Source organism: Manis pentadactyla, chromosome 11, assembly GCF_030020395.1.
Source record: "Manis pentadactyla isolate mManPen7 chromosome 11, mManPen7.hap1, whole genome shotgun sequence".
Classification (NCBI taxonomy): domain Eukaryota; kingdom Metazoa; phylum Chordata; class Mammalia; order Pholidota; family Manidae; genus Manis; species Manis pentadactyla.
In genome coordinates, this window is record NC_080029.1 from 121,891,723 (window position 1) to 121,957,556 (window position 65,834).

At 54.9% G+C, this 65,834-nt stretch overlaps 6 protein-coding genes across 24 annotated transcripts in view; 3 read left to right on the forward strand and 3 right to left on the reverse strand.

The window, feature by feature from the left end:
* The first annotated feature begins 333 nt into the window (after positions 1 to 333).
* Positions 334 to 11,840, forward strand: LMAN1L (lectin, mannose binding 1 like). 9 transcript variants are annotated; one of them, XM_036907680.2, is made up of 13 exons: positions 334 to 917; positions 3,202 to 3,356; positions 3,468 to 3,575; positions 3,667 to 3,725; positions 5,140 to 5,260; positions 5,642 to 5,762; positions 6,547 to 6,602; positions 7,080 to 7,212; positions 7,475 to 7,644; positions 8,717 to 8,784; positions 9,635 to 9,758; positions 10,406 to 10,533; positions 11,547 to 11,840. In XM_036907680.2, exons 1-13 carry the CDS (start codon positions 740 to 742, stop codon positions 11,677 to 11,679), a joined length of 1,554 nt encoding a protein of 517 aa, XP_036763575.2. In that variant the 5' UTR covers positions 334 to 739; the 3' UTR covers positions 11,680 to 11,840. The 9 variants fall into 9 exon arrangements, with proteins under 9 accessions (XP_036763575.2, XP_057344959.1, XP_036763578.2 ...); XM_057488976.1 differs by having other exon boundaries at positions 335 to 917; positions 11,550 to 11,840; XM_036907683.2 differs by having other exon boundaries at positions 336 to 917; positions 7,493 to 7,644.
* A 166-nt stretch (positions 11,841 to 12,006) lies between these two features.
* On the forward strand, positions 12,007 to 16,690 carry CPLX3 (complexin 3). The gene is made up of 3 exons (XM_036907716.2): positions 12,007 to 12,838; positions 13,966 to 14,053; positions 15,580 to 16,690. Exons 1-3 carry the CDS (start codon positions 12,675 to 12,677, stop codon positions 15,799 to 15,801), a joined length of 474 nt encoding a protein of 157 aa, XP_036763611.1. The 5' UTR covers positions 12,007 to 12,674; the 3' UTR covers positions 15,802 to 16,690.
* Positions 16,691 to 20,189: 3,499 nt separating this feature from the next.
* ULK3 (unc-51 like kinase 3) lies at positions 20,190 to 27,055 on the reverse strand. 5 transcript variants are annotated; one of them, XM_036907701.2, is made up of 16 exons: positions 26,831 to 27,054; positions 26,057 to 26,194; positions 25,852 to 25,972; positions 25,175 to 25,279; positions 24,301 to 24,444; positions 24,003 to 24,085; positions 23,393 to 23,548; positions 23,128 to 23,233; positions 22,882 to 22,922; positions 22,555 to 22,657; positions 22,361 to 22,425; positions 22,206 to 22,284; positions 22,091 to 22,131; positions 21,708 to 21,755; positions 21,429 to 21,495; positions 20,190 to 21,319 (listed from the first exon to the last, which is right to left on the reverse strand). In XM_036907701.2, exons 1-16 carry the CDS (start codon positions 26,930 to 26,932, stop codon positions 21,303 to 21,305), a joined length of 1,416 nt encoding a protein of 471 aa, XP_036763596.2. In that variant the 5' UTR covers positions 26,933 to 27,054; the 3' UTR covers positions 20,190 to 21,302. The 5 variants fall into 5 exon arrangements, 2 of the variants coding, with proteins under 2 accessions (XP_036763596.2, XP_036763595.2); XM_036907700.2 differs by having other exon boundaries at positions 26,057 to 26,197; positions 26,831 to 27,052; XR_005029270.2 differs by lacking the exon at positions 22,555 to 22,657 and having other exon boundaries at positions 23,385 to 23,548; positions 26,057 to 26,197; positions 26,831 to 27,055.
* Positions 27,056 to 27,570: 515 nt separating this feature from the next.
* On the reverse strand, positions 27,571 to 47,886 carry SCAMP2 (secretory carrier membrane protein 2). The gene is made up of 9 exons (XM_036907707.2): positions 47,704 to 47,886; positions 37,589 to 37,657; positions 37,048 to 37,146; positions 34,949 to 35,066; positions 34,284 to 34,412; positions 33,467 to 33,626; positions 32,271 to 32,372; positions 29,339 to 29,459; positions 27,571 to 29,080 (listed from the first exon to the last, which is right to left on the reverse strand). Exons 1-9 carry the CDS (start codon positions 47,758 to 47,760, stop codon positions 28,946 to 28,948), a joined length of 990 nt encoding a protein of 329 aa, XP_036763602.2. The 5' UTR covers positions 47,761 to 47,886; the 3' UTR covers positions 27,571 to 28,945.
* A 4,590-nt stretch (positions 47,887 to 52,476) lies between these two features.
* MPI (mannose phosphate isomerase) lies at positions 52,477 to 59,237 on the forward strand. 3 transcript variants are annotated; one of them, XM_036907706.2, is made up of 8 exons: positions 52,477 to 52,595; positions 53,078 to 53,205; positions 53,961 to 54,071; positions 54,897 to 55,038; positions 55,360 to 55,542; positions 57,273 to 57,446; positions 58,105 to 58,313; positions 58,609 to 59,237. In XM_036907706.2, the coding sequence occupies exons 1-8, from the start codon at positions 52,580 to 52,582 to the stop codon at positions 58,825 to 58,827; spliced, it is 1,182 nt and encodes a 393-aa protein (XP_036763601.1). In that variant the 5' UTR covers positions 52,477 to 52,579; the 3' UTR covers positions 58,828 to 59,237. The 3 variants fall into 3 exon arrangements, with proteins under 3 accessions (XP_036763601.1, XP_036763600.1, XP_057344965.1); XM_036907705.2 differs by having other exon boundaries at positions 52,478 to 52,595; positions 53,961 to 54,161; XM_057488982.1 differs by lacking the exon at positions 52,477 to 52,595 and adding an exon at positions 52,726 to 52,750 and having other exon boundaries at positions 53,961 to 54,161.
* A 1,120-nt stretch (positions 59,238 to 60,357) lies between these two features.
* FAM219B (family with sequence similarity 219 member B) overlaps positions 60,358 to 65,834 on the reverse strand; it is a 5,962-nt gene continuing 485 nt past the window's right edge. The window contains exons 2-5 of one of the 5 annotated variants that reach the window (XM_036907710.2): positions 65,755 to 65,834; positions 64,956 to 65,033; positions 64,473 to 64,521; positions 60,358 to 62,997 (exon numbers count right to left, since the gene is read on the reverse strand). The exon at positions 65,755 to 65,834 is cut by the window's right edge and continues 8 nt beyond it. In XM_036907710.2, the coding sequence (XP_036763605.2) occupies positions 62,833 to 62,997; positions 64,473 to 64,521; positions 64,956 to 65,033; positions 65,755 to 65,834 (372 nt within the window). In that variant the 3' untranslated portion in view covers positions 60,358 to 62,832. Of the gene's footprint in view, positions 63,001 to 64,313; positions 64,522 to 64,955; positions 65,034 to 65,754 lie in introns of all 5 variants that reach the window. The other 4 variants (XM_036907709.2, XM_036907712.2, XM_036907714.2 and 1 more) reach the window with 4 other exon arrangements.

Consider the following 65,834-nt stretch of genomic DNA (forward strand, 5'->3'; position numbering starts at 1 on the left):
TCTTCAAAAGACAAAGACTTTTAAAAAACATAATCACAATATCATTCACTCCTAAATGATTCCTTAATTTAATCAAATATCCATTGTTCAAATCCCCAGTTTCTCCTTTTTTTTCTCCACTTGGTTAGTTAAAACTAGGCTCCAAGCAAGGTCCACACACTGCATTTATTCACTCTGTCCCTGAAGTCGCCCTTCCTTTTCTTCATGTAATTTAGTTGTTGAGGGAACCAGGCTGCTTGGAAGCATGAGCATTTGGGAAAAGGCGAGAAAGCTGAGCGCCACAGCAGAGAAAGCAGGACAGAATGGAATGGGGTGGATAGTTCCAGAGAGTCGGGACATCAACCTTTGGGAAAGAGGCCAGGTGTGGAGGCCTGTCCCCAGCAGGGAGGAAAGGCCAGGTCTACCAAAGGCTGGGGTCTGTCCCTGTGATCCCTGATGCCACATCGCTGATGCAGCTACGGGAAGATGGCACGATGGCCTGAGCCCAGGAGCAGGGGCAAAGCTCAGGTTGGCAAAGGGTCAGGGGTCTGGGGTCAGGCTGGAGGTGAGGGAGGGGCCGGGCCTGAGGTCAGGTCTGGAAGGAACAGGATGTCTGTGCTGGGGAGGGAGGGTGAGAGCAGTGCCAGAAAGCAGCTCCTGGGCAGCCCTGGGCTCCTCCCCACCTGGCCCCGTCCCCGGAGCCCCTCCCTGTCCTCCCAGCTACAGATCCGCCCAGGGGCACCGACCAGCTCCCTTCACAATGCTGGTGGTCAGTGGCGTTTATCCCCAGCTACGCCTCCTCCTGCTCCTGCTCCTGGCCCCCCACAGCCATGAGGAGGGCCTCCCTCCTCAGCGAAGGTTTGAGTACAAACTCAGCTTCAAAGGACCAAGGCTGGCATTGCCTGGAGCTGGAATACCCTTCTGGAGCCAACACGGAGGTGAGGGGTTGGGGGGGGACCAGTCATACTCATGATTCCTCAGAGTGCCAGAGGGGCTAACCAGCCCTGGGTGGCTGTGACCTGGCGGGGTGTAGGTCTGCCAGTACCTGCCTCTGCCAGGATGGGGCCAAGCCTGGGACAGGCAGCGCCAGGGGCCCCAGGACCCCTCCCAGGCTCGTCTCCTGCTCCATCCACCACAACAGCCCAACCCCTATCCACAGCCTCAGTTTCTCCTCTCTGCCTCACCTCTTCTTGCCCTAGGACTCCTCTCTTCTCTGTTTGCCTCTTCTTGGACCCCTCCTCTGCCTCTGCCTCTGGGACCCATGAACACACACACACACACACACACACACACACTCACATGCTGTGTCCCAAACACATGGGTACATGACAACTTAGACCAGCACCAAACTCCACTCACTTTGCTCCATGCCGTCGGGTCTGTGGTTGCCCATGAGAACTGGGGGGCTGCCTGGAGGGAGGCATCCTCAAGGTCAGCTGTTGTGCCACAGAGGGCACCAGCCTTGCCCTATATGTGTCTTGGGTGGAAGCATGAGAACATCTCAGCTCACAGGCCTGAATTTAGGGCCTTCCAAACCAGGTCTACAAAGAGATTGTCTCCTATCTCTTCTTTCTATGCGATAGAAAAGGGCTTAAATTAGGAGTGACAAGAAGAATGAGACTTAGCTTAAGGCTGGGCCATGAAATGAGTCCAGGAATGTGGCCTGTTGCAAAAGTGTGCTGTAAGATCTGCCTACCCTTCCACAGTTGGGCCATGGTTCTGGTTTAGAGCCTCCTAGCAGGCAAAGCACACAGAGGAAGCAGATCTGTTGTGTTTATGAGATGTGAGTTCTGAGAAATGGCATGATTCCCAACTGAGACCAGAGCAAGTATCCCTTTAAGATGACAGGCCCTATTAGGAGGGTCTTTGGTCCAGTCCTCCTTCACAGAGACATAGGAAGTAAACAAAAAGGGGGGCTTTTCCTTACAGCACCAAGTGAGGCCCTGCCTCAAGGCCTCACTGCTCTGGACCTTGCCAAGTCTGGGGTGTCACAGACCATAGCGGTGAGCAGAGGCACATTATCTAAGATCACCCAGTGATACCATGTTTACTGTCTATTCGTTCGGTCATTCATTCTTTAACTGGACTCCCATCCCCATGCCCCTCTGTGCCCAGCCTAGAGACAGGCCTGAGTCAGGCTCAGGGGGCCCACAGTCTGGGATGAAGTCTCTTGACAGTAGACAGGGGGCAATCCTTGCCTCCTACAAGTCAGTTCAGAGGCAGTGGTGGCTTCCAAGGCCCCCAGGACTTCTGGCCTTGCAGCCTCTGGGCCTCCCTGCCCCCAGCCCCGGCCTTTGCTGAGCAAACAGGCTGGATTAGCAGTCTCCGGAAAGTCCTGGCAGGGACTAGGCCCTGGGACAGATTCCAGGCTGGCAGGCCAGAGGGGTGGGGCACCAGCTGGGGGGAGCCTCTGGTCTCCCTTCCCCTGGCTCCTGCTAAGCCTGCCTCAGTTTCTCCACCCTTTCTCCCTCCTACCAAATAGGGCTGCCTCCCCCCTCCCCCAGCGCACCCTCACTGATAACTCTCACAAACACACGCTCCGTCCTGCTCCCTTCCTCACAGTTCTGGGGCCCAGGTCCCACCTTTGCTTCGTTCTTTCTTTGCCACGGAATGTACCATGGGTCCCCCACCAGGGCTGTGACCCTCGGCGTGCCCCGCCAGAGTATCTCTCCATGCTCCCCCAGCCTGCAGCCCTGAACCCCCACTTCTCCCTTCTGCCTCTCTCAAAGTGTCTACTGCCCTCTGGGTCCCAGGCACGTCCATCCCCCTCCAAGGGCCACAGTTTCCTCACCTGAGAAACAGGGTCAGACACAAACCTCTCTCACAGTGGAAATCTCTCTCATGATGCCACACTTTGGAGTCAGATGGAGCTGAGCCCTAATCCACATGCTCCTTAACTTCTCTGAGACTCAGTTTCCTCATCTACTAAACAGGGTCTTAAAACACAGAGCACTTGTGGTGAGGCTGAAGGGAGCACTCAGGCACGGTGCCCACATGGGGCTGGATTCGCTGGCCTCCCCTGGCAGAGGCCCCTCCAGCTGTGCTGGGCTCCAGTTCCCACTTCGGTGAATCCCTGCATCTGACCAGAGGGCCTGTTATCTGACGGCAGGCCTTGATGTCACCTCCTTCCTCCTCCCAGGGCCTGGCCCAGGCCAGTAGGAGAGAATGATGGTGGGGGCAGGGAATGGGACTGCCCAGGCCCTGAGCTGCACGGGTCCACAGATGCCATCCTGGGCCCGGAGGAAGTGCGGCTGGTCCCATCCATGCAGAACCGGAGCGGTGCCGTGTGGGGCACGGCTCCTGTCCTCTTCTCTGCCTGGGAGGTGGAGGTGCAGATGAGAGTGACTGGGCCGGGGCGCCAGGGAGCCCAGGGCATGGTGAGTGAGCCCCAGCAAGGTCCAGCGGAGGGGTGAGTCAGGGTGGCAGGGGGCGAGCCTGGGGCCCAGTGTCCTGCAGAGGCCCATGAGCTGAACAGGTGGGACCCGCAGGCCGTGTGGTACACCCAGGGCAGGGGCCATGTAGGCTCTGTCCTGGGGGGGCTGGCCTCATGGGACGGCATCGGGATCCTCTTCGACTCTTCAGCCAAGGACAGCTGGGTAAGTGCTCGTCTCTGGCCCACCTTCCCACCCACACCCTCATCCTCCTCTCTGTGCCCACGGCTCAGACTGCTTATCACCTTCAATGCAGAGCAGGCCTGCCATCCGTGTGCTGGCCAGTGATGGGCCTACCCCTGACGAGCAACTAGGGTAAGGGCCCTCCGGAACGGACCCCTCCCCATGTCCTGAGGCTGTCCTGAGCTGTCACCCAGCCTTGGACAGGGAGCCCATGCCTCCCACAGTGTGCCCCGCTTGCTGGCCTCTCATCTGAGCCGATGGCTGACCCCCTGGGAATCCCTCCCTCTTGGTCCCAGCCATGCCTCCTGTGGAGCTGAGGCCAGAGCTGTCTTGCTGTTCTTAGGAACAGCCCCCCCGAATCCTCCATTCACTCAACCCAACAGCCCGGGCCCTCAGGGAGAGTGAAATGACGCAGGGTGGGGCCTGTGCTGAGCTTTTACTCACATCGTCTTATCTGATCCCTAACACTCTTGAGTCGTGGGGATTATTAGTCCCCAGTTACAGGTGAGGATAGGGAGGCAGAGGTCACACGGCTGTGTGCAGAGAGCTAAGCTTGGAGGCCAGAGCTGCCAGGGCGTGCACCCTTACCCTGGCACCAGCTGCCTGACTGGCAGCACCATCCTTTGTCCCTGATGATGTGGCTCCCCACGCCTCCACAGCCTGGCTGCCTCCTCAGTAGCTGGGCCAGTTCGTCAGTGTCTCTCAGCAAACATCTCTTAGCTCATAACAATGAGAATAATTGCTAACATTTACGGGGCAGAGCTTACTGTGTGCCGGGCACAGTGCCAAGCACTTTACATTCCTTGTCTTAGCCCTCATAACAATGTTATGAGATAGCTTCAGTCATTATTTCCCTCACGTTAAAGACGGGGAAACCTGGGTTTAGGAAGGCGAGGTCACACAGCTTGGAGAGCAAACAGGGATCGGTGAGGAGCTGGCCTCTCCCTGCTCCGTGCTGCCTCCCTCTTGGCTGAAGGTGGCAGCAGCGGGTGCCCGGGGTGACCACTGTGTCTGTGCACCCAGAGAGGCTCAGTACCTTTGGGCTCAGCATGCTTCTAACTCCTCAGAGCCCGTGGACCGGTGCTGTGAGGGAGGCGGGCTGGTCACACGGTCCTTGGCCTCTAGGACACATCTCCCGTCTGTCCTGAGGCTGTCTTGCTCAGTCCAAGTTTGGCAAAGGGGAGAGGAAAGAGAAGCCCCACCCAGAGATTCAGGGCCACTTGGAATTTAAGGGAGGGCTAGTGGGAGGAGGCAGCCGGCCCGGAGATTGAGGGCAGAAACCCCACTGTTGGCCCAGGCTCTGTCCCAGGGAAGCCCTTGGCCTCTTCTGTGAACTCCAAGTCCCAGCACTCGACAGGCAGAGCTGGCTTTCCTGTGCTCTCTTCTGCCAAGAAAGCCGGCTACAGCAAGGGAGACTCAAGCTAGACAACAGGGACATGTCCTGTCCCAGGTCACCCAGCGGGGGTGGGGGTGGCACTGCAGGTCTGGGCAGAACGGTCTCTCGGACCACCCCCACTGGCCAGGCCTTGGGTCCTATGTGGCCCAGCTGGAGTCCAAGCGCCCACAGGGATGGAGGCAGCCGGGAGCTGGGCTCCTGCCACCGGGACTTCCGGAACCGGCCACATCCCTTGAGAGTGCGGATCACCTACTGGGAGCAGAGGCTGCAGGTGAGCGATCCCTCCTATTTTCTCGGGTCCTCTGGTGAGGGAGCACAAATTATAGGGCTCAGAGATACAGAACTGTGTGAGCACCCATGACCCCAGCAGGCTCCACAGGGTCTCAGGCACATGCGTGCCCCACCCACTCGGGACCCTCCTTCCTACACAGAATCCTAATTCTCCCAGAGCACACACTTGGGAGGGCTAGCCTGAGACCAGGTGAGGGAGACCCTCCTGCCGCTCTGACTCCGAGCCCTGGGGCTACCTGCCAAGCTCTCGGGCCAGGGGAGCCAGTGAGTCAGAGGTGGGGGCGGTCCCACTGCTGGGGTCAGGGGAGGATGGAGGAGGAGGCTCCATTTACCAAGGGCTCACTCGCTCCCTGCCCCTCAGGTGTCTGTGAACAACGGCCTCATTCCCAATGGCCCAGAAGAGGTCTGCGTTGATGTGGGGCCCCTGTTTTTGGCCCCTGGAGGTTTCTTTGGGGTCTCAGCAGCCACCAGCACACTGGCAGGTGAGGCCTTCTGGGCAGGTAAGAGCAGGGGGTATACCTAATGAGCCACCCTGACACACCTGCTAATGAATCCAGGTGTGGGGCTAGCCTCTTCCTCACCATCTGATGTGCACAAGGCACTCACCCTCTCTGGGCCTCCATTACCATCAGGGGAAGGTCATGTCTGCCTTGCAGAGTTGTTGAAAGTCTCAAAGAGCATAAACCACAAAAAACTTTTACTCCAGTGATGGAGCCGTAAGTGCCCCTCGCTGGGAACTGCAGGGCAAGTGAAAGAGGGATGGCTGGGAGGGACATTTAGGGGATGGAACAAAGGGCTGTGACACACTGGAGAGTCCAAGTACCTGGAAGGACCCACAACTAGAAAGCAGGGTGCAACCAGGGAGTGGGAGACCTTGAACGCCAGAACTTTGGTCTTTAGACTCCGGGCACTGGGGAGCCAGGGAAGGTTTCTGAGGAGGAACGTAGCGTGGTCGGAGCCACACTGAGGATGTGGCCACTGCACGCAGCAGCCACGCTCTGCGGGTCTGAGGGTGTCACTCAGTCTGCTTCCAGGGCTGTGGCCCGGGGCTGTCCAGCTCCCCCACCTCTGGCCGTGCCTGGGAGTTAGCCCTCACAGCCCACCCACCACTGGTCTGACCCTCACACCTTTCCTAGCAAGTGAGCAGGACAAGGGTGAGAGCCTAAAGTCACCCAGATCTTTGCCTCCTTGGACTATAACTGAACCTAGTAAGTGGGCTGCTAGGTTGGGAAAGGCCTTACTTCCCCTTCTCTCCCCCCTTTCCAGATGACCACGATGTCCTGTCCTTTCTCACCTTCAGTCTGAGTGAGCTGGGTCCACAGGTGATGCCTGGGCCTGCCTCACAGGAAGGGCTGAGGGAGGGCAGCCCAGGGGCCACTCCGTTTCCCGGATGCTTCCGCTCGTGCCATGGTGCTGGCAGACCTGTCGTTCCGCGGTCATCACTACCTGCTCTCTGAGCTCCGCTCAGCGGGCCATCGTCTGGGCGGTGCTCAGGGGTCAGAGGTGACCTGGAGCCAGGCCCTGTCCTGAGGGGCCTCCCCGGCTGGCCGGGAGCTCTAGGAGCACAGGGGAGGGGTCCCCACCAGCCAGGGCAGCAGGGAAGGCGGCCGGAAGAGACGAGCTTGAAGGGGCGAAGGGGAGTAGCTGTGCAGTGGGAGAAGCGGCTGGGTGGCCCTTCCCTGGCTGGCTGAGTGAGTGGCCAGGGAGGAGACGGGGCTCGCGGGGGCCCCGTGGGAGGGCTCCCCTCACCCCCAGATCGCCGTGGGCTCCAGGTCTGACTTTCTGTCTTCTTCCCCCAGCCTCCCCACCAGCCCTTCCTGGAGGTGGAGCAGCTCCGCCTGGCAAGGCAGCTAGAAGGGCTGTGGGCAAGGCTGGCGCTACGCACCAAGGAGGACGTGATGCCAAAGCTGGGCTCCGAAAGCCAGGGCGAGGGTAGGGACCCAGGAAGCAGGCGGGTGGCGTAGGGGTCCATTGGAAGGTCACAGAATCGCCCTCCCTTTGACCCACTGAGGAGCTGGAGGCCTACGAGGCCACACGTAGGCAGGCCCTGGCAAGTGTTCCGTCTTGTCCCTACTCAGGCACATCTTTCCGAGAGAGTCCTGGTGGCAGAAGCCACACCTTTCTGGGTATCCTCTCCAGGAGGCCCCCAAAATATAAGGTCTCTTGTCGCAGCCCAGCTGACTGCCTGTCCCAGCTCTGTCCCAATCCCCAGGGGAAAGGACCTTTGATGTGGAGGCAACACTGGGCAGACACAGCCGGATCCTGCAGGCCCTTCAGGGTCTCTCGGAGCAGCTGGCCCAGACTGAGAGGAGCTGGAAAAAGCAGCTGGGATCCGTGGGCCAGGCTGGGCCTGAAGGAGCCTGGGTGAGTGGCCCCCAGGCGTCAGCCTGCAGGCCTGCAGAAGCGACTCCCTAGGCGTGGCTCCAGCGGCACCAGCGGGCTCCTCTGTCCAGAAAGGGGATCAAGCACTGCATTTAGGAACCTGTCTCCCCCAAGTACCAAGGGGAAAGGAGGGCAGGGTTGTAATGCTGCAGGCTGCAGGATGGGGTGGACCTGACCGGTGAGGGGCATGCAGGAAGGCAGCTCTGCACAGGCCAGTGCCCGCAGACCCACAGTCGGGGCTGGGGAAAGGAGATGCCAGGTGTTTGGATCTGGAGCTGTGGACAACTGACAGACTGAATGCTAATTTGCATGTAGCTCCCCATGTGGTTCGATTCACATATGGCTGGCTTGCTTAACGCTCCGAGGCCCAGAGTCCTTGTTGTCTCTGCTGCTCTCCCGGCCTCTCCCCCAGGGCGTCAGGCCTGGGCCTGACAGCTGGGCCCAGTCGATGCGAGGCTCCGAGCAGAAGGGGCCGGCAGCACCTGCGGGCTTGGGGTTCTCACTTTGTGTCCTCAGGCCAGAGCAGCTGAGGCCGGGCTGGTGAAGTGGAGAAACGCAGAGGAGCCACACTCCCATGCGGGGCGCCTCTGATCCCGCTTCCAGGCCCGGGACCCCTCCTGCCAGATTCTGTCCACCTGAGAGAGTGGTGGCCAGGCCACCTTTGCAGTTCATTAGGCGAGACAGGGGCCCAAGCACTGGGAGTGGACTGGCACGGGCCCCAGGCCTGGATCGTGCCGTCGGGGGAAGAGGCTGCACAGGACCGGACTGGGCCTCTGCCTCCTTCAGGAGCAGAACTCCTTCTGGAGAAGGCAGGGACTTCGGGAAAGCCCCGAGGTGGCCACTGTCAGTGGCTGGGGGGGAGATGGAAACACCTCAGAGAGGTGTTTGGGAGGAGGAGGAATCCCGAAGCCCAGACGGACAGGGTCAGATAAAGTCAGCGTGTCCTGAATGAGGGCCCAGGAAGGGAGAGGGCTGTGCGTGCCTGGGGAGGGTGGACTCTGAGAAGAGGGGGGCTGGGCCCTGGGCCCTAGAGAAGAGGCTGGCACTCCTGCAGGACTCTGCCCGGGCCAGCGCCTTGCTCCAGGGACAGCACACTCTGCTCCGGGCCCTGCAGGGGATGAGGTAAGGCTGCAAGGCAGTGGTCCTGCGGTGGGGGGAAAGGGAGTCTCGTTTCACCGACTTGCCCCTCTGCCTGCCCATCAAGCTTTTAGTCCCCTCCTCATTTCCTGACTGCCCAGCCCAAGACCTGGCACATGGGAAGGGGCTGGGAGCAGAGCTGGGTTTCTTGAGCTGACCTGAATTTAACTGAATCAAGTTTAAAGCTTTGAAAGCCCTAGTTTAAAAGCAACTCTCCCTGGAAGAGAGACATTCCCATCCTGGGGAGAATTAGTAAATCTCAGCCTTCCTTCAGTGACAGTTCCTGAAAGGAGGGGCCATTTTGATGGGTTTCTTGGAAAAAGCATAAATAAATTGGGCGTGTTCGCCCAATTGAGGAGTGGGGCAGTGCCTGACTTCCTCTTGCCTTCTTCTCTGCTCCTAGCATCCCCCTCCAGGCCAGGCCTCAGGAGCGAACCACAGAGCCCTGGGGGTAGGGGGGCACACTGATGCCATGGAGGACGGCTCCAGGCTGGAATCTGGATGCTGGGTCCCCTGCCCACCCCTACTCACATCCACATGCTTTGGGGTGGAAAAATGGGAAGAGAGAGGGGCTAAATCCCCTGGGAGCTGAGGATGGAGGGCAGAGCCCAGGGACCTGGGGTTGAGGCAGATATCTTTAGGGAAACATTTCTCTGAGCTAAAGCTGAGGGTCCAGGAAGAAGTTTTGGGGTAAGAAGTCCCAAGAAAGGGCTCTATGGATGGTGCCTGTTCCCCACCCAGGTGTGCCTCCAGGGATCATGAGAAATGGTTAGGAGGCTTGGGTGCAACCAGAAGGGGTGATGAGTACTCACCTTTGGTTTCCAACTCCTACCAGGGATGCAGCTGCCCACATGGCCTCCAGAGCCCAGGTCTTCTACTTGCCTGTGGGTACCAAGCATCATTTCTTAGAGCTGACCCAGATCCTGAGCCTCCTGCAGAAAGACCTTCGGGGCCCAGCGGTGAGGGGGAAGGCAGGTGTACCCCGGGGGCTCCATCCCTGAGGTCCGGGCTCAGTGCCCTGCCAGCACTCTCGCAGCCTCAGGCCCCTCCTGCCTTTGCTTCCCCTCCCAGGACCCCTGGCAGGCACGGCTGCATCTGTCTGTGTGCGCATGCACACGTGCACTCAGGGACACAGAGCTCATCTTTCTCCGCCCTCTCTGCTCTGGGGAGAGTGCCACTCTGAAGACCACTTGGTCCAGTGCCCTCAGCGATGAGGGGGGGCTGGGAGTGGGCTGTGCCCAAGAGCGTTCAGAGCTTGTTTTGAAGCCTGCTCTCCCCGCGCCCTCGCCCTACCTTGCTCTTTCCCTGGTCCTCACCACCACCACCCTGTTGTCTGTGTTCTGCCCTCTTTCTCATCTCTAGAGATTCTGGCCCCCTGATGATCCCAGGCCCCAGGCCCTCCCAGCTGTTCCCACAGATGGAGCCATGGGAGCTGGGCGGGGAGAACGCAGTTTGTAAGCTACTCCCTCCCCAAGTTTGCTGGACTGGAGCCAGAGTGCCCCAAGCCTGAGAGGGAAGCAGAGCACACGCATGGCCCAGACTCTAGGGCCCCTGCCTCCTCTTGGGTCAAGAAGCTGACCCAGAACCCTACACTGTCCTTTTCCAGAAATCGGCAGCCAAGGAGCCCCGCCCACCTGGCCGGTCCCCAGGGGCCTCCTCATGTCTGCGGCCTGGCATCTTCCTGTTCTTCCTCCTCATCCAGACTGTAGGCTTCTTCTGTTATGTGCACTTCAGGTGGGCTTCCCACACCTGGGCAGCATCTCTTGGTTCTGGACCATAGCTGTTCAGTTTGAGCGAGGGGACACTGCATCCCAGTAGGGACTTGCCTGGTCCACCAGCTGGCAAACAGCTGCATCCAGGCTAGGACCCATTTTCCCAATAGGCTCTGCCCACTACTTGCTCAGCCACTGGTCCACTGGGGTCCTGCCCTCACAAAATTCACTCTCTAGTGTGAGAAACTGGATCAGTAACTGATAGTCACACCGTATACGGTCAGTGCTACATCCGTATAGCTCAGGGGCTATAAGAATTTACAGGAAAAACATTTGACCAAGCTTTGGGAGATCAGAGAATCAACCTGGAAGGAACATTTGATGTGGGTGAAGGTGACTGGGAGCTTTCTTTCCAGACTGACAAGTGCAGGCATAGATGCAGAGGGAACAGCATGAGAAAGGCAGGGAAGCATGAAAAAAGCATAATATTTTGGAAAAAAAGTGGAAAATTCAGAGCCAAGGCTGGGACCAGTTTGTGAAACTGGGCAAAGAGAATTGAAAAGGTGTGTGTGAGGGGGTCACTATTTCTGCTTGGTAGGGGTTTGTTGACTGAATTAAACATTTACAGATGTAGGCTGTGGTAAGGGGCTCAGAAATGGGACTTACAGTCCTTGTTAGAAGATTCAGTGTGGTCTGGGGTGGTCCTGGAGGAGGACTGAAGTATGCTGAGCTTTAAAAGCAGAGTAGGAGAGGGGATGGCCCTCAGGTGAGGAGAGCAGAAAGGTACAAGGTGGAAAGGACGACAGGCTTATGCATTATGTAGGAGTGCAATGGTGGCCATAAGGCTGGAGCCACCTGGACAGGCATGGAATGCCTGGGAAAAGTGTGGTCCTGATGGGGCAAGCCAAGGGAGCTACAGAAGATCCCAGAGCGTGGGAGGTCGTGGTGCAGTGAGTGTAGGGAGGTGAGTGTGGAAGCCTGGTGTCAGGAGCCCAGAAAGAAGAGGTCCAAGTAATCTTCTTGTCTCCTTGGCAGCAGGCAGGAGGTGAACAGGAGCCTTCAGGACTATTTGTCCACAGGCAGCCTTCCTCTGAGTCCTGCGCCATGCATCCCTAGGGCCCTGGGGGCTCTGAGGAGGCAGCCCCTCTCCTCCAACATGCATGCGTGACCCACCGCTAAGCCCTGAAGAAATAACCACTTGTCATTGGAAGTAAATGGTCCCTGGGGGTGGCTGGCTTGGCCAGTAGCCTCTCCCTCTGGGTGCCCAGGTCTTACCTACACCTTAGCTTTTAGAGAATTTCCAACTTTACTAAAGGTGATTTCCCTCTCCCCGAGTGTTGATACGCTTATTTGCCTTCCAGCTTCACCTTAATCTCTCTGAAGGTTTCTGTCTCCTCTGGATGGCTAGCTGGGAGTGCGCTCCAGGCAGACAAGGAGGCCAAGGTCTGGCTTCTAAAGGAGAGGGAGTCACAGCTGTGTACAGTTCTGTCCCCAGATTCCCCCAGAGCAAGGAGTGGTGTCTCCAGGCGCCCTTCCTGGCCCAGCCCAGCCAGCATCACCATGAACAACTCTCCCCACTCCCTCCTGCAGCTCCAGGACCAAGAATTCTGCATAATTGGGGTTCCCACTCTCTGGTCTCCCTCCCTTTCCCAGCGTCAAACTTCTTGGGCAGCTGCGGGGGCAGCGGGTTGGGGAGAATGGGGTAGGGTCCAGGGCTGGGTATTTTCCCCATGCTGCCACTGGGATCTCCCGCTGAAATCCTGGCTGTCAGCTACCAGGGAGAGGAGAGAGTGGGGAGACGCTAGAAGCACGGTTCTGGGCACTCATCAGCACAACCCCTTCGCCTCGGGTGCGAGCGACCCCACCCTTGCAAGCCCTAGTCCTTTGTCAGCAGTGCCCAGGCGGAGCTTGGCGTTGAAGGAGGCACGTGGGGGGGGGGGAGTGAGGAGCTGCACGTGGTCCAGCCTCCTCAGCCCCGTGCACGTCCTCCGCCCCCTGTGAGGAGGGCTTTGGGGAGGTGGGGGCGGGCGGAGGGCGGCTCAGAGGGTGGGGTGCCGGCCCGCGGCGGGAGCTGTCCGAGAGACCTGGTGCTGAAGTAGGTGCGGACGTGCCTGGTGCCCGGCGCGTAGTACTCGGCGCCCAGCACCACGGCCAGCGAGGACCATGGCGTTCATGGTGAAGACCATGGTGGGCGGTCAGCTGAAGAACCTCACCGGGAGCCTGGGGGGCGGCGAGGACAAGGGGGCCGGGGACAAGTCGGCGGCCGAAGCCCAGGGGATGAGCCGAGAGGAGTATGAGGAGTATCAGAAGCAACTGGTGGAAGAGAAGTGAGTGGGACCCCTTCCCAGCCCCAACGACCTTCCCCCCAACCCCCACAGCTGCCCGCCCCCTCCCCCAGGGAAGTCTCGGGCCCCCAGACCCCCTCCCTTACTTATTCAAAAGTGGTAAGAGGCTGAAATGTGCCACCTAGGCTGCCCCCAGGGCCACCCATCTCACGCCTAGAACCCCACCCCAGCTTCGACCTCTATCCCAGAGGGAGTGGGGGCAGGGGAGACGGGGGCCTGGGATGGGGTTGGGGACACGTGCATTTCTGCCGAAACGAGTAATCCCTTAATCCGATCCCAGCCGCCTGTATCTTCCAACTGGAGCCCCTCTGAGCCTGAGGCTTTGAGAGGGGCAGTGCAGCTGAGGGGGCGCAGAGTCACGGAGAAGATCTTGAGATGGGGGCTTTTACAGATACTGAGGCTACTTGTTCTCGGGCAGTGCTGGGACAGAGAGGCAGCCGGTGTGCAGTTAGAGTTTGGACTCCAGAGCCAGACTGCTTGGGTTCAAATCCAGGTTTTGCTCCTTTTTACTTGGGTGACTTTAGGCAAGTTACTTAACTTTTCTGTGTCCCAGTTTCTTCTTCTGTAAAAAATGGGGGTGGTAATCATACAACATGCCTCATATATTTATGAAGATTAAATTACTTAACACACATAAACTGCTTAGCACAGTGCCTTGGCACATGGAAATCATCAAATATTAGCTTTTATAATTTCACTTATCCTGAAGACAGTTTTGTAAGTTGCAAAATCTTACCCCATTTTACAAAAGAGGAAGGTAAATAACTTACCCAAAGACATACCAAATGTGGTAGTGGGGCCAGGATGCAACTCCAAGTCCGCAACGCAACCTATCAGGGAAGGAAAAGACAGACCTAGTTGGAGGCTGCAAATGACATAAATTAGGGTCTGTGGAGAGACCAAAACAGATTGACATACCTGCCCAGACAGTGGGTGCAGACAGGACAGAGGGAGCTGTGATGGGGAAAGAGGCAGCAAAGACTAGTCAAGGCCCCCTGGCCACATCCAGGCCCCAGGCCTCCGGACACAGGACCCCTCCGGGCCTTTCCTCGAAGATCACGCCGATTCTCTAGACCCTCCCAGTGATTGTACCCCCGGTTGTCCCTCAGGATGGAGCGGGACGGGCAGTTTACGCAGAGGAAGGCAGAGCGGGCCACACTGCGGAGCCACTTCCGAGACAAATACCGGCTGCCCAAGGTGAGCTTGGGAGCCTGGGCGGAGAGGCACTCGCGGGGCTCTTTCGCCCTGCTCTCGGCACAGCAGCTGTCGTCTCCTAAGGCTCATGGAATGTTTGGTTAGATCCTTCCTTCTCTCGCTCATTAGTTCATTCACTCATTCATGGCCACCTGCCACCTGCCAAAGGCCACGGGCTTGGCGCTGAGTAGATGCCCCGTCCTCTGAAGACTGGTAGGTTTGTGTTTCTGGAGCCAGTCCAGACCCCCTCTCTCTACCCCAGCCCTGAGTCAGGCTTGAGCAGAAGAAGAGGGGGAAGGAAATAGATTTTACTGGAGAGGTGAGTACTCTTGAGGCTTCTGAACACCCAGGGACAGTGGAGTGGAGGAAAGAACGCAGCAGCCTCTGTCTCCCAGGCACTTGACCTCCATGTCCTTTCCTAACCCCTCAGGAGTGCTCCCGGTAGCAGTCACCTGTGTCTACAAATAAGGAACCTGAGGCTCAGAGAGATTAGGGATTTAGGACTAAGGTCACACAGCCAGAAGAGTTATGGGAATGGGCAGAGCTGAGACCTGTGAGTGATGAGCCTGTGCTTGCTCCAGGAACCCTGCCTGCCTGCCAGGGTATGGAGTCTGCCTGCAGAGGGCGAAGTACCCCTTTTTCTGGCCAAGCAGCCAGGAGGGTCACTCCCCTAGGCACTGCAGCATCAGATCAGCATGTAAGTATTGCCCAAGGAGGGAATTAAGGCATAAGCCACTCTCAGTGCCCAAAACTGTGCCAGACTCTGAGGGGAAACAGAAATAACACTCCTGACCTTGATCTTCCTCTTACATCAGAAGATCAGGTACGTGAACATCGCATGCGGTCATTCAACGTCAGTTTATCAAGCCCCTGGCTGCCTCTGATTTCTCCACAGGCCACCAGTCTTTTGGAAGTCTGTCAAAAAAAGAGCAGTCCAAAAAGCCTGCCTTTCTAGAAAGTTACTGAGTTAAACTCAGCTAGGAATGGAGTTTCAAATGCTTGCACTGTGGATATAACAGAACTCCTGCCTTCAGGAAACTCTTGGCTGGAACTGAGTAGGACATAAAGTGGGAAGGGACAGGAAGTGCGATGGCAATCAGTAGGTGCTGTGCAAGGAGGGCACAGATTCTGGAATCGGTGACATGGGTTTAAATCTAGCTCTGCCACTTCCGAGTTGTATAACCTTGGACAAGTTACTTGTTTAGATGATCTGAGCCTCAAGTTCCTTATTTATAAAATGGAGATAATACCTACTTCACAGAGTTAATGTGAGAATAACAGGTTGACGCCCACATGTTCCCTTTCTGTCTTTACTCACTACGTTAGTATCTTACCTTCAGTATCTCCAGGTGAGGTAAAGTAGTGTAAAAGTCCAAGGGCTTCATGTCCGAGTGTGGAAGGCTTGATCCTGGGATGTGGGAGTGGGGGCTGAACCCAAGGATCTAGGAGCCTGGAACCGAGCCCAGGCCTCCTCCAGCCCCCTCAGCTCCGGGTCCTCACCGACCTCCAACCCCCCGCCTTCCCTTCAGAATGAGACAGATGAGAGCCAGATCCAGATGGCAGGTGGAGACGTGGAGCTGCCCCGGGAGCTGGCCAAGATGATTGAGGAGGACACGGAGGAGGAGGAGAGGGCCTCTGTCCTCGGGCCGCTGGCCCGCCTCCCTGGCTTGGATCTCGGCTCACTCAAGGACAAGGCTCAGACCACACTGGGGGACCTCAAGCAATCAGCTGAAAAGTGCCACGTCATGTGACAATGACCCCCGGGGTTGTCCGTGGGGCTGGCCGGAGGCCCGGGCCACGTGCGAACCAAGGGCATGCCTCCCACAGACCCACACCGCATCCTGGCCTTGTTTCTCCTGCCCAGCACTGGCCTCAGGACCAGGCCCCACTCAGCACAAGCCTGCTTTCTGCGTTCCCCCCCTCCACTGAGAACAAAGTCCCCAGTCCTTACACTACCCACCCTCTATTCAACTGGGAAGCCTCCCAAGATGGTGAGAGCAGGCCATGGCCCCAAGTTCCTACACACAGAAGCATCCGTAGAGAGACGCACAGCGGGACATGGAAACCCTAGCATGTGCAGAGGCATACGCCGCAGACGCATCCTGGCACACACACAGACACACGTGCACAGCCAGCTCCCCTGTGTGCCTAGCCCCTCTAGAAACCAATGCTCAGATATGCTTAAAGCCGTCTTTGGGAGGGTCCCCTCAGCAGAAAGGAGGCCTGAGTTTGTCTCCATATTTATCTCCTTGAAAGCCACTGCTCTTTCTGGGCTTTAGCTCATCACCTATAAAATGGAGATAGACTGGGTAATTTCTAAGACTCTTTCTAGCTTGGCCTCCTTGGCCCTCAGCGCCAAGCTCACACCCCTTCTTGGGCAGGGCAGCAGCTGCAGCCATAGCCTCAGGCATCTGCCACTGCACTATGGCTCCGGCTCCTAGCTGCTGAGCGATACTGTGTGAGGGACCCAATGCCAAGCAAGAAGCTGGCACCAAACAATAGCCCAGGCAGCTCCAGGCCTCTGGGCCCAGGCCCAGGCGATTTCTGTTCTGTTCCCATAAATCTCCCTCCAGATTCTATAGCTGGATCTCCTCTCTCAGCTCAGTGAAAAATAAAAATTCCAAGTGACATACGTGTCTTCCTACTTCTTGCTGACCTCCAGGAGTTATGGGGCTCCAGCCCTGCCTTTGGGGAGGTGTTTACCTCCTCACCCACTCCTCTCTAGAAGCGTTAGCCTCTGTAACTTGTTCAAGCTCTACCCTCACAGGGCGCTGGGCAAGGGCGGAGACCCCACACGGACAGAACCGGTCCAGCCTGGAACCAGATAGAACAGACCTCTGAGAAGGATGAGAGAGCCAGCTTGTTGGGGATGCTCCTGGGGAAGGCGGAGCCTCAGGGCCATTACCCGAGACACAGGAGGGACCACAGCTCAACCACAGCAGTCCCTGGCACCAGTACCTATACCCCATCTCACCTGGAACACTGACGGTGTAACAAAAAGAAATACGAGCCCTGGCACTGCTGTGTGACTTGGAACAGGCCCCCTTCTTTGCTGAGCCTGTTTCCCCATGTGAAATGGGGAGCTCCCCCATCAGAGTCATAACAATTAGACATGTTTCAAAGGGTGACCATTTGTAAAGCCCTCAGCATGTGATAGACCCTCTTGATAAATAACTCATTCTTTAAAAAAAAGGAAAAGCCTGAATCTCATCCTGCTCACTTATTGGGGGTCCAGGACACCAACCAAGAGGCTCCAAGCAGGCCACCCCAGGAGCCTGAGCAGGAACAAGGTGCTACCTGCCAACCCTAAGGACCCCCACCCAGCATCACCCTGTGGGGAAGCCAGCAGAGCGGCCATCTGAGGGTTTGGTTTAAAGGGCAAAGTTTCCATTAGGCTTCCTTTTTACAATAAGAACAAGAAACATCACATCTGTGCAGTAGGTAGTGTGGAGAGGGACAGGTGGAAGAAAGAGAAGGAGAGGAGAAAGAATTAGGAGGGTGAGGCAGGGAGGGAGGCCGTCCCAGGCCCAGGGCAGGGCTGCTCAGGGTGTCACACTGGGCCCTCTGTCTTGACCTTCCCCAGGGAAGGGGCCTGGGCCCCTGAGCCGCTCCCAGGATGCCCCCTGGCCTGGGGGGTTGGACACAAACCTTTCCTGACCTTCCTGGAGCTGGAGGAGACCCAAGTCTGGTTGGGGGCGTGGGCCTCCTCAGCAGCATCAGCCGCAAAGCCCACGTCACCCCTCCGCCCTCCAGGGCCCTTCTGCCTAATGGAACCAGACAGACCCCTTTCCCTTCAGTGGTTTGCAGGACCCAGAGTGAAAGATGCCAGGAGGCAGGCTGTGGGAGACTGGGGGTTAGCGCTCACCGAGCCCTCACAAGAGGGGCTGGCTAGGGGCCTGCAGTCAGGGAGCAGGCCTCGTTCCCAGAGACAGAGGGGTGCAGAGAGAACAATGACTTTCCCAGGTCCAGTTGGTCCCCAGGGAGGAGTTGGGGTGGGTGACAGGGTTTGGAGTTCAAAGGATCTCCCCTTCCCCAGTGGCCAGATGGTCTCTCCTCAGACACTGCCAGGCAGTTGCTGGGGACATCTGGGGAATGATCATGTGCTGAGCTTGAGATGCTGGCAGTAACTAGTGACACAGCTGAGACCTGACGCTGTGTTGGGGGTAGGGAGCTGTGTGTGAGGGGAGGGAGGGAGCCACAGAACCTGCTGCCCTGCCTCTAACCCAGTGCCCGCCAGGCATAGCTGTCCCCAGAATCCCTGCGTGGCAGGCTCCAGAAGAGCATGGGAGCCAGAGTGGGCTGGGTCCCCAGGAAGAGCCACGTTGAGGCTGCCTCGGCCTTACTGAGCAGGAACCATGCCTGTCTGCGTGGGGTCTGCACGGGACTATGAGCTCGTAGGTGGTTTTGGTGGTTTTGTGCCTGCCACCCACAGCCTGTTCTGGTGGGTCTGTGCCTGTGTGTTTGGGTGTCTGTGGGATTCCAAGCACAGAGGTACGGGTGTGAGTTCCTCTGGGGACAGTGGTCATTGATGTGCCCCCTTCGCTCATGCTCCAGCCTCAGGGCTGAGCCGTGTCCCTCTCAGGAAGGGTTGTAATCACAGTCACCTCTGGGGACAAGAGCCCTGCAGGATGACCTCCTGCAGGAACCAAGTTTCTATGTCCTTCCCCATCTCCCCTGCGTGGAGGTGGGAGGACAGGGCAGGGTAAGGCACCCAGATGAGGCGGGTGTCTGTCCTGTTTGGGGCACTTTCAAAATGTTAAAGGTGAGAATTGGAAACAACTCTCACCCCTAAAGGAAAAATATATTTTTTAAAAAGCAGATTAGCACATTTCCCATAGGCTTCTGCCATCTGAAGAGAGCCCTGGAGACAGAGCCCTCTGTTCTCCCGCTGGGCTGTCTCCCTCCTTGGCCCATGGCTGAGCCCCAAGACCAGCCCGGAGGCCGTCTGAATGTTTTGCGCAGGGAGGGCTGTTTGCGGGGGCCTCCACCAGCCTCAGCCCCCAGGCCTTTCCTGCACCCAGTCCCCCCGCAGGGCCGCTCCTCTCCACACCTCCAGGTGTAACAACTTCAGGCCGCTCTCAGCAGCCGGGCAGATGCCACAGGCAGACAGCTGGGGTCTGCGCGCCCTCTATCCCGTCACCCTTCTTGGCTCCCACCCTCCCTTCCGCCCATTCTTCTGCATTCACCCGCCAGCTGGCTCCTCCTTTCTTCACTCTCCTCCTTCCTTCCCCTCATTTTACTTTTTTTGTCCAGCCCATTGCCGGGGATTCTGAAGTACATTCCTTTCCCTATGTCTGAAAATAACATTTTTTTGAATCCGTGCTATGTGTCAATCTCATGTACAGTTACTCATTTAATCCTTACAAATTCCGACGGGTGCTTATCTTCATCCTCATTTTATGGAGAAATGGGTTGGTTAATCAGTGAGTCCCAAGCTTCAGGGTCAAATGGCCCCGCCTGGGTTTTAGCCAGACCTCCTACCTGCTGCACCACTTCTCTACACTGCCCCCCAGTGGCCGAGCTCAGTGCTGCGGGGAAACTAGGTCCCTTCTGGGGTGTTTCCCTCTTGGTACAGAGGCCCTTTATGGAAGGCTGAGCATCTTGGGGGTATCCAAGTCTAGAGGACTGATGTCTTGGTGGCTGCCTGACTCAACTGGAGACCTCGGTGGTTGAGGGCAGGGGGTTTTTGGAAACTGCCCTGGTTTGGAGGTCCTGAGGGGCTGGGTATGAGCACAGGACACCCTAGAGGATGAGCCTTGTCCCCAGCCCAGTTCAGTGCCCACTTAGCAGGCAAGGGGGGTGGGAAGCCAGGGATCCTGCCTGGGGAGAAGCGTGCAGTGCAGAGCAGAGGTTTCACAGGACTGCCCTCCTGCCACTGAGCCCACCCTTCCCCAGCTTCCAGGCCCACACCCGTTCCCTCCCCACTAGGTGCTGGGGTCCTCTAGGTGGCAGGCAGGAATGGTGGCTGGTTAGCCTGACTCTCCCAGGCCCTCCAGGTGGGCTCCAAGTGCCCCCATCACCCTGTGGCCTCCCCAGACCTCCCTCAAGTCACCCAGCTTTTCCTGGGGCACCTCCAGCCCCAATCCATGAACAGGGGCTTCCTCCCCAGTTTTGCAGAGGACAAGAAGCAAAGCACAAGTTCAGAAAATAATTTAATAGAGAAACAAGGAGTTACATTCTTTACATCCAGCCTCCTGCAGGGAAGACAAACTCCTGTGCCAAGGAGGCATTGAGCAAAAGGGTTACAAATCACAAACACCCTCTAATTTTTTAAAAAGAAACCCCAAATAACTCTAGGTGTGTACATTCGTCTCCAGATTAAAGTCCTTTGTCCTCCTAAAGGCCCATGTTAGAGGCTGAGATCCTGGCAGTCCCGCTGAAAAGATGGGGAGACCTAGGACCAGAGAGGGGAAGGGCTTGCCTGGGGCCCCACACTGGAACAGTAGCAGTGTCAGACCTAGAACGTCCCCTTGATTGCTGGCTCCCCCAAAGCTTGATGGGTCAGGCAGCCCCCAGGTCTCCCCTTCCCAGGCCAGGACCAGTTCTAAGGCAAACAGAGCGTGCTCCCCAAAGAGAGATTGAGGGATGGCGGTAAGAGGGATGGAGACTTTGGACCCTTCCCCATGGGCCCCCTGAGCCAAGGCAGGAACAAGGCATGGGCTTCTCAAAATTGCCCCACCCTGCAAAGTATATTATTTCCGTGCTTGAAGGATTATCTTAAATACTGAGAGGGTAGGTTGGGGTCAACTCCCAGGAGGACTGGTGACTTTGTGGGGCTGAGTGCGTATGTGGGAGGGACCTTGGGGGTGACCTGTTCCGGTATAAGGAAGGTGGGTACACTGCAATACAGGCTTCCAGGAAGGGCAGGGCAGGCACAGCGTGCAGATGCCCACTGGCAGGGAGGGCGCAAGAGCAGAAATGCCCTGCAGAGGCCCCCTGCCCTCTTTATCAGAGCAAAAACAGAGAAGCCTGATGCCCCACATCGACAGGCTCAGGACCCAGCAACCACCAAGTAACAAAAGTCACATGAAAGAAACACCTTCCCGGAGTTCTGCTCTCCTCCGAGTGCTCCCGGCACACAACCTGGGCCGTCAGACCCTCTTCTGGGGACGACTCTCCTGAGTGGGGCTGGGCACCCTGGGATGTGGGGGCTCTCGGAGATGCCTGTCCAGGAAGCCTGCTCTGCAGGATTCTGGGCGTCGGCATGGGCGTGTCCCCCAGCTCCAGTCATCCGTCCAGTCATCTTCTGGGGTCACTGCAGGGAGCAGGCTGTGAAGGGGAAGGGGGAAGGGTCAGTCTCAGGTTCTGACAAAAGCAGCAGAAACCACAGCCCTCACCCCTCCTCGGAAGGAGGATCGGACCCCAGGGCGGGACTCACAGCCTCGAACAGACTCCAGAAGCCCCTCTTTGTCCAGGGTCTCAGCTTCCCAGTGAGACTCCCTCATCTGCGGGATACAAAGGCAGCATGGGGGTGGGGGGCTGAGAGACAGCCAGAGACAGGCAACCGGGAGCACGAGAGACAGAGACAGTCACGCAGCCAGAGGCTAGAGGGAGACGCACACGAGGGGAGCTGGGTGGGGTGGGGAGCAGACGGCCACAGGCAGAGCGCAGCAGAACCCACACAGCCGCACTCCGATGGGCCCCCCCACGTGCCCACCTTGACCTGCTCCTTCAGGTATTCAGCTCGAGCCATGAGGTTCTGAACCTGCCAAGGGGGGTGGGGAGGTGGGGCCTTCCAAGCGAGCGCCTGCTCACCCCTGATGCTCTCTGAACCTTCTGCCCTGTCCCGACACCCTCCCTCTCAGTCCCTTATCTGCCCCCTCCTCCGGGAAGCTCTCTGCACCGAAATGGCCCCCCAAAGTTCTGCTGCTGGGTTTCCAGGTCGTGTGTGCCCCACTGCCCTGACCTAACCAAGCCCAGGGGCCCATGCGGCCGCTGACTTGCCAAGCCTGAGGTCCGATTCCCAGGCCGAGGAGGTCCCCCCAGGCGGAGCAGGGTGAAAGGGGCTCCCAGCCCAGCCCCTCCCAGCCCAGTGGGTACCTCGGTGTGAAGCAGCTCCCGCCTCCGGCCCGGGGGCTCCGCTGCAAGGACAGGGAGGGCACACGGTGACGCCGGGGCCCCAGGGGCCCAGGCGCGTGCCGACGAGGGGCCTCACCTGCCAGCAGCAGCAGCAGCTCGGCCAGGCCCTGCCGGTACAGGTCCAGCGCATCCCGCTCCCCACCGGCCTCCTCCTCCTGCAGCCACACGGACTCCGGGTCAGTGAGGGTCGCCACAGGCTCCTCACCCGGACGCCCTGCGCTGGGTACACACCTTGGCTGTGGCGGCTGCAGCCACTTCCAGGGCAGCCAGGAGGCGCGGCTTGTCCCAGGCCATCCCTGGGATGAGGGGCGGAGGCTCGGGGTGAGAGGCAGCCCGTTTGTCTGGTCTCAGGAAGGCCACCCCAGCGTGCCCCCCGCCCAGGCTGCAGGGAAGCCGCTACGGCGCCAGGCCAGAAACGGGCCCACCTTTGAGCAGGTCTCGGGCAGAGGTCCCCTGCCTCAGCAGGGCCCGACTGGAGGAGGAGACGATGGCCTTGAGCTCCTCGGCCCGGGACACATACTGCCCCACCTGTGGGGGGCGAAGGGCTGAGGAGGGGCTGTCCTGCCCCCCGCCCCAGCACCCACCTCCAAGTTCTCCCTCCGCCCCTCAGTGCCTGCCCCCAGCTGTAATGTCAGGGGCAACTGAGGCTGGCCTGCCCCCTTCCCAGGAGAGGAAGTTCCGGTTCTGAGAGAGCCAGTCCCCGGAGTCCCCGAGCCCTCAGCCATTCCTTCAGGGGACTCTCACCCACCCACCTTTGCCTTAATCGCCTCCTTCCTCTGGGTATCCACCTCATCTGCAGAAAGTGGGGGTTTACAAGAGTCTGGGGTGGGGGAACCCTGTGCCACACCAAACCTTTCAGGATCCCCAAAAGCATGGAGTTCCGGATTTGCCCTCTGCCTTGTCTCCCACAGAATTCTGGATGGGAGGCTGCCTCTGGAATCCGGGCACTGCAGCTCTGCGGCCACCCCCTCCCGCGCCCAGGGGCCCCAGGCGCTCACAGCGGAGGGCGGGCACGAAGAAATCCAGGGCCTTGCAGTAGAGGGAGAAAGCAGCCGCAGCGTCCCCCGCCTGGTCCTTCTCCACAGCCTGCACTGCCAGGGCGGTCTGGGGGGCGGGCAGGCCAGGAGTCAAGCCCCCCCATGCTCCCCACAAAGGGGGAAGAGCAAGTTCCCTGTCCCTGCCAAGTCACCCCTCCCCACTGTAAGGGGCAGAGGAGACCCCCAAGCCGCCCTGACCCCGGCCCATCCCCGCTGGCCTGCTCACTGCTCGCGCCAGGCTCTCCCCGCTGGGCATGTGCTCCAGGTCCACCCAGGGGTGGGCGAAGAAGTCCTGGAAGGAGATGCGGCGGCTGGGGTCCCGCTCCAGGAGCCGCTGCAGCAAGTCCCGGCAGTCTCGGGAGAGCGGGGGCCGCAGAGGGAGCTGTGGGGGAGGGTGGGGCAGGGGACGGACCACACTGGGCTCCGACACCTCAGCCCCCAGTCCCGAGGCCTGCAGGACCACCCTGTCTTGGGACACTTCAGAGGTACATGCTTGGCAGGTGGAGAATCTGACACTCAGGAGGAAGTGACAGGTCAAGGTGATGGAGCCAGTGCAGAGCCTGCCGAAGGTTCGTGCCCACACCCTCCACGCAACACCCTGCTTTCGCAGAACCCCGTTTACGGGTCCTGCTCCCCTCCCTGGTCAGGACAGACCTGGGTCTGCTTTGGCCTTCTCTTCCCCCTGTTGTGGGATGTGGCCCCTGGAAGGGCACAGGGCTTCAGTGACCAGTCTAGAGCACCCCAGGCTGTGCAGGCGGCAGTGAGGTCTCCGATCTCCATCCTCAGGCTGTGATTCCCTCTGCCCCCAGGGGGTGCCGAGGCCCTGCTAGACTCACCTCAATAACTCGGGTGCTCCGAATCTTCTCCTCCAGCTCTGTGAATGACCTGGAAGCAAAGGGGGGCTGCCCGAAGAGGGCTTCTGTGGAGGAGAGGCAGGAAGAAGGCTGGGGTGGAGAGGGTCAAGCATGGCCTTGCCCAGTCCTGGGGAGAGGGTCTGGCACCCCTCAGAACAGGAGCCTTAGGCCAATAGAGTCAGTGTTCTCATTAGAGCCTTTCAGGAGGGGCCCCGAGAGGCCCTGCCTCAGGACACACAATGCATGCCTCTGGCAAAGGGGCAGGGAAAGGAGCCCTCACCATACAGGATGACCCCCACGGACCAGAGGTCCACACGGGCGTCGTACTGCCGCTGACACACCATCTCAGGGGCCATGTAGAGCGGGGAGCCACGGAGCACATGCTTCTCATCCCAGGGGGACATGTGTTGTGCAAAGCCGAAGTCTGCGGGTGACAGGCCAGGTGGCAGAGCTCAAACCCTGGCTGCTTCTGCTCCCGGCTTTCAAAGGCTCACCCTGGGCTCCGGCGTGGGCTCCTTGCCGCCCCCAGACTCGCCAGGATCAGTCCCACTTCCCAGCCCTTGCTCGTGCTATTTCTCTCACTGCTGGCCTAGAACCCCTTCCTACATCTTCCTCTGCAGGCACAAACCCCACTCATCCCACACAGCACTCCCTCAGGCACCTTTTTCCAGGAAGCACTTTGATCACCGCCGCTATGAGGATAAGGACGTGCCAGGTTAGAAGCCTCCCTGCCTCACCAAGCTCAGCTTACACCCCACTTCCAGTCTCCATCCTCACGCTGCCTCTCAAAGCTCAAGTCAATGCCCCTCCAAATCCTATCAGGGCCACAACCACCCCCTCCCCATGCCTCCCAACACTGCCATAGAAAGAGTTGTAGTTTGGGTCCCAATCCTGGTGACTAAGTCCTGACCCTGGTCACACAGTCTTGACCCTGACCCCAGACTGAGCCCAAGTTCCAACCATCCACCGCTGGAGTTCGGTGTGGGTAGCCCGAGAAAGGTCCTACCTTTCGGCGATGGGGCCCATCCCTGGATCTCCCAGCCTGGCCTTGTTTGATGACTCAACAGAGGGCTACGTGAGAGACAAGGAGCCCAGGCGGAGGGAGCCTCACGCACGCATCTTCAAACCTCATCCCTGCTGTTCCAGACTCACACCTGCCAGTTTAAGGTGGGGCTTCTCCAAGGAGCTCAGCAGAATGTTCTGTGGCTTCAGATCCAGGTGAGAGATGTTCCGTTCATGCAGAAACTGCAGGGCACTAGCTGGGGAATAGGACCCACACAGAGAAACAAGTCAGAAGAGCCCATCTCCCACCTGCCTCTTGCCTCCCCAGGCCTGCATGTGCCTCTTAAACCCAGCACAACCCCAGTTCCGGCCTGACAGGTCTACTGAATGTCTTACATGCAAGTGCCAGGTTCCTGCCACTTCTAAGAATTTGCACCCCACCCCCACCCCAAGTGCCTTCCTTCCTCCTTTAGGCCTCTTCACAAGTCTGCCCTCTTTCTAGAAGCCTCTCTGGATGCACCAGCCCTTTGGGCTCTTGCTCCTTCTGCAGGCAAAGCACTTGGGCACTACCCACTGGGCCCTGCAATGTTCTACGAGGTGCCTTTATGTTCCACATGTGAAAATCTGGGCTCACCACAGATGGGGGCTCCTCCCTGTCACAGCACCCTTAAGCCAGGGATGGGCACAGAGGAAAGATGGGGTCCTAAAAATCCAAGCTGTGGCCAGGAGGCAACTACTGAGAATGCCAGGGCCCTAAGCCTGGGGCACGGGTCGGGTGGAGAGCAGAGATCATAAGTAGGGGTATCAGTCCGGGGTCAGAGACTTTTACCCAACTGCTGCATGAAAACTCGAGCCACCTTCTCCGGAAGAATCCTACGGGTATGGATGAAGCGAGACAGGTCACCCCCGGCACAGAACTCCATGATGAGGTAGATGTGGTCACTGTCCCACTGTGGTCAGAGGCAGAGAGGCAGCGTGAAGAGAGGGCCCCTCTTCCGGCCCCCTTTGGAGGTGGCCCCACCTCAGGCCCGCACCTGAAAGTCTTTCAGCTGTACGATATGGGGGTGTCGGACGCCCTTAAGGATCTCAATCTCTGTCAGGAGGTTTTCCACAGATGCCTTGTTCAGACTCCTCTTGGCCACACACTTGATGGCTACTACCTCACGCGTGTCCTTCTGGGGGGACAGGAGATGTGAGGGTTCCGCCTTGAGGGGGACAGGGCGCATGCCTGACCAGAAAGGCCCTGGTTCCCTCTGCCCGTCTCCCCCCCACCGGGCCTGCCCACTCACACCAGCCTCCAGCCAGCCTGCCCAGCGTCCCCTTCTCAGGCTAGGGAGGCCCGAGCTTCTGGAGTCCGGCCCCCCCCCCCAGCCCGGTGCTCTCCGGCTCTTTGCGCCGTGACCCACTTCGCGGCCGCCTAGAACGCTGCCTGCTAACACGTCATTCAGCGTTCCAGAGCTGCCCACTCTGCTTCCTAGCTGGTCCAGCATTCTCGGAACACTGACTCCCCCCAGACCACCAGATACCCCGTTTTAAGCCTGTTCTTCAGCCACTGGCACGGGGGCCCCAACGAAGTCTCCACCTGCTCCTCCAGGCAGAGCAGGGGTGAGTATATACGTGTGTTTGAAGACCCAAGGGTGGCAGTCGGGCTCAGCCGCTCTTGGGCCTTCTAACCTCTCCTACTCTCCCGGCCTGGTACCCACCTGGACCTGCCCGGGGTCTGGCGGGACGGGGGCCAGGTCCCCAGAAATCCTCGGTCCCCGTTCCTGCCTCGCACAGGGGCCCCGGGGCGCCCCGCCCGCACCCACCTTGGCGTAGGCCTTGTACACCGTGGCGTACGAGCCACTGCCCAGGCGCTCGGTGAGAATGAAGCCGTCCAGCCGCGGGGGGCCCCAGCCGGGCCCCGCCATTCCGCGCGCCCCACGCCGCCCCGCGCCGCTTCCTGGTTCCCGGCGCCCGGTTCCGGCCGGGAGCCGAGCAGGGAGCGCGCGGCTGCAGGACCGAACCCCACGCTGCCCCCAGCGCCGCCCGCCGGAAGTGCAGTGCGGCGGTCGGGGCGCCGGCTCCACAGCGGCCCCGCGGCGCGCCCCCTCTAGGTGCGGAAGGTGCTGCTCCTGGGCGCCTCCTGGGCCTGCACCCCCACTGGAAGTCACATGACCCGTCAGTACCCTCAAGGTCCATCTGGGGATACGGGGGCACCCACGTGAGAAGCGGAGGTGAGCAGAGGCCAGAGGCCGAGGTTACCTGGGGAATCCCACAGCATCCCAGGGATGCCCACGGGAGGGGGCTGGACGGGAGAAGCCCAGCTGAGAAGGGGCAGGGCTGGGGGTGTGGGGTATTTTTCAAAGAGGCCCCCCAGGGTCCCCTCCCACCCTAGACAAGCAGCTCTAAAGTAGACACAGGGGGAACAGAAAGGACAAGTAGTTTTAGGAAGGGGCCCACCCCCAGCGGTAAGGGGCTTGGCCATGTCCTCTCGGCCTGCAGATCAGTTCAGGCCCTATGGGCCACCCCCATCCTTCCAAGTCCACCACGCAGTTAGCACCAACGCTGTCTGAAAATGTCATTTTTATTTAAAGCACAAAAATTGAGACATAACAAACATTTGTACATGGAGAAAAAAATACCAGAAAGTTTACAAAACCTTGGTCACTGCCATTATCATTCAGTGGCTCTGGAGCTGAGGGGGTTAGCAGCCTGGTGGGCCCCAGGTCACAGAGGCAGGAGGCTGGCCAGCTCTTTGAGAAGTCCCTTTGGTCCACATACCCATTCCTACCACCTCTGGAGGGCAGAGTGCGGGTTTTGACGAAGGACTCCTAGGAGCCCATCAGTGACACCTCCTGGGGAATCCCCAGGACCAGCGGAAGGAGACTAGAACCCAGCGGGGTACGGGGGAGTCCTGAAGGACTAGCCTGGAACCCTCAGAAAGGTGGCTTATCAATCCAGCCCGAAGGACACAGTTCTGATTCCCCCGCCCTCCCTAAGAGGCACACAAGCTGGACACTGCCGACGGCGGGGGGCAGTCAGGGGGAGAATCTTAGGCCAATGCCAAGGACAGCCGGCCCTCAGGAGAAAGGAAACCCAAAGAGGGCCACACAAACCACACCTGGCCAGTCAGACCCCATCCTCCCAGATGCCTGCCAGAGCCTGGGCAGGACAACTTGGGGTCAGTGTCCTCTGTCCCTCCCCAAATCCCAACCAACCCCACTGCACATTCAGTAAGTCTAAGGAGGGAAGCAGTCAGGCAGGACCCCAGAGGGCACAGGGTGCTGCCCACACCATGAGGGCGCAGGGCACTTGAAGGGCTATGAATCTGTGTGTGAGAAACACGAGGTGGGGAACAGTCTGGGGCCACCAGGCCAGAGGCTCTAAAGCCTAGAAACCAGGCCACAGAGATCTGAGGAAGAGCTGTCCGTCCACCCGGGCTGCAGCCTGTTTGAAGGAGCCCTTGGGAGGCTGCCTAGGCAGGAAGGAAGGGCGGGATGGGGGAAGCCACAGGCTAGGTCCGCGGGGGGAAGACGGGAGTCCCAGGACTCCTGCAGGAACAAACTGCAGCTGGGGTGGGCCCAGGTCAGTCAGTGACCCCAAGTGCGCATGTGTGCGCACGCGCGTGTGTGCAGAGGGAAGAGAACTTCAGTCCCACTGCTTCCAGGGAGACAAAAGAAGCCTACCTACCAAACCACGAGGTCAGAAGGAAAGAGCTTTGTTGTGGTTTTTTTTCTTGTGTAAAAATGAAGTTCCAGTCCCTCCCACCCCCTCCCCCGGGGTAGAAGAAAAGAGCTCCTTGCTGAGGAAGGAGGAGGGGCCACGGCCAGATCCGCTCCCCAGGTCTCCACTGGGCGGGACCACTGCTTAAGGCACTCAGGGGAAGTGCTGCTGGAAGGCAGACGAAGGAAAGGCTGGGCAGAGGGACCGAGTTGGGAGGACTAGTTCCCCTGGAAGGCCCCTCGGGCAGCGGATGAGGCGGCGCTGCGGACGGTCCTGTTGCTGAAGATGCCCTGGGAAAACTCCTCTTGGGCCTGCTGGAAGCTGGCCCCAGTCCGGCGGTACAGGGAGTGCACCTGGGGAAAGAGGCCAGGGTGAGAGAAGCCTGCCCAGTGGGCCCGCCAGGAACCGAGCCATCCGGATTATACGGACGCCCAAGGGGGCCACCCAGAACCCAAGCCTGCCTGACCTCCCGCCAGAGCCTTGGAGAAAGCTGCTGCACCTTTAGGAACCCAGGAGGCCCGACTGCTGCGGCGACACACAGCCCCATGGTGAAGGCAGGAGACAGGCACCTGCTTCTTCAGGTTGCTTGTGGCCCAGCACCCACCACTTACCCGCTTCAGAAGGAAGAGCGAGAGCACAGCACAGAGAGTGAAGAAGCCAGCCACCACCATCATGATGACTGACACGGCCAAGTGGTCTTTCTTCAGTGTAGACAGGGCTGCAATCCAACCGCTATAAAGAGAGGAGGAGGCTGGGGCGGAGGGGGCACAGTGGGAGTGGGCCTCAGAGGTCCCTGTGAGGGCGTCTTCTCTAAGTGCCACTGTGTGCTGGCCACCATCAAGGCGTCTCCTTGCAGCACAGAGCCCGTGGGCCAGAAGTCCCTGCCCTGCAAGAGGCCAGGCCTCTGTGAAGGCCTACAGACACCGCTGCCCTCAGTCAGCAGCAGCACTGGGTAGGGTGTTTCCTGCTGCTCTGGGGGCCTAGGGGACATGGAAAGCCTGGCTACTCCCTCCTGAGTGCCTGGCCTCCGGGACAGAGTACTGGCCAACCCACTGACATCAACCTGTCACCTCAGCTCCTCCACCGGGACTCAGGGTAGCCCCTCTTTCTCTAGGCAGTCACGTCATCTTCCTGAGCCCCAGGATCCTCATCTATAGAAAGAGAGAGCCTCACACTTCCTGGGTTAAGAACATACTACAAAGCTACAGTTAAAAACTGCGGCACTGGCACAAGGATAGACACAGATCAGTGGAACAGAACTGGGAGTCCAGGAACAAACGGATACACTTACCATCCACTGATTTTTGACAAGGGCACTAAGACCCCTGAATGGGGAAACACTAGTCTCTTCAACAGATGGTGGTTGGACAACTGACTATCTACATGCAAAAGAAGGATGTTGGACCCTTACTTCAACCATATACAAAAGTTAATTCAAAATGGATCAAAGACCTAATAATAAGAACTAAAACTACTAAACTCCTAGAAGAAAACAGGTAACTCTTTATGACCTTGGATTTGGCAATGGTTCTTAGATATAATACCAAAGGTAAGAGCAATAAAATAAAAAATTGGACTTCATCAAAATTAAAAACTTTTCTACGGTAAAGGACCCTATCGAGAGAAAGAAAAAAATAACACAGAATGGGAAAAATTTGTAAGTTACCTATCTGATAAGGAACTAGTATCTAGAAAATATAAGGTACTCAACAACAAAAAGACAACACAATTGCTAAGTTAGCAAAGGACTTGAACAGACATTTCTCCAAAGAAGATATACGGGTGGACAACAAGCACATAAAATATGGCCAACATCTTAAGTCATTCAGGAAATGCCACTCAAAACCATAGTGAGATTCTGCACCTCAAGGTTGGAGAAAATAAGTGTTGGTAAGGATGTGGAGAAACTGGAACCCTCATACTTTTACACTGCCATTAAGAATGTAAAACAGTTTAGCCACTATGGGAAACAGTTTGGTAGTCCTTCACAGGCTTACCATATGACCTAGCAATTCCACTCCTAGATATATACTCAAAAAAGCCAAGAACAGAGAACAGGTACTCAAAAACTTGTACAAAAATGTTCATAGCAACACTTATTCACAACAGCAAAAAGGTGGAAGCAATCCAAACGTCTATCAACTGCTGAATGGATAAATAAAATGCAGTACATCTGCATAGTGGACTATTATTCAGCCATAAAAAGAAACGAAATACTAATACATGTTACAACACAAATCTTGAGAACATTATGCTAAGTGAAAAAGCCAGACACAAAAATCTACATATTTTATGATTCCACTCATATGCAATGTCCCGAACGAGCAACAGAGAGATACAAAGCAGCTTCATGTTTGCCAAAAGCTCAGGAAAGGAGGGGAAGGGGATGACTGCTTAATGGGCATGGAGTTTCTTCCTGAGGAGATAAAAATGTTCTGGAACTAGATAGTGGTGATGATTGCACAACTCTTTAAATGTACTAAATGCCACTGAAATGTATACTTTAAAATGGTTTAAGTGCGAAATAAAATAATAAATTTTGTATCTTGTGTATTTTACAATCAGTAACAAAAAAAGGGGGGGATAATATCCACCTACCATGGTTATTGTGAGTCTGAAGGCTACAGGGCCTTCATGTCGGAGAAGCCCAAGCAGACAGTGAGGGCCGAGCCAGGACCAGAGCTCCAGCCTTCTGACTCCCAGCCCGGAGTGCAAACAGTGGTTATTAGTCACACCCTTTCTACCAGGCTCGCTATGTCTAACAGTAATGAATTAGGCCATAAATCAAAGAGAAAGGGGCCAGATTAGACATAGCAAGGCCGGAGGCAGAGGGGTGGTGGGAGGGCAGTGTGTCCGTGCCCAGGAAGCGAGGTGAGTCAGTGCCCTCCCCACGCCTCCGGACCAGCCAGCTCCACAGCAGGAGGGGCCAAAACAGAGCAGCCAGAGCGGGCTCAGGGTTCCAGCCACGGGCCAGTCCAACCTTTCTGTAATGCTCTCTGTGCACTGGGCAGAAAGGAAAACATGAGCCTCAACTTTTCTTTTTAAGACTAATTTCAGGCCTGATGATCGCAGCATTCAGTAACTCAAGCCAGCTGGAAGCTCCAACAGAGTAGAAAGAAGAAACTGATAGCGGAGAGGCTAGACCTCCAGCTCCTGGGATTACTGGACCTCTGGAGGTCACAGCTCAGTCCGTCAAGGCCAGGGCATCTGCCAGCAGCTGCCCAAACCCAAGAGCCTGTCTGGGGCCTGTGGAAGGAGCACCAGACTCTAGAAGGGCAAGGCAGGAGAAAAGGTGGGTGCGATCCAGGGCAGGACACAGCCCTGGTAGCCTAGGGATCAGGACAGGTTCACCCGCAGCCCAGAAGGTGGTGAGTAAGGCCAGGCAGTGAGTGACTACCGGTGCAGAACCAGAGAGCGGGGCCCACCCACCCTTCTCCTTGCCGACGAGTCACCCGTGGGGCAATCTGGGAGCCAGGAGACAGGGAGAAAGAGGCCCAGCTGCCTCCAAAGCATTAATTCCCTCTGTGCTACCCCAGGTCTCACCTGTCCCCCAGGCCAGGAATGCCAACCAGCTGGATGATGTAGATCCCTATTTGACAGAAAAATACAAAGAAGAACACGAAGAAGCTGAAGGAGTTGTCCGACCTGTGGAAAGAGGGGGAAATGAGAAGTCATGACGAGGGCTTGGGGCCCATTCCTCAGTGTCCTTCCTTGGTATGACGTCTCTCCTCACTGGGAACCGGGAGGCAAGATGGGAGAGTAGACAGTCTCCAGGGGACCAGCCACCCTGTCCCTGAGGACACAGACACCCACCACCGTAAACAAAAAGGGCTTGCCTTTCGCTGCCTTCCAATTTAAGGGGGTCAATGCTTGACCCCCACCTCAAAGAGCTAATAAAGTTGCTCACCCTAAGGACACTATAAAGAGTCAAACAGTCCATCTTGTGCAGAAATTATCTGCATTTCGTAAAAGTCAAGAAAATCTAAGTCAAAGTTATAATATAAAGGTATTATTTTTAATAATAAAATTGTGGCCTGGGTGGAAAAAGGTATTTGGGGGAAAAGTAGAGAACACCTGATAAAACTGGTGGTTTTTTTAGCACCTCCATCTCTGTGCCCTTGAGGGCTGGAATACAGTGAGGGTTCAGGTCATGCATGGGAAGGTTCGGCTCCTGCCCGAGCCCCTCTCCCCAGGGCCTGCTGTGCTCCCAGCAACAACTCTTGAGGCGCAATCCCAAAAGCCCTACGCTCCTGAGGTGGAGACATTCATGTCCTCAGTACTTTCTAGGAGAACCAGTCAAATATCGGCACCCAGTCATGCTCGAGTTACTGGGGAGGTGGTGGAGAGATGTGACTGCATACTGGGAAAGCCACGAGAGCCCTGCAAGGAGCCGGTTCGACCCTGTCACAGCCGGACCCTCTCCGGGGAGGCCAGCTTCCGTCAGGGAAGCATTCTAGTGCCTCAGGGCATCAAAAAATCCCCTCCTCTTCCCAGTGACCGGATGATAGGAGGGCACGTGAGGCTCCTGACCCCCTCCCCAGGTCTCCTGTGCCCAGACCAAGAACAGTGCCCAGAGCAGACCTGAGGAACAGGACCCCTAGTCCCTGCTACAGACGGGAATGGGACAGTGAACTTGCCCACTACTCTGCCCTAAAACTGGATGGGCCCCTGGCTTACGGCCCTTGGCCTGCTGCCTGGGCTGCCAGCCGTACACTTACCCCTGCCCCAGCCCCACTCACCTAAAGGCCTTATAGATGGGTCGGTACCAACAAATGAAGGCACAGGGGGTGAAGATGATAAACCACAGGATCGAGAGGCCGAAGTCCACTCCCTTGGTGCTGTCGACTAAGAACCAGGCCAGGCAGGCAAGCAGGTTCAGAAATAGAGTCACCAAATGCACTGGGGAGGGGAGGGGAGAGAGGGATGGGTTTGTGCCAGGGTGGCTGAAGGGTTCCCTGACATGGCAGACCACCCCCGGAGAGGAAAGGACGTTCATGCTGTGAGGGCAGCTGCTGCAGCAGTAGAGGACCTCGTCTGTACCTAAGAACGGCTAGCTCCCAATCCCGGTGTTCTGGGACTGCAAAACCAGAGACCAAAGCAAGTCTCTAAGAGGCGGCAGGACGACCCAGGCACCTGAGGGAGGCTGGAGGAGGAGAGAGGGCAGGGCCAGGGGCTGGTCTTTGGGGAACGAAGTCTTTCTCTTAGCGACTCTTTTCTCTGGCCTCGATGGCCCACGTGGAGCTACAGGAGTCCTTCACCCTCACTCCTAGGGGCCTGGGGGCCTGCAGCAAGGGGTGGCCTTCTCTGAAAGGGGGCCTTTCAGTGCAAGGAGCTCCACAGGACCTTGGAAGCCTCCAGCTAGTCCCACCCTACTGGGAGGTTCCCGGGACAGGGAGCAGACTGCAGAGGGCCAACTACATTGGCAGCAGGTGGCCCCAGCACAGCCCAGCACTGAAGAAGGCTGGAGCCCGGCAGGAAGAGCAGCCAGAGCACAGACAAGGCTCCTGAGCCACACCCCACGTCACCCTTGAGCTCAGAGGGCAGGAGAAGACTCACGCATCCAGAGGTAGTAGAGCATCTTGCATATCCGCTGGTAGTCAGCAGGAATCTCTATGGCAAAATTCTGATAGAAGCAGGGCTTGATCGGACAAAAGAAGGGCAGGGGCGGCCAGTTGTTCTCTCTCACTGTGTGGAAAGAGGTGAGGAGGTGAGGCCCAGCCTCAGAAGTGGCACAGCGGCATGCACACCATGGCCCAACTTACGGCCCAGGGTTCCCAGAAAGGCACCAGCCAGCGGTGCTCGAGGCCTTTATGGGTACGGAGAGGGATGGGAAAAGGTGACAGGGCCCACTCCAAGATAAAAGACCCCAGACGCACCGGGAAACACAGAACTTAATGGCCTAAGTGATTATTTTTATGAACAACCAGCTCAAAAGCACAAGGGGTCATTCCTGAGCGAGGAGTCACAGGATCAATGCCCCCACCCTTTTGAAGAACTTTAGAGCTGGGAAGGGAAGGGGCACCGAAATAATCTACAACAATTAGGATCACACTGGAGCTGTCCTGACGGCCACCTTACTGCTCTTCCCCAGGACCGGCACAACTCAGAGGATCAAGAGCCCATCCGCGCTCGGAGGCCGCCCCAGGGGCAAGCAGGCCGGTGGTACTCCCCTGCGCTAAGCACGTCCGGCTCCGGGGCTCCGGGGCTCCACGCTCCCTTACCGTGCAGGTTGGTCACAGTGTCCTGCAGCTCCTGCTCCTTGCGCTCCAGCTCGGCGGCCTTCCGGTCCAGTTCTTCCTGCTGCCGGAGCAGGCTCGCCTGGGCCGCAGAGGCAACAGCCTGGAGGGAACAGGGAGACGGGCGGGGGGTTGGGGGCAGCCGGACACAGGAGTCGGAAGACAGTGTCAGCCTGAACGGGAATGTGGAAGGGCCTCGCCCCGTGCAGGGAGGGCCAGTTCCAGCCCCACAGCGTCCCGGGTACCTGAGACCACCACGGAGGCCAAGGTGACCCGCTCCCTTCTGCTTCTGTACCTCTGGCCCCTTAGCCATTACCAGGCTACCCTCTCCCCGCCATCCCTGAGCTGGAGGTAGGAGAACTACCCCCCCATACTAGAATCTAGGCAGAGCTGTTATAGTGACCTTTGGGGTAACAGCAAAGGGAAAAGGGCCTCACAAGAGACTAACCTGTAGCCAGAAACCCAGAAACTCAAGACTCATGAAGAACCTGGAGGGTGCTTATGTGAAGGGGCAGCACGGACCCGCCAGCCCCGAGCAAGGAGGACACGCTTGGGGGCAGACCGTGTACCTGCAGCCTCGGGCATCTGTGTTCAAGCACCTCCCCCTGCTCCCCACTCCCGGGAGCTGCCGTCTGCGGCCCACCCGCACTGTAATGGACTGCACCCCAGAACAGCTCCCCAGGCTCGGCCCTGCTCTGGCTTTCACAGCACGGACAGTGCGGAGTTGAAGCCCTCTCGGGCGGAGCAGGGCCTCTGAGAGGCAGCGAGGGGATCCACGCCAGGCCGAGCAGAGCGCTGCCCTGGTGTTCAGCCCCAGGGCCCTCTTCCTGCTGGGCACTGCTGCCACTGGGGCTCAGTTCCTCCTGAAGTCTACAGTCCTTTTTGGGGAGCCAATACCAAACTGGTCACTTTGCAGGATGATAAGCAGGCATTCGTGCATGTGCCTGTGTGCTCCTCCCCCCTCTGCCCCTTCTCCCTCTCAGGCCTGCTCTTGCCCTCGCCCTCCAGAGCTCTGCCCCTCGCCCTTCCCCTCTTGCTCCTTGTGCACTCTCCCTCCCCTCCCCCTTTCCTCCCCTCCCTCTGCCCCTCTCCCTCCCCTCTCCCTCCCTCTCCCTCTAAAAAGAATTCTCCAAAGAGCCAAGGCTGCCTTAGGAAGATAAACTGGTAAATTTCAGGCACTGGAGACAAAAGCAAGACTAGACTTGACCCTGCTGGGCCACGCTGGGGGTCTTGGCCTCCTATCCCCAGGACTGCAACTTCAGGTAAGTGGAACCTGGTCCCTACAAGCCCTCCGCCTCTCAGCCTTGCCCCACCTCCACAGGGCCCTAGGGCCATGGCAAGGGTCCCATCCTGGCAGGGGCAGTGTTTTCACAGCAGGTCGATCAGGTGGTGGGAGTGGCCTGGGGCCCACCACTCAGCACCCAGCTCGCCACCTCCACGCACCGTGCCCTTCCTCGCTCTTGTTCATCTGCCCTCTGCCCACCTTTGGAAGCTCCCACGTGGGGCTGTCTCTGAGAACACTATCTCCTCTAGGAGCATCTGCCTCTCTGAAAGCTGGCTCACTGCCAGGACTCTGGTAGGCAGGAACCTGCTGGCCTGTCTAAGCAGAAGCTGCAACATATGACTCCCTCTTGGGTCACCCCACCGGGGGCAGTGAGGTGACAGAGTGGAGTATCAGGCACGAAAAACAGACAAGATTCACAGTATTTGGTGAAGGGACACATGAAAATAGGAAGAAGGCAGGTATAAATAAATTTAAAACAAAAAAAGAGAGAGAAAAATAGATTCTGGGCCCTGAGTGAGAGAGACCAGGAGGATCTGGCATACACATCAGGGACCAATGCTCTCTCTGGAGATGCCAAGGACCTCAGCCCGGGGAGCAGAGCTTAGGTGTGGGTGGTGGTGGTGGGGTGAGGGTGACTACACGTGCAAGTGAACAACTCCAAAGGGATTATCAAGAGGACCCCTGAACGGGAGCCGGGATGAAGGCCCTCTGCCCACCTCCCTGCTCAGGGGCTCAGCTACTGGTCTGGCTGCTTCCCTTTCCGGAAAAGAGAGGCCAAAGGGAGCTTTGCCAACGGTACCTGTGGGGTTGGCTGGATGGGTTCCACGGAGGGCTGGAGCACCGCCGGCTGCGAGGGCCCGGGGTGCTGTGTGACAGGAACTGTCGTTGCTGCATTTGTCTGCACAGGACACAGCAAAGGAGGGAGGCGAGAGGGGCTCCGTTAGTTGGCCATGTGTGAGAAACCCACAGCGGGGCAAGCGAGGTGCCCCTGCCCGCGAGCAGCACGCCCTCTGGGCCCTGGACTTCCCTCTGCAGCTGCTCAGCCAGCAAGCCGCAGACTCTGGGCAAAGAAACGCGTAACCCAGCACCCCAGCCTTGCTGGGTCCTGGGCTCCCTGGCCCTGCCCGGCCATCTCCTCGGGGAGGGGCCCGCATCATGGACCCCAGTAGGAGAACTGGTGACTTACTCGTCCTTACTCCCACTCCAAGTTCACAACAGGACTGTCCCTTTAAGGACTGCAGCTTCTCAGAGCTGTCCATCTCTACCAAGGCCCCTCGCCCCCACAGGCCCTCAGACCACCCGGAGGACCCAGGGACGCAGGCACAGATATGCTCACCGACCTCTGAGAAGGGGTTGAATTCAGCCAGGCCACCTTGAGGGGCATGGGTCAGCTGGGTCACAGAGGGATCCTGGGAAGGTGAAAAAGAGCCATTAGGTGCTGGGGAGAAGAGAGAACCTTGGTGATGGGGAGAGACATCACCATCTCTGGCCGCTCCCAGGGCCAGCAGACAGTTTCAGGGAAGAGAGGCACTGATGGCCCTTCCTAGTGCCTGGAAAGCCTCTCCTGAAGGCTCCTGTGCCCAGTCCCTGCAGCACCACAGCTGCAGTCTCTCCTCCCTTTCTGGAAAAAAAGGGTTGAGCCTAGGTGACTTCCCAGAAGTGACCCAAAGCAAGCTTTAGGGCCTGAGGCCCGGGAACAGACACCACAAGCGTCCTGTTAGTGCCCTTTACGATCCCAAAGGGCTCACAGCGTTTACCTCCAGGGAGTGTTTTTTTCTGGCAGGGGGCAAGGGGCAGGTAGGGGACGGCGTGGTGTGGACAGAGACTTTTCACTTTATAACCTTTCTGTACTGTTTTACTCATCTTACAGAAAGCATTTGTTCCTCTTATTTAAGGTTCTGGAACAAAGGCATGCTGTTGGCTGCCAGTGCTGATTTTATTAAATCAGGCAAACTTGCTTGGAATACAGATACGATGGGCTCAGATGAAACACCAGGGAAATGTTTGTTTGCTTTTTTTCTGGATTCTTTTCAAAAAATGCAAAAATATCCCCAGATCACAGCCTCTTCCTGAGTTTTCAATCCTCCCTTTCCCATCTGATCTCTGCCAAGGCCAGCCCTTCTAGCCCAGGGCCTGCCCAGGGCTCCCCGCCATCCTTTCCACCCAACCAGCCTCTCCACTGGCCGGAGTAGTCTGTCTCCATCTTGCCCCTCCCCCAGCAGAGCTCCTCCCCTTCCCAACACGTAACAGGGAGGGGGCTCGGGTCCAGCCCTACAGCGCTGACAGGGCTCCGGGACAAACAGCTGCGGAGGGCGGGCATGCAGCCGCCAGGCTCTGCCAAGGCCCTGTCACGGGGCCTCACCCAGGCTCCCCGTCGCCTACCTCGCCCTATCCCTCGCTACTGGTCCAGGCACTTGTTCCTTCTCGCTCAGCCCCACCTCCACCAGGAGGTCTCCACAGGTTGGATTCTTAAACATGCTGACATTAGACACATACGCAGAGAACAACCCCCTCAATTTTTAGAGATGAAAGATACTCCCTATGGCGCAGTACTTGGCCTAGGTCTCAAAATGTGGGCTGGCTCCCTGTTCTGAATATTATAGACCTGAGGGCCAGCACTGAATGTGTTCACTGACTCCTTCATACCAGCTCTCATCTTCCCACCTGGGCCAATTCCTAGAGGGCAAGACTGTGTCTGACCAGCTCTGGGCCTAGCCCCACGTTAGGCACACAGTCCCCCTCACTTCTTGTCTCTGGACGGGCCTCATCCTCTGCACCCCACCCCGATCCCCTCTGCAAGGGGGCAACATGGCTGTGTTCTTTCTGCTGGGCACCATCCCTGCCTTGTGGCTCCTGCGACCTGGACGAAGTGATAAGGTGAGGTTTGGGAGGCCACCTGAAGCTGGAGGAACTGGCCTTAGTTATTTGTTGGCTGAACAACTAGCAGATTTCTCCCAGAATTAGTGGGCTGGCTTCCTGTAAGAGGGAATTATGGCTCAGTATCTGTTCTCCTTTCAGACTCAGCAGACACCAAGCCACAGCAGAGCTGAAGTCACTGAAATCAGATCCACCATCCAAGGCACTGGTTACTTAAGTCTGAGTCACTGCAGGACCGAGGACAGCGGGGTGGCTCTGGTAGCAGTTTCAAGCGCTGGCATACACAACCGGCCAAAGTGCACGCTTTTAACAGGCAAGCTCCAGACTGCATGAAGACATGCCATTTCTTTTATTGAGGTCAGCCAGAAAGGATTCTGGTGCGGGGTGGGAGGCGGGTGGGCTAACTAACCTGTCCACACTGATCTCTCCTCTTTTCTCTAAAATCTTAAAGACTTGGCCCTGGGCGCTTCACCGGGTTCACCATAAGTAAATCCTGTCTTTACTAGCAGGCTGCCACCTGCTTTTGGTTCCCTAGTGCTCGATGAAGGGCCTAATGCAGAGCAGCAGCTCAGGGAATGTTTGAGAATAAGTGCTGCAGGTTGTGGGCCCTCCTCCACCTTCTGTACAAATACTGCCCAAATGCTAGGGCACAGAGAAGGGGGACGGAGGAGGCTGCATCACAGCAGCCCCAGAGCCCACAGCACCTTGCCTGGGAAGAGGAACCTGGACACTCTGGGAGACTCGCTACTTCCCATGAGAACTGGGCTCTTTCTGAAAGATGCACATGGCCTCAAGAGGCACTGAGGCCCATGAGAGAGAGAAGGGAATGAGGAAGGGGGCTGATATTTACTTCACAATGATGCTACTGTGAAATTCTAGTCACCCCAGAATGGACCACGTGTCAGGCTGTCAGAAAAGAAGGTTCTACCAGCCTTTCTCAACCTGGTTCTTTGAGAGAATTAAGCCCCACTGCCCTAAGGCATCCACTGTCTGTAGGGACTTGATTTCTCTCCTGTGCAGCTAGAATGGTCTTGGTTATAGTCCATCCTCGAGAGGATGGAGAAAACAGTCACCCCAATCAGTTTCTGTGTATTGTGGCTCAGCTGAGGAGCCCTGGCTGAGAAAAGTGACAACACATCTCCTCATTCAGCTTCATGACCACCCTGTGAGGGAGGACTACTTAAGAGTTTGCGGCTGGAGAAAGCCCAGCTAGAGAGGGAAGAAGTTCATCCGAGATCTCTGGGGTGGTGGCTGAGGCTGGTTCTGATCCAAACTGTCTGCCTCCAGAGACACGAGTGGTAAACCTGAGAGGGCGAGCTCCAGGTCCACCTTGCTCAGCAGTGCACCAAGGCCTGGTCCGGTGTCCAACCACAGAAGGCACACGATCAGTGTGCAGGTGAGTGAATGAATCCTATCCCAAAGGGACGCTGACAGGGCACTAAGAGTGACCGGGACGACTGCTTGCATTTCTTTATTCCTGGATTCAGAGAAGTCCTTCTTGAGGAACACCCTTGGTAGGACACATGCAGAGTCTTTTAAGAATCCTGAGCTTTTACACTGAGTTGTAAATAAAAAGTCAACAGCCGCAACCTTCTTCCCCAACCACTGAGCATCAGCTGGCTTGTAAGTGGGTCAAGTAGTTAAAAGGATGGGGAGGGCTGCTTCACCTACGAAGCAGTAACCTAAAACGCCCTCAGCGCCCAAAGGGCTCAGACTCGCTAATGCCTTTACTGAATTTATAATAAATAAAATGATCCTTGACTCAGTTCTTTTCGTTCAGTGAACAGTGTGGGGGACACACCAAGATGAAAAGAGCCGCCCTTTCGGAATCCACGATCTGGATTCCGTGTGTGTGCTGAGACAGGTGCACACAGCACAAGAGCCCAGGGGGGACGAAGACGGGATGGGAGGGGAGGGGAGGCCCCGGGAGGGCTCTGAGGAGGGTGGGGTTCCAAGACAAGGGAAGGCGGGCGAGCAAGGGCCCACCCCAGTGCTAAGGCAGGGGCACTTCCTGTAGCTGGGGTGTGAGGGACCTGAGAGAAGAGGCAGGCAGAGTCAGGCTGGGGCTCTGCTGTGAAGGGCCTTGAAATACACTGTTTTCACCAGCTCGGCGATAACTTCCCATGTGTCACACAGGACCCAGCTGCACTCGAGCTCTCTGATTCTGCCTTGCTTTCCTAACCTACACTCCAGCTAAGCTCCCAGTGTAGGATTCATTTCAGGCTCCAAATGAACACAATAAATAAATACCTCATGAATTTAAAAAAATCTTGGCCATTCTCTCTGGGAGACAGAGAGTCATCAATACTTTGGAACCTCCATGAAGTCCTATTTGCTTTGGAGACAAGGCTGTTGTGTCACAGAACAAGAAGGGGCAACCCAGAATGGCTGGCTGGGTTCCAAGTGCACGAAAAGCCATAGTTAACCTCGGGACTCGCTGACCCACAACCTGAGAATTGATCCTAAGGAAATATGACAAAAACATGTAAAAATGTACCTGCAAAGATATTCATTGCATCAGTATTTACAAAAGGGGAAAAAGGCAGGAAACAACTTAAATATCCAATAGCAAGCACACGTATGTTTTGGTCCACATTCCTTCGATGTCCTAAATAGCCACTAAACACAGTTATGAACACAGGACAATACAGAAAAGGCTTTGTGTTTTACATGGATACCAAATGATGGTTTTGTCAAAAGTACTCACATGAAGAGAGACTGGCAGGAAAACATACCAAGATAACAATGGCTGCAAAAGACTGGTAGAAATACGATTTAACTTGTTTTCCAAATTTTCTATAACATGCCTGTTATGTTTGCTTTAAACACACACACACACACACACACACACACAATTTTTAAAAAGAAAGCCCAAGAGCCTACCACGTGACCCAGGTGCACTCGAGGGCCCCCTTTCTGCCATAGCAGGATGTACTGCCCAGAAAGGTGAGTCTGAACTACCAGGCCTGCTTTACAGGCTCTCCTCGACTTGGCACCTGCGCTCGTGTCCTCAGTCAAACCGACCCACTTGCCGTCTCCTTCCATCTCGGTCTGTTGACTCCCTATACGAACCATTCCCCACCAAGCACAGAGCTGGGGCACCAAGAAGCAAATAACAGAGAACAAAAGAGAAGCCAGGGCAAGAAATGACGGCACGTGATCGGTGCTAGAGCGAGCCAAGGGCAAATGCAACGGGATCACGGGGAAGGGAAGGAGGCACAAAACTGTCACTTAGCTACAGAGAACGAGGAGAGTCAGGGAAGGCTGTCCTGAGGTGGCGTCTGAGTTGGATTTTGAGAGAAGAAAGAAACTTAGTCAGTACTAAAGAGGGAGCAAGAGCAGCAAGTGTGAAGTCACAGCATCTTTACAAAGAGCTTGCTTGTGTTCAGGGAATGGGAATGTGTCTACACAGAGGAGCCAAAAGCGACGGGGAACCAGCCTGCAGAAGGGGACAGGCCACACTGCAGGAGTCTGGACTTTGCTCCACGGGCAACCGAGGACAACCAGAGATTGTGAGCACAGAGTGGAGTGACCACCTCTGCCGGCAGTGAGTGGAGAGCTATGCACAGGGAAGGAGGATGCAGGAAGCCTGGCTAGGGCACCGTGGTCCACCTGGGTGACAGTGAGGACAGAATAAGGTATGACAGCTGAGGATGGAGCAGAGGGGACGGACTCCAGAGACCCTTCACAGGTAGGTGCCACAGGCTCAGCCACTCTCCAGGCTGGTAAAGCTATGGAGTTACTGCAGGGCAAGAAAGGTTGGGGGAGGGAGGGAAAAGGAGTGGAGTGACTGGTGCCAGTGTGGGTGACTGGTGAACAGCACCACCACGGAGCAAGATAAGCGATCATGGGAGAAGAGGAACAGGTTTTTCAGGAGTGGGTGTGAGGGAGCAAGGAGAGGATCTGAGAAGTCAGACTGGAGAAACCTATGGAATACATCTTGTTGGAATGGTTGAAGTGTCCTGGTGGGAGTTACTGGTTTGGTGCTCAGGAGAAAGGTGAGGGCTATAACTCAAGTCAAGTAAGTGGAAGAAACTACTCAGGAAGGTATAGAGCGAGAACCAAGTCAAGGACAGAACTCCAGGACACCCCTAACTGTATGAGTAAGGGCATGCAAACAGGCGGAAGAAGGTGAGAGTTACTAGTTACAAAGGGGCAATGGACAGAGAGAATTTCAAGAGAGCCCAGTCAAAGGAGCGTGTGCATAACAAGCAACAGGAGACCTCGGACCTTTGTCTCTGGAAGACACCATGGGATCTAAGAGTGAGAAGGTGCCTGGGGCTGCAGGGGAACCAGCATGCAGGAGCCTGGTTCTTGGGGCTCCTGCGCCTGAAACAGCCTCGCTTCTCATTTGCCAGGCTTTTGGCTCATGGCCCCAGGCCTTTTCTACTGCAGGATTCTGCCCTTCCTCCTCAGATCCCTCACAGCTCCTTCTGGCAAGTTTTGACTGCCCCTACCAAACCCACAGTGTGCTTTCATGATCAGCAAGCATTTCTTAGCCCTCCTGCCACTCTAAAAGCTCTGGCATGCCATGTGCCCATTTACATTGGTCTCCTGCACTGGCCCGCAGAGCGTCAGGCTCAGGGGTGTGCACAAATATGTCGGCATCTCAAAAGGAGCACCGGTGGATGGGTCAAGCTTGCTAAGGTACATGGCACTCTTCTCTGAACCAATGGCAAGTACCCCTTCTTTGTTCTGATTAAATATTACCATTTCTCTGAACACAGAATCATCCTACACTAAGTAGCTCCAAAGAAAACTTAACAAAAGTGTCAGGTCAAGTTCAGCTGTGTCTCTGGCCAAATGCACCTAGCCTGGCTCCGGGTGCCAACCATAAAGTCTAGGTGACCCCTCCTCACCCCCACCAAATCTGTGCAGCTGTCTGGAGTCAGTTAAACTTTATGAACCATAGCATTTTCACATTTCTTGAGACAATGCTCCTGTTCCCAAGAAAGCTCAACCAGGTCTATCTGGTGGTTCTGAGAATTCCCAAAGTTAGTCAAGTGGGAGCCCACCGTTTCTGGGAGGTGGCAAAGCCCTTAAAGTCTATGCAGGGAATTTCATGTGATTTTGTTCACACCCAAATCACATTTCTGCCACCACTTCCTCCTCCCACAGGAAAGAAATGTTTTAAATCCTTGGGAAGCCACACCACTGAGATTATCTTTTAACTGCAAGGAGACAACGTGTGAAAGTGATAACATATGATTTGGCAACTCCTGAATGCTGAAAGGCCTCTGTTCAGCACCACCAGCTAGACCACTCCCCTTCCTTGACATCAATGCTGTCTGCCTTGGTGACCTGGCAGACATGCCGAACGGGAATGCAGCCCTAGCATTGGCCTGGGTGACCTGCTTGTTACTGACTACAGTACAATGCCTACCTTTAGCCCTCTACCTCTTCATCGGCCACCATATTTAATAGAGGGATAGGGAGTGCCAGTGAAGGTTGTGAAATTGGCAACACTTGGCTTGCAGTTTCCTGCTTCCTCTTAGGAGTTTAGTAAACCTTTACTGCACTCTTGTGACAACCTTCCATTCCCAGCTCTTTGCAGGAAGTTTTCTAATAATCCCAATTATAATTACATGAAACAAAGAGATCATAAAAGCCCATGACCACAGTGCAGGGTAGGGGTGGTGGGTGGACAGAACACATGAGAAAGGAAGTGAATACAGGCACACTGGGAGTTTCATGGGATATTACAAGAGTTAGCTAAAAAGGATTCTACGGTTGAATAACTTTGTGAAATGCTGGGTCAAATAAAGTTGAGCAAATGTAAATGTCTTATTGTAGGACTTCTCAGAGCTTTTAACAAACTAAGAAGCCTTGTTAACCTCAAAAAAAAAAAAAAAAGAAGAAAAAGAAAAAGTTGTAATTCCCAAACTTACTTGACCACAGAACCCTGAGCACCTTTCAGGATTGGTTCGACGCAGAAAATGTGGGGCTTTGATGTACTGTCTTTAAAAGCACAATACAACCAGTACTCATCCAGCCCCACACCACACACTGGGAAAAAAATTGCTTGGCTAATACTAACTTGCTACTTTCATCCCTATCACTACTCTGTTTCAAGAATGGTTGGCAGTGGTGATGACTTTTACATCCTTCCTTTAGCTGGCCTAAATAACCCCAAGGCAGTGTAAGACCAATATGTGAGTGTCATAACCTTTAAATCAGCACTGCCCTGGGAATGAGACGTCTGGGCACTTTCCTGCTGAGAGTTAGCTGGTGACTCTGGCTTGTCCCAGCCTCTCTGGATTCTTGGTTTCTCCTCTCTGAGCTACAAGGGTTAGCATAGATTTCTCAGGAGGTTCCCAGCTCTAATAATCCACCATGAACTCCTGAAGACTGGTGTATTTTCCTAACCCTACATGGAGTGATGGAAAAATCAACTCTGCTCTGAAGACTGGCTAGGTGTGAGAGTTTCTGTGCCGATCTGCTCTCCACCTGCTTTACCCTGAGCTCTGTGCCAACACCCTGGGTAAATGAAGCTGGGCTCATACTCAGTCACCCAAGGGCTACACCCTCCCAACGTGCCAGCCCTGGAAGTCAGGGAAGCAGACGCTACCATCACAAGGAGAAGGTGGGGGGCAGCTCTCCAGGATATGGAGCTCAGGGGCCTCACATCCAAAGCTCCTTCTCCCCACATAATTGTGGGTCAAGAGGAAAAACCTAGCCCATGGTAAGGAGGAGGAGAACCGCAGCCAGCCAGTTCCCTTCGCCCCACACAGGACTCCCTACCAGCTGTTGCTCTTTACTGGACCACAGCTGCTTCCTGTCCTGCTGTATCCTGGGGCTGCCGGATAGACTGTCTTGCTTGAATACAGAAGTTACTTTTACCACAGTTTGCACAATCATTTCTGGGGCTGGAGATGTGGTTTAAGACTTTCAAGCTGCTATTAATATGGGGCAGAACTCAGTCCAACTACCTTGCCCACTGTTAGCACTGGGTACAAGCTCTTTCCATCACCGGACAGCTGAATACCTCTGTCAGAGAGCAGCATTTTATTTCTGATTCTGACAAGATTTAAAAAAGAAAGAAGCAAATCATTACACAGCGTATACACCAGAAGGCTACTGGATCCTTACTAAACTCAAACTGCAGTATTATCCAGTAGTTTTGTAATTAAAGCAAAATAGTTACCAGAAGACACTGTCAGAAAAAAATGCAAATTTTTTTCTCTACTCAACAAAAATGACTCCATTACATTAGAGACAAGGTCCTTGCAAAGGTTCGGTCAGGAAGCATTAAGTTATATGTATGTAATGTTTGGAATTCTCTGATGTTACAAAGAACAAGCCACAAAAACTTGCCTTGAGGGTTCCTGTTGGCTAAGTTACCCTGAGACCAAGAAAGAAGCATTACATTTTCACTTTCCTGACAGCATATAATTATTTCATTCTAGTCTCCTTTGTCTTTGTTGTGACCCTTGAAGGGATTCAAGCGAGAAGGCTCATGCTGTGAGTTGTGGGAAGGACCCCTCCTACACCTGCCGGAAACTTTGAAGCTGCTAATGACCAAAATAAAATACAAGCAGGATGAGTTAATGTGTGTGCCTGGTGACATCCTCACAGAACAGAAACCTCAGGGGTCATAAATCACTAGCCAGCACAGGCAAGCTTTCCTAGAACTGTTTTTGAGCAGACATGAAACAGGAGGAACGGGACTTTTGGAGCTAACAGGAGTCTTAGCCCTTCATCATGGAAGAGTACTCCTGTGCTCTTAGCTCAAAGGAAAAGAAGTTTTAGCTTTAACTAGGAAGACTATTTTTTCCCTCAGTCGTTTATTCAAAAGGTCAGGCCAGCTCTTAAGTCAGTGAATCTCAACTGCCCAGCCACCACACACAGGTCCATCAGACCAACATTTCTTGTGCTTCAAGGCTGAGCTCCTCACTTCTCCTTCCCTCTCAAACCCGGGTTCTCCTATCTAGCCAAAGTCCAGCCCAAACTAGACCCTGGTGTAGTTGGCTAAGGTGTGGAATTTTTATCATGGTCATACTGCAGCTTGGGTTACCTTCTCATCCTCTCCCCAGTCGTCTTCCTCTCCTAACAGACCTCAGGGGCTCCTATACCTTACACGCTAGTTTGGCTACTGGGGCGGGGGAGGAGCGAGGCAGGGGCATCTAAAGATTTTCCCTTTTTTTCCCATTCCATCTCCTCATTATCTTGCTGTCACCCCCCTCTCCTAACGTGACTCAAGGCAGGTGTCTTCCCAAGACTGAGGGATATGGCAGCCACTCTTCCCCTTCAGGTGAAATCACTTGTCTCCCTGACTCTGGGGAGTCTCCGTGACCGTGTCTGCCCCAGTCCCCTTCCCCAGCAGTGTCCAGTTCCCAAAGGGGCTAAGTCCTGGGAGCCAAATTGTCCCACCTCTTCCCATGCAATGGCACCCCGCCCCCTCTGCAGTTCCACCGGCTGCTAGTCCCGCCCCCCAGGCGCTACGATAGGCCAGTCACCAAAGCCCACTCGCCCATTGGCCAGATGGCCCGTCCCTCCTACGCCACGTCTCCCGGCTCCGGCGAAAGAGGCCTTGGCAGCGGCCTTGGCACTAGAGAGAGCTGTGAGTTGGGAGCTCTACCTGGAAGGGATTTACGTCCACTGGGTCCGCGAAGGGGTTAGTGTCGAAGGCTGACATGGCGGTCCGGGGCCGATGGACGAGCTCCGCGAGCGCTCCTGCCTCCGGGCACCCAGACCCAGCCAGCAGCTCTCTCCGCGCAGACCCTCCACTTCCGGGAGCGAGGCAGCCGTTCCGGCGCAGGCGCAGGGCCCTCCCAGAGGGGCGTGGTCCTGGGCGTCACGGGGGGTTCCGCCCCGCCCTCCTGCCCAGCCTGCCGCCGAGCCCCGGGTGGGCTTTCCTGCCCCTCCTTCCTTGGTACCTTGTGCTGGAGGAATCAGGGCGGCGCTGACTGACGGGGTAGCCAGAGGCGGGGCTGGAACTGCTCCTCGGTCTGATGGCTTCCAACTTTGTGTTGGAGCGTCTCAAAGTAAACTCCCCAGAGTGGACCCGGAAACGTAACCTCTTCACGTCTCTGAAGGGCAAATTCGGGTGGTCCGCGCTGGTCCAGGCAGAGAACAGGAGCGTGAGCCAACTTTGCTGGAAATGGGAAATGGAGCCCTGACCCGACAGGACTGAGCTGCGCTAGGAAAGGGTTCTGGTGGTAAAGGCCTTGCAGGGGGGGTTCTTTAGGGAAGAGCCAGCCGTGCAGCTGTCCCCCACAGTAGCTGAGTCCTGCTGCTTCTAGGCCTTGTCCATTAAGTAGTGTTGAATTTTATCGTTTCAGGAGCTCAGATAGGTCCTGAGGTGGGATTTGAATCAAACATTTGTTAGGTAAACAAGGGATTTTGGCAATAGAGCTATAAACCGTCAGGGACGTGGTTGATTCACTCCCCAGTAACTCTATTCTTATCTTTCTGAATTTGTTCATCTCTGCAGCCACCCAGTCCAGCCACTGTCATTCCTTCCCTAGACTAGTATAGGTTTGCTAAATGGTCTATTGTTCATGTTGTAACCAGAAATCTATCCAAAGGGGACACAATTGCTACAAAATTTTTTTTTGTTTAAAATCCTTCAATTATTTCCCATAAAGACCCAAATTCTTAGTTTGGCCTTTGGGTCCTGCAGGATCTGCACTCACCTGTCTATCCTTCCCACCCCTTCTGCCCACCCCCCTGCATTCCAGCCCTCTGGTGGCTTTCAAGTTCCTCAAACTTTCCATGTTCCCACCTGTCTTAGGGCCTTTGCACATGATGTTTCCCTGGTAGCTCTTACCCCATATCCTTTCATCCTCTAGTTAATGCCTACTTTTCCTTCAAATACAAACTCTGAGGCCACTTCCTCAGGAGTGACCTCTCTTTATCCTGTAGGTTACATGAGCCCATTCTTCCACAACGTAAGTTCTTATATTACCCTGTACTTTTCCTTCATAATACCTATTGCAGATTGTAAGTATCCACTTGTATAGGTGGCTATTTGTTTATGTCTTTCTTTTCCACTAACTGTAAGCTCCACAAGGACAGGAATTGGGTCTGTTTAGTTCACTGTTGTATTTCTGGCACTAACATAGTACCAAGCACATGATAGGCATTTAATAAATATTTGCTATTTCCCTCATCCATTTCTCTTACCTTCCTTTCTTCTCTATACATCCCAAATATCCTTTAGGGTCCAGCTCAACTTTTCTTCAGGAAATGTCCTCAAGTGGGAGGATGGGAAGGGATCCATGTTTGTGTCCCATCTCCATAGTCACCCTTACAAGGGCAGTATAGGGAAAAATTATTGTGTTTCTTCTTTACTACTTCCACATAATACTGTGACCAGATGTGTGTGTGTGTTTTTCCCTACATTAGCCAATTCTCTAGCACCAGCTGGGTGCCATTCAATTCAGTTCTGACACTATCTACCTGGGGTTAGCATCACATCCCACAGGTTAAGTAAGGGCTCACTCAGCCCCACAATATTGCCCCCCCTTCAGATGCCAATCACAAGTCCCAGGTTGTTATACTTCTATAAAATCAGAGTTCCCACAACCTCCTCCTCAGATTCAATAATTGGCTAGAATGGCTTCTAGGACTCAGTGAAACACACTTACCAGTTTATTATATAATAAAGGATATGATAAAGAATACAGATGGACAACCGGTTGAAGAAATACATAAGGCGAGGTCTGGGTCTTGAATGCAGGTGTTTCTGTCCCCGAGGAGTTGGGGTGTGCCACACCTTCCAGAAGGTGGATGTGTTCACCAACCCAGAAGCTCTCCAAACTCTGAGTTCAGGGATTTTTATGGAGGCTGCCTCACATAGGTATGATCAATTATTAACTCAGTCTCTCCCCTCACCCCTCCCTGGAAGACAGGAGGTGGGGCTGAAAGTTCTAAGCTTCTAATCGGCTTGGTCTTTTGGTGACCAGCCTCCATCCTGAAGCTATCCCAGAGCCCACCAAGAGTTGCCTCAGTAGGACAGATGCTCCTATCACCCACAAAATTCCAAGGGACTTAGGAGCTCTATCAGTAACCTGGGTCAAAGACCAAACATTTGAAACAAAGATGCCCCTAGCAACTTCATTTCTGAAAAAATTACAAAGGTTTTAGGAGCTCTGGCCAGGAGCCTGTTATTTTTTCACAGTTATCACAGGCAGCATACAGACATCTTTGCTATCCACAGCCTGAGAGGGAAATAAGTCCACACAACATGAGGCTCTCCTGTCTCCTTGCCTGCCCAGCCTAGTACAATACCAGACTGATGAAGAAAGAATGGAATTTGACATCACCAGTATAGACCTTGCCCACCCATCTGTCTCTGAAGACCCCTGGAATGTATTTCCCTGTGAAAGAGACATCATGCATTTATTCACTCATTTACAATTGGAGGATGTATAGCAGATGGGACCAGTTGCTTCACCTCTCTGAGACCCATTTTTCTCAACTCTAAAATGGGGCTAATGACAATATCTATCTCATAGGGTTGTCTTGAGAATGAAAGGGAAGAATTCTTGAAAAGGGCTTAATGCAGTAGTACATAATAAATGTTACCTGCTATTATAGCTTGAGCCCTCAGCAGGGCACTGGCATAAATGTGAAACTGAATTAGACATATGGTCTAGTAGGGAAAGAAATAAATGATCACTAGATGATCACTAGATACAGTGTGATCAGTTCTAGAGACAGACAAGCAAGAGGTATGGGTGGGATGCTCTTAAGTTCTCCAAACACCCTAATTGCCCTTACAGATACATTTTTCTGTGTGTAGGGAGGGTCGGGTTGGGTGGGGGCTCTGTCTGTCTCAACAATCTCAGTTCTTCCTTCCCTGTGCAGAGATACTGTAAGGAAGTGACTCTAACTCTAGCTGTGGTGGTGGTGGGAGGTGCTCCAAGAATCCCCTATGCCTAAACCAGCCCTTCATTCTTCTCTGTATGGCTGGGGGAGTGGAAATGACAGGAAGGAGAGGTATTCAAAGGTAGGAGGTATGTGAGATGTGCTATTTGTATAATTCTTGTGTTTTCTATTTTTTTATTATTTACCGTATGGTGAAGCTTCCTTTGAAACGCAGGCTGACTTACCTGAGCCAGGGGGACCCCAGGGAGGTTGATGTCCACGGCAGGACAGAACATTACAAAGATAATAGAACCTCCTTTCCTGCCTGGGCATGTGTGGTAGAGGCTGCGGGAATCAGCCAGGACTGGGGGGGAAGGGGAGGCAGAGTCAGGATGGTAGACCCTCATCCCAGGCTCCTTGGAGCTTCAGCTGCTATGCTCCTGGGCCTCTCCGGCTGGCTGCCCTCCTCCTGGGCTGTTAACTGAGGAGATCCTGATGTCAGAACCTCTCTCTACATGATATAGCAAGCTATTTCACAGGCAAGGCCCACCCCAGCCAGCAGGGCTCCTGGTGACGTTCCCTGATTTCAGTGCTTGTGACTTGTGAGCATCTCAACCTGGAAGAGGGGTGGGGATCTGAGTCCCACACTACATAGGGCAAGGAAGATCAGAGAAGCGTCAAGCACTGACTGCCCTCCGTGTCCCACGCCATCCCATCTGATTCTACAAGCCTGTCAGGCGACACTACTAGGCCTGTTTTACAGAGGAAGAAAGTGGAGCTCAGACAGCTTAGAGGCCTTGGATGTAACATTTGCCATCATCAAGCACCAGTAAGTTCCTATTTAGATCACAGTTATTTGCTCAAATCCCCTGACTGATAGTCTCAGAATAAACCCTGAAGTTCTCACAATAGCCTACAAAGTTCTATCCATTTCCTTTTCTCCCAGACCACCTCACCACCCCCCACCCCCCAACAGGCACACCCTCTTCTGCTCACCCTGCTGCAGCCACGCTGGCCCCTTGACTGCTTACTCCAGAATACGACAGCACATTCCCACATTCCCACATTCCCACATTCCCAGCTTAGGGCGTTTGATGTTTCTTCTGTCTAGAACATTTTCTTTTCCTCTCCTCTAAATCTGTCCTCAAATCTCACCTTCTCAATGAGGTTTACCTTAACAGCCTTTTACATTCTGCTTCCCACTCCCACCCACTCTCCTTACCATCTGTTGCACTTTTAACATACTTTATGATTTACATATTTATTATACTTGCTTGCCTGGCTTCCCTTCACCAGAATGTAATCTCTACAGAGGCAAAAGGATCATTATCTTGTTTTTGGATGTATTAGAACAATCCATGGCATTAGCAGGTTTCTCTATAAATACGTGTCTGGTGGAGGAACGAAGGAACGAATACGAAGACCCAATATTGCGGGCGGGTCGCCTCTAGGCTGGGCTGGTGGGCTCCTCCTGCTGGCTGGTGTGTGGGACAGGGATTCCGAGTCTGGGTAGTGGTCATATGGGGCGCGGGCATCAGAGGCGGCTCTCGAGAACTACGTTTCCCAAGAAGCTTTGCGCGCAGGGGGCCGCGGTGGCTGATGGGAAGGGCATACGTGCTGGAAGCCAGCTCCGGTGCGGGAGGATGGCGGCTCAGCAAGGTGGGCTTCTGGCCGGGCTGCCAGCGAGCGTAGGAAACCTTTTCCTGTCGCGTCCTGGGGACCCTTCCGGACTTGATATGCCAGGTCGAACCCACCCTTGGAACTCCGCAGAAATATGGATGGGCGCTGGGCAGAGGAGGGGGCACCTGCGATGGGTATTGAGCCGTTATTACAGTCTTTAGATGGTGGGCGGGACCACGCGTGGGGCACTGCGAGACCAGGTGCCTGGAATAGGTTCTTCCCGCTGCCTCCCCGTCACCTCAACGCAACTATCTGCCTCACGTCAGCAGAAGAGCCTTACGGCCCACTTTACAGATGGAAACATTGAGGCCTGATGTAGAGAAGGGTCCCAACTAACAACCTGCAAACTCTCTATTTGACCTTGTCCCCTAGACGAAACCGTTACCATGTGTCTGGTTTCCCCAAGACAGGGTCAGGGCTCAGGAGCGGAGTGGTGGCTGACCCTTTTTATATGTCCCCAGTATTCCCACTTTCTTGCGTGGTGCAGCAGTATGCCTGGGGAAAGATGGGTTCCAGCAGTGAAGTGGCTCGGTTGCTGGCCAGCAGTGACCCACTGGCAAGTATCTCAGAGGACAAGCCATATGCAGAGGTGAGACCCTGGGCTGTATTTCACTTCACCGGCAGGTGAGACCAAGGGACTCCACTCAGAGGGCCTGAGGCAAGTCCTGTGGATTAGCTGGGAGAGGGTACAGCAAAGAGGGAGGAGGCCCTTTGGGCTTTCCACATCAGTGCAGGTTGAAGAACCCATACGTGGCACCAAAAGAAGGGTGTTGTGATAAAAGGCTGGGATTTCCAGTACACTCCTTCTCCCAGCAACACTCAGCACTTACTGAATTTTAATTAAGTCCTTTTCAACAATTAAGATTTTCAGTTTGACTAACTTTTACATTTAATAACCTAAAATATGTCATTCTCCTATTTAGTAGAGAAAAGGCAAAGCATAGGAACGTTTTAGCCTCTACTTCTAAGAAATGGAAAAAATGAATGTTACCCCCTCACAGAGCCATTTGAGAGTCGGAGCTTTTCGGTAACTTGGCAGTGCAGGTGTCATTCCCCTCACTGAGCAGGCAAGGAAGCTGAGATCCAGAAACAGGAAATAACTAGGCCAAGCCTCCATAGCTCGTAGACACAGAGCGTGGATCAGAGCCTGGGTCCCCGGACTCCTGGTGTGCTGGGTTCTGCTCTCTCCCTGTGTGTTTACGTTGGTGTGAGTATTTATTCCCAGTCCTGGGAGGCCCATCTCAGAACTCAGTTGCCCTCTGGGGAACACAGGGTAACTGAGATTGGGGAAGGCTAACTGGGGGTGCCAGGTTCTTCCGTCTTCCAAGTTTCCTGTTTTTCCAGCTGTGGATGGGGACCCATCCCCGGGGAGATGCCAAGATCCTTGACAACCGAATCTCACAGAAGACCCTAGGTCAGTGGATTGCCGAGAACCAGGACTGCTTGGGCTCAAAGGTCAAGGACACCTTTAATGGCAAGCTGCCCTTTCTCTTCAAAGTGCTCTCTGTTGAAACAGCCCTGTCCATCCAGGCACACCCTAACAAGGTATAAGATCAGAGTGGGGCACAGAGGTCAGGGTAGAGAAGAGCTCGTGTCAAGGCTCTCCCATGACTTTTATTGCTGCTTTTACTACACCCGTGCCAGGCTCCAGCCCAAAGCTAAATCCAAGCCTCATGACTCCCAATTTAGCCCTGCAAGGCCATATCCTGGTGACACATGCTGGCAGCAAATTCTAAGTGGACAGCTGACCAGCCTGCACCAGGGGAGCTTCTCCAAGCTCCCCCTACCCAGCCCAGTACTATTCATATCTACCATTTTCCCACCTGCTTTCTGGCAGAATTCACTTTTCAGGGTGGGGCAGGAACCCTAGCTATTACCTCAGCTCCACTTCCCAGTGTCTTTCTGCACAAGTCTGTGTCACAATCTAAGCATTTGTCCAAACTCCTCATCTCTAACTGTGGAAATTAAGACTCAGAGAAGAGAGGTGTTACCCAAAGTCTTACAGCTTGTTAGGGTTAGAGCTTGGTTTGGTATTTGGGTTTCCCAATTTGCAGCCCAAGCCTCTTAGTCTACTCCAGCTCTCCTCCAGATGTGGACCATGTCTCTGCCGTGGGGTTGGCTGAACCCCGAGTTTCTGCATTATGCCTTAACTGGGCTTGTTGCCAGAGGTAGGAAGCTCTGGTGACTGGAAAGGGTAGAAGCAAGGGCTGTGTGGGACTGGTGTCTTGCAAGGTGATGGCTACACTTTGACCACCCTCCTCTTCCCTGGCCATCCCACAGGAGCTGGCAGAGAAGCTGCACCTCCAGGCTCCCCAGCACTACCCGGATGCCAACCATAAGCCAGAGATGGCCATTGCCCTCACCTCCTTCCAGGGCTTATGTGGCTTCCGGCCAGTTGAGGAAATTGTGAGCTTTCTGACAAGTAAGTTTGGGAAAAATCCTGAGTGCATGCATATTGGGCCTAGGAGATGCATGGGCAAGCCAGGGCATCACTGGAACAGTGGCAGCGAACAGAGGCTGACTATCACAGGAACTCAAGGGCTGGTTGGCTTCATGAATTCTTGAAGGCCCCTGTGACCAGGCTCAGGTGTGGTTGCTGAGGGCTGACGGTGAGCAGTCGGTTTCTATTTAGCACCGCCTTCCTTCTTGGTTAGGGGTGGGATGGGAAGGCCTCTCTAACTTCCCACTGTGCGAGGGCCATTTTGCCATTCCTGATACGGGCCCTGGCCTGGCCTTTTTGCAGAGGTGCCCGAGTTCCAGTTTCTAGTTGGAGATAATGCAGCAACACAGCTGAAGCAGAGCATGAGCCGTGACTCCCAGACCATGGCCTCTGCTCTGCGGAGCTGTTTCTCCCACCTGATGAAGAGCGAGAAGAAGGTGGTGGTGGAGCAGCTCAACCTACTGGTGAAGCGGATCTCCCAGCAAGGTGGGTAATGTTACAGGCCTAGGTGAAATGTCCGTTCTGGGCCTCTGGCAGAGTCACCAGGCTGTGGGGATAGGGTTCTCAACCCCTTTGCTCAAATGAAATACTAAAGTGGGCCCAACTTAGGTGGCCTGTTAGCAACTTAGCATTTTTTTAGTCTTTATGGAGCAGAGCTCTAGGTTAAGTGCTCCTTCCTGACTGGCTGGAGACCAGCTGGCCTAAAGGACAGGATGGCTCCCATTTGGCATCCTGAGATTTCCGCAGCCTTGCAGCTGCTCCCCAAGGATGGATTTGTACTCTGGGTCTACAGAGCAGGGAGGGAACAAGAGGGTCCTCTCCTCCAAAGGCCTGGTGCCCAGAGCTCTCAGTCAGTAGATTGTTCCTTAAGTACCTGCTCTGTGCCCAACCTTGTGCTAACTAAGGAGAGTTCAGGAAATGACTCTGATGGGTGTGGTTGTGTCACCTTTGGGTTGAGGAGTCAATACAAGCAGTATAAAACAAGGCAGAAGGGACTCTCAGCTGTGCGCTTACGTGGACACATCGTGAGGCCCCACCCCCTTCTCCAGGCGCTCACAGAGCTCTTCTTCTATCTCTGAACATTTTCCCAGGTACCTTTGAGCCACAAGGAACTATTTATTTTACTCAAGCATACCCTGTGCTTTGTTTTTTGGTGTTTGCTCTGCTTGCATGCCTCTCCCTTTAAGGGGCTTCTTATACTCACAGCAGAACTGATTACTCCTGCCTGGAGCTCCCATAAAACCCTGTTCGATCATAGGCTGTAGTTATGTGAGCCTGTATCATCACAAGCATACTTGTTAAAACGGGTCTTCTTCAGACCAGGGACCTGTTTTCTTGACCTTCTGTGTCTCCAGGCCTTAGGCAGGCATCCGCCGCGTCTGCATGGGACTCAGTGCGAGTCTCTAGCCTAGTCCAGCTGGTCTCACTGTGGCACTGACCTACTCTGCTTTTACTAATACTCCCCTCCCTTCTCTGCACACTCAGAATACTCGGCTCACCTCTGCCTGCCTCCCCCAGTTCCCAACAAGCCTCCCCTCGCTCTACCCCAGGCTGAGCTGACTCTCCTGGTTAGGCTCCGGGACGCACTTTGGCTCTTGGGGCTTTTTGCCTCATGCTGTCTGGGGTGACCGGTCATGTTTGCCTGGGACTGAGGGACTTTTGGAGATGCAGTACTTTCAGTGCTAAAAGGGGAAGGCCTGGGCTAACGGGGACAGTTGATCACCCTACATGGAACTCTTGGGTTTTTCCTACCTAGATTTTGGATGCTTAGAGCAGTGGTTCTCACAGGGACATTGGCAATTGTCTGGAGATAGTTTCCATTATCCAAACGTGGGTTGGGGGTGATGGTGGTACCTTGTGGGTAGGGGTCGGGGATGCTGCCGAACACCCTACAAAGCACAGGACAACCCCCACAATGAAGAATCATGTGGCTCCAACTGTTCCTAGTGCTGAGATTGAGAAACACTGTCTTAAAAGGAGTGCACTCTAGCCCTTTGAGTGCCTAGTATAGTGCTGGGCATACAGATGATCAAAAGGGAAAAATGGCATCGTGTGGGCTGGAATGTCAAGGCAGGCTGGTCCTGAGGGCTGGGAAGACACACCCACCAGTTTCTGGACTCCTGTGGACGGGGACTTCCCCAGGATTCCCTGGCCAAGGTGGGACTGTGAACACCACTGAATGTTCCTGAGTGACCTTGGGGTGTTGTGACCTTCAGTGACTGCTGGAAACAAAATGGAGGACATCTATGGGGAGCTCTTGCTGCAGCTACACCAGCAGTATCCAGGTGACATTGGATGCTTTGCCATCTACTTCCTGAACCTGCTTACCCTGAAGCCAGGGGAGGCCATGTTTCTGGAGGCCAACGTGCCCCATGCCTACCTGAAAGGAGGTGAGCCCTACCACCTTACCCCTTGGGCCTTCCCCATCCTGACAAAAGGAGGAGAGGATGGTTGAGACCTCCTTTAAGGTGCTACCCAACTCTGACCCCCCCGAGTTGCTGGGGTCAGTAGGGATGGCCATTGCCAGCTTGGTGCTGGGTACTGCTGGAATCTTTGCACCAACCTGTGAGGTCACAATACTCTCATGTTAAGCTCTGTCAATGTGTGTGGGAACCCGTTTTAACCCAGGCTCTATTGGATGAAGCCTATCTTCTCCCTCCTGCACCAAACCGCCTTTGCATATCTGTCCTGTCTACCTAGAGATCTTTATGTTAAAATATACGTTGCCACAGGAGGGTGTTGGATTTTCACTGTTGGCTGTTTATCCACTCATGGACAGTATGGTAGAAGTGGAAGAATAGAGTTTGGGGAGGGTTGGGGCTCCCCAGGGATTAACATGACTCCCCCTGACAACAGCGAGTGACCTGTCACCTGTTTCTGGTATCTGATATTCTAGCCCATTCTCCCAGAGAATGTAGTTCATGCATTTTTAACTGTGCAGGGAGTTCATGGTGCTCAGGTTACTCCAGGTTACTTTGGTCCAGCCCTGGAGTACCAAACTCCTAGCATCCTTCATCAGCTTAGCACATCACAACTGTTTGTCCCCAGACTGCGTGGAGTGCATGGCGTGTTCAGACAACACAGTGCGTGCAGGCCTGACACCCAAGTTCATCGATGTGCCAACTCTGTGCGAAATGCTCAGCTATACCCCCAGCCCCAGCAAGGACAGGCTCTTTCGTCCAACACGGAGTCAGGAAGACCCCTGCCTCTCTATCTATGACCCCCCTGTTACAGACTTCACTGTTATGAAGATGGAGGTGAGTGGGAGGCCATGGTGGGGAGCCTTAAGTATAACATGAAAAAGCCTGGCAAAGGCTACAATGTGGAATATACCTGGGGCTGCGTTTCCTTTCTTTTCATTTGGTGCGGCGATGGCCATGGGCCTGCCCACTCCCCTCTGTACCAGGGACCAGACATGGGCCTCCATGCTGACAGGACCTTAGCAGTGGGGAGAAGGTGCCAGAATTCTCACCACCCTTCGGGTCTTCTTGGGCCCCCATGAATGACAGGAGCAGAGACCAAGCTGCACCATCCTGTTTGCCTCCTGCCCAGGTCCCTGGCTCTGTTGCTGAATACAAGGTCTTGGCACTGGACTCCGCCAGCATCCTCCTGATGGTGCAAGGGACAGTGACAGCCAGCACTCCCACAGCACAGGCAGCAATCCCCCTGCGGCGGGGCGGGGTGCTCTTCATTGGGGCCAATGAGAGTGTCTCACTGCAGCCCGCTGTGCCCGAGGACCTGCTGATGTTCCGTGCCTGCTGTCTGCTGTAGGGGCCACAGCTTCCCGGCTCTCCTCTGCCAGTTACCCTGAATCCTGGCCAGTCTTCTCTCCTCAGGCCCGGCCCCAGCCCCTTCCCTGCTCTGGCCTCTTGGGATATACCCTGGATTGATGGGGTAGAATGAGCTTAGTGAGTTCTGAATAGGCCTGAGCTGACCTGTCTTCCTCCTGGCATGAGGGCCACATGTGGGGACTAACGACTGACGCTCCCCTTGTACGTTCCAGCCTACAGCCAGTCTGAAAACTGCAGGAGGGTAGGTGATTAATTTCTAAGAACAGGATTCTGGCCCTGGGACTGCCCATTTCCTCAACTGCAGAGGGGAAAAGGGTAGGCCTGTGGACTAGTGTTGCTCATCGTCACCCTCTTGCGTTGTCAAAGCAATTAAAGATCACTTGTGTTGAGGCTGTGGGTTAAAGAGCAGTTCCAGTCCCTGAAGTGGGCTGAAAGAGCCTTCCCTAGACGTTGTCTAGTTTTTGTCTTAGTTCTGCTTCAGATCGCTGCTGGGGTGGGTCCAGACCCCTTTCATGGAAAGGTGTGGAGACGCTGCCCGCTTTAGCCTCAGCTGCACAGCTTGCAGGCTGGTCTCAGGCCCTCCAGCCCTGCAGATGTGGAAGGTGGGTCAGAGATACGCATTATCAATGCAAGATTCTTCTCTCCGGTGTATCAGTTGGCCTTAGGGCAGGGATCAGCAAGCCAAAGCCTGCAGACTAGACCTGGCTGCACCCTGTCATTTACATACTGTCTGACTGCATTCAGGCTACAATGGCAGAGTGGAGCAGATGCCAGCAAAGCCAAAAGTATTGACTGGCTCTTTACATAGAAAGTTTGTCAAGGACTTCTGTAGAGCGCATTCAGTCCTGGTGTCCACCATATCTATGGAGACTCAGGGACAGGATGATCCAATTCACATTATGAAGGGAAACCTACCTACTTTTCCTAAACTGGCAGGAAGCATCTACTCTCTCTGTACCCACCTTCTAGAGGTGGGACACACCACTGCAAGAGGCTGCATGGCTGGCTGTTTTGCCTCTTAAGTTTCTGACTGGCAGTCTTAGTCCTGCCACCCCAGACTAAGCAGAGATCCAGGCTATTAGCTCCTTCCTGTGGGATAAGGGGTGACTCGCACAAAAGGATCTTTCTGGGCTACTGCCCACACTAGATCCCTATACAATGGAATTTCAGGAAACTACCTTCAAAAAGGGTCTGGCCAAACTGTTCTAGGTGTTTTGGCCTCCAAATTTTCTTCAGCTTAAAAAACAAAACGAAACAAACCTGGGAAGGGTCTGCTAAAGGAAACTATAAAGAGCAGTGATGTACAAAAAAAAAGGCCTATTCCCTCCATGGTCTCCGGTGAAGCAGGCCTGAAGATGATGCCTGTGGAAACAGCAGAAAGGAGAGGAGGTCCTAGAAGGAATGGTTAGAGTTGGGGCTATTAGGCAATTTCTTCATTTTTGAATTCAGAAGGGGCAACGATTGCAGTCTAGGCCTTTCTCAAAAATCTGACTGCCACACAGACGGCTCAACTAGCATGATTGTATTTATTCTTAAAAACTTACAGAGCTATAGAAGCCTAAGCCAAGAGTTCTGTAGAGTACTTTGTAAACACCAGAGTACCACTCCCGTTTGTGAGGTAAGCCGGAATGGGCCTTCTCTCCTAGGCACTATCTCTAGCAGGACACCCAGCACTCTGATGAATTAGGGCAGGTTGGCTCTGGGCACCTTGGTGCCTTTATTGGTGACATTTTAGCCTGTAGCCCCAAACTACTGACCATTTCTACGCTGCCTCACTGTACTATCCCCAGTTCCAGGTTCCTGCAACTCTTTCCACAGATGTAGTGCCTCCCCCATGGGGTCAACCAGCTCTAAAACATCCTCTCCATGGACAGCTATGGCCAAACACTAGTGTCAATTTACAGCCACGACTACCTGGAGGCCCTCGTCATAGGGTCCTGCTGTCAGTCTCTCACCTATGGCAGCTGCCAAATACTCAGGCTGCTCTGTCCTAACCAGCTCTCCCCCAGAAATGTGGCCCCACATGGCTTTCCATTTTAACCACCGTCTTTACTCTGTTTTACATCTGAGCCCTTTCTTCATGTGCACATCTCCACCTCTGCAGAAACCAGAAAGGCTTGGGTATGATCTCTCTGGATGGGCAAAGTATTCAGAACGGAGATGTTCTCCCTCCCTGCAGGCATTTGCACAAAGTGCTCAGAATGCTGGACACCTGTGTAGAGTTGCAGCATCCCATCCCAGAACGGAGTCCATCTGCTCCCCCTATTCCCCAGATCCCAATCTGAGGTGCCTGTGGCCTCTGTGCCATTTCCCATCTGCTGTGATGCTAGACTGTAAAATTAAGTTAGCTGCAGCCCCCTGGATACCATATATTCCTCTCAACTTTCTGTGATTTAAGAAAAGCACCAAGATAGATGCCAATCAAGCACTGGTAAGAGTATCCTCATAAGGATAGTCAATGGACAAATGACTAGGCCTTTTTACCTGATGTTCTTACTAGTCACCTCATAGTCAAGCAACAGGAGTCCATGCCATCCCTCATATACCTCCAGTAGTCACAGAACAGCAAATAAAGCAACAGGCTGAGCACTTCCCCATGTGGGTCTGCACCCCAATCCTGACTCCCATGCCTCTTAGGCTAGGAACCCTGTCCACTCCCGTTAAGTCCACACCACAGTTCTAGGTGAGGCAAAAAAACCCACCACAAATAACAAAACAAACCACTGAAAAACTAAATTCTAGGGAGAGGCCTGGTACAGCAAGAGATGCTACCTAGTGGGGGTCACAGGAGACTATGCCTGCCTCTGCTGCGTTCAGAGCTGAGAGGCTGTGTTGCACCTGAGAAGCACCAAGTAAGGGAACTGCAGGTCACTGATCTTCCCAAGGATCGGTGCCTTCCACGATTTGGGGGCTGACCGCAATCCCCACTGCACTATGCTAGGCCCACGCTGAGGTGAAGGCAAACCCTCTGCAACAGTGGATTATCTCCTCAGGCAGGTGGTTGGGAGCTGGCACATGTCCCTCCGCCCGTCCAGTCTGTGATCCTCCGTCTATGTCAATGCCCACACATTAGTGCCAGTGTACTTATCATCTGCTGCTACTCCAGTTCAGAAAGCTAACCAAATAGGAGTGCACCTGACCTCTCCCCGCAGCTCCCTCTGCTGGCAGCCAAAAACTGCGGGTTCTGGGGCAAGCTCCAAACCCTTCACCCAACCTTCAACTCAAATACCGGGTAGGGAAACTAGCCAAGTCCAAGGTAAAGAATGGTGACCAAGTAGGCAAATAAAAAAACGTACATAGTGGAGCACTTTTTTCTCTAGGGCTGGGCTGACCACAGTCACTAAACCCACCCACTTGGACCAGTTTGGGATGCTGCAGATCCAGAGATTCCAGAAGCCTTGTTCCTGCTGTGCCATCAAGCAGCCCTACTATAGTCAAACAAGTACAACTGGAAGAGGGCCAAAGGGCTTTACTTTATGCTTTCTTGAAGGTCAAACATGTAACCCACCATGGAGCTAGGAAGAAGAGGAGAGCAATGGAATTTCTTGAACTGGCCCCACATAGTTAAATTATTTTTCAGATTCCCACCACAAGCTATAAAGTGCTATTTTCTGCCTCCATACACCATTCAGCACAGCCTTGACACACAAGCTCTCTCCCTCCACAGAATATGACAAATAGCAGTCAAGATGTCTCCAAGTTTTTCTGAGCCAACTCTGCCACTCATCATAAGAAGCAGAATTCCTCTGTTCTTGTCCTTATTAAAGTAGAAACTGCAGAATTCCACCTGTTGCCCTATGGCCTAGATGGGGCCTCTGGCCTGAGAAGCACCAAATAAGGGGGAACTGCAGATCACTGACCTTCCCAAGGACCAGTGCCTTCCATGACTTGGGCTGACAGCAATCCCCACTGCACTATGTGACCTATGAAGGGCCAACAGGGCTCTGCAAGCATGGTGAGCAGGGCCCATCTTAGGGAGTTATGCCTACTGGAGGGCGCAGGAGGAAGAGTCCCCAAGACAGCACCAGGAGCCGGAGCATGCTGAGGAGGCCACAGGCTTGGGGGGAATGAGGTCCAAGTCCTCATCATCTGGAATCTCATCCAGGTGATACCCATCCTGGAGCAGCTGCCGATTCACATCCTGGTTCACCTGCTAGGAGCAGGAGAGGAGAGAACTATAAGCCAGACTTCAAATCAGAAATAACTGCTGCCCTAAAAGCAGACCTACATTCTCTTCCTGGAGTTTCCTGGTCACGCTCCACCCTCAGGCCAACCGCATACATCCTTGGACTACAGAAGGAAGTGCCACCTCTCCTACCTGTGCCTCACCCAGCAGTCTACAGAGCACCAGTGGCCTGAGCCAGTACTCGCCAGGCTGCACTGTCATTCACCCCCAGGAAAGCTGCTCTCTCCCTGAGGCATCTGATGTAAATATCAAATTCCAAATTATGTTTGAAAGTCAATACCCTGACCATTCCCGCTGGGAACCCTAGTTCCCTCCAAGGGTGATCCCTATGAATGCTAAAAAATATGGGACAATGATACCAGAACAATGGGGGAGAAGAGCAGAAGAGCGTGAGTTATAGAGAATGGGGTGGGGAGTTGCTCTGCACGGCTGGTTAGACATGTGATCTTCCAGTGCTCGCAGAGCCTGTTCCCTGCAGAGTGGAACCTGTCAGCCTGGCTTCACCAGTTCTGAGCAGAAGGAAAATGAGGCTGGGAACAGTGTAAGACTTTCTCTGGCTCTTGGCTAACTTTTCTTCTTAGTTTTAACAATCTTAGGCACTCATATATTCAAGAAAGATACAACTTACAAACTGTATTCTTTCTGACAGAAACTCAGGGGTGGCTAAGGTTTCCAGGAGAATAAGGACTATCAGCCGTGAACAGGCATGTCCCCAGCACTTCATCATGGTCAAAGGCAGTAAAAGCTGAAATGCCAGAACTTTACGTCCCGTGGTTCTGCCTGAGACAATCACTCAGAAAACACGTCCAAAAGGCCAGCCCGGGAGTATCTCAGATGCAACAACTGAAGGAACAGAAGTCGTTTGGCCTGGAAGAATGCAGGCTTGGTGGAGGATGGCCAGGGAAGGGACAGGAATGCCGTCTCAGATAAAAGGCGATCACAAGGCGAACGAGAATACTGTGTGACACTGGGGTCAGGCCTAGGGCCACTGAGTCCAGGCTGCTGGAGACATTTTAAATTAACAAGACTTCTCTAAGAGCTATCCAAGAAGGGACTGTGTATGTGTGTATGTTGGAGGGAGCGCAGGCAGCAAAACTGCTTGGAGCTAGTGAGTAACCGATTACAAGAAGCATGCAAGCAAAGGGGCTGGTAAACACTTCACTGGAATTTATCAGGAGGATTTCTTTTCTAAGTGGTAGCCTAGACTAGAAGACTTGAGAGGTCATTTGCAGCCCTAAGGGTCTATGGTCTGGACTTTCTACAGCCCTCCTCAGACACACCTATACCTCTGCTGGGGGAAGAGGCAGAGTAGAAGACTGGAAAACAGACCAGAAGTTTGGCACAGTGCTGTGCATACAGTAGGCACCACACAAACACTTGGCAGTGGCGGTGAAGCTGCCTGCAGCCTGGCCCCATGCAGAAAGGCGCTCTGGACTTGCCTCTGCAGAGGAATACCCGGAGGAATATCTGGTTTCCAGCTCCTCATCACTAGGAGAAGAGGAAGATGGTCAGTTCAGGGGGATGCCTGTGGAGTACAGCTGCAACGGCAAAGTGGAGAGCACGCAAGGGGGTCTAGAGGACTTGTGAGCAAAGACCACATAACCTACAACTTAAGCCCATCATCTGCCATGAGTACAAATTGCTCCTTCAGCTGGCTCCAGCAGGGACAGGGTCACCGCCCCTAACAGTGCAGACATAACAGGGCAGGGTGATTCCCCCATATAGGCTGGCGCCCCAGATCCAAGAGCAGCACGATCACCTATGAGCCCTCTAACCAAGCCTTCTTGGGAAGCGGCGGTGCTCTCTAAAGGAGACAGCCCTGGAACATGCACGAAGGGTCTTGGAAAAGGCAGGGAACAAGCGATTTGCAGTTTTATTCAAGTCACTCCTCCAAGGGTGAACTCTCCAAGGAGAACACTCACCTGTCAGAGTCGAGGGACACCAGGTTTTCATCCGGACTCTGACTAAGAGCAGTATAGCCTTTGTTAAACTTCACTGACCTGAGGGGACATAAGGGAAGAGAAGCAGCACAGATGAAGCACCAACACTTCACAAGGGAAGCCGGAGTCTCCGCCCTTATGGAAAAGAACTGACCACACTCCTCCCAGCTCGCTTTCCACCTGGGCCCAGCCACCACTGACAGGCACGTGTCTGGCTACAGCTCCTCAGAACACGCGTTTACCCACACCACTCCCCCGACTGCTGAGGAAAAGCACACCTCCTCTTTCATGAATCAGGAAAAGCACCCCCTTCCCACAGCCCATTTAACCAGAGAACAACCACAAAAAACCAGCAAGTCCTGGGCAAATCCCTTCGCCTCTGAGTTTTAGCTCTTATCTGTAAAGGAGGCACTGGATAAGGTCGTATACAATCCTCAGAGCTTATCATTCTGTCAAAGAAAAAACACAGCCCTGGCTGTTCCCCCACTGCTCCCTGTCCTTGCTCCTGGGGGTCCTGGCCACTCCGCTCCTCCAGGGATTACACGGCTACCAGTCCTGCGCACTGACAAAGCTCTCATTCCGAAGCCTTTTCCCTCGACACCATTACATCCTTAAAGGAAAAGAAAAAGGTCGTTTTTCATCTTTCCCATTTTAACACAGTGAACCTGACGGTTAGGCACCAGGGGAATCACTGGTTCGGCCTTAAACTCCGTCTCCCAGCCCGAGGAGGAAGGTCCTCTCCGGTAACTGCTCGCCCAGAGGAGGCCGCGCCCACGGAGACCTTTTCCCTGGAGAGTCGGGGCGGCTGGGCGAGGCCCCCAGCACGCGTTTTCTCCGCAGAACCGCCTTGGCCAGGTCTCG

Bases quoted from the DNA above. Each gene is read 5' to 3' on its own strand.
- LMAN1L (XM_036907680.2), top strand. From the start codon at position 740: ATGCTGGTGGTCAGTGGCGTTTATCCCCAGCTACGCCTCCTCCTGCTC. The intron at 6,603-7,079 runs GTGATGCCTGGG...TTCTTCCCCCAG, and splicing joins TGAGTGAGCTGGGTCCACAG to CCTCCCCACCAGCCCTTCCT. The intron at 8,785-9,634 runs GTAAGGCTGCAA...AACTCCTACCAG, and splicing joins CGGGCCCTGCAGGGGATGAG to GGATGCAGCTGCCCACATGG.
- ULK3 (XM_036907700.2), bottom strand. From the start codon at position 26,932: ATGGCGGGGCCCGGCTGGGGCCCCCCGCGGCTGGACGGCTTCATTCTC. The intron at 24,086-24,300 runs GTGAGGGCTCCT...TCTCCTCCACAG, and splicing joins CGTGGGGGTCATCCTGTATG to AAGCCCTCTTCGGGCAGCCC. The intron at 22,658-22,881 runs GTGGGTGGGTGA...CGCCCCCCACAG, and splicing joins AGGAGGCGATTAAGGCAAAG to GTGGGGCAGTATGTGTCCCG.
- SCAMP2 (XM_036907707.2), bottom strand. From the start codon at position 47,760: ATGTCAGCCTTCGACACTAACCCCTTCGCGGACCCAGTGGACGTAAAT. The intron at 35,067-37,047 runs GTACCGTTGGCA...TGTTCCCTCCAG, and splicing joins CCATCCAGCCAACCCCACAG to GCTGTTGCCTCTGCGGCCCA. The intron at 32,373-33,466 runs GTGAGTGGGGCT...CTCTTTCCACAG, and splicing joins CCCATCTATAAGGCCTTTAG to GTCGGACAACTCCTTCAGCT.
- CPLX3 (XM_036907716.2), top strand. From the start codon at position 12,675: ATGGCGTTCATGGTGAAGACCATGGTGGGCGGTCAGCTGAAGAACCTC. The intron at 12,839-13,965 runs GTGAGTGGGACC...GTTGTCCCTCAG, and splicing joins AAGCAACTGGTGGAAGAGAA to GATGGAGCGGGACGGGCAGT. The intron at 14,054-15,579 runs GTGAGCTTGGGA...CCTTCCCTTCAG, and splicing joins ACAAATACCGGCTGCCCAAG to AATGAGACAGATGAGAGCCA.
- MPI (XM_036907705.2), top strand. The intron at 57,447-58,104 runs GTGAGCCCTACC...GTTTGTCCCCAG, and splicing joins CCATGCCTACCTGAAAGGAG to ACTGCGTGGAGTGCATGGCG. The intron at 58,314-58,608 runs GTGAGTGGGAGG...CCTCCTGCCCAG, and splicing joins TCACTGTTATGAAGATGGAG to GTCCCTGGCTCTGTTGCTGA.